The 72,089-nt window shown below is 35.0% G+C and overlaps 3 protein-coding genes and 1 long non-coding RNA gene across 8 annotated transcripts; all 4 read right to left on the bottom strand.

Annotated features, from left to right (window-relative positions):
- Window positions 1-35: 35 nt before the first annotated feature.
- LOC115967359 (pectinesterase inhibitor 3-like) lies at window positions 36-898 on the bottom strand. The gene has a single exon (XM_031086441.1). The coding sequence runs from the start codon at window positions 795-797 to the stop codon at window positions 183-185; it is 615 nt and encodes a 204-aa protein (XP_030942301.1). The 5' UTR covers window positions 798-898; the 3' UTR covers window positions 36-182.
- Window positions 899-32,515: 31,617 nt separating this feature from the next.
- LOC115967974 (ruvB-like protein 1) lies at window positions 32,516-40,275 on the bottom strand. 3 transcript variants are annotated; one of them, XM_031087156.1, is made up of 10 exons: window positions 40,249-40,275; window positions 39,943-40,008; window positions 39,669-39,749; window positions 39,433-39,501; window positions 39,263-39,359; window positions 39,052-39,163; window positions 38,451-38,529; window positions 37,227-37,375; window positions 35,670-35,822; window positions 35,235-35,317 (listed from the first exon to the last, which is right to left on the bottom strand). In XM_031087156.1, the coding sequence occupies exons 4-8, from the start codon at window positions 39,442-39,444 to the stop codon at window positions 37,346-37,348; spliced, it is 330 nt and encodes a 109-aa protein (XP_030943016.1). In that variant the 5' UTR covers window positions 39,445-39,501; window positions 39,669-39,749; window positions 39,943-40,008; window positions 40,249-40,275; the 3' UTR covers window positions 35,235-35,317; window positions 35,670-35,822; window positions 37,227-37,345. The 3 variants fall into 3 exon arrangements, with proteins under 3 accessions (XP_030943014.1, XP_030943015.1, XP_030943016.1); XM_031087154.1 differs by lacking the exons at window positions 38,451-38,529; window positions 39,052-39,163; window positions 39,263-39,359; ... (2 more) ...; window positions 39,943-40,008; window positions 40,249-40,275 and adding exons at window positions 32,516-32,979; window positions 33,099-33,168; window positions 33,250-33,341; ... (1 more) ...; window positions 34,594-34,653; window positions 34,878-34,983 and having other exon boundaries at window positions 35,238-35,317; window positions 37,227-38,443; XM_031087155.1 differs by lacking the exons at window positions 35,235-35,317; window positions 38,451-38,529; window positions 39,052-39,163; ... (3 more) ...; window positions 39,943-40,008; window positions 40,249-40,275 and adding exons at window positions 32,516-32,979; window positions 33,099-33,168; window positions 33,250-33,341; ... (1 more) ...; window positions 34,594-34,653; window positions 34,878-34,983 and having other exon boundaries at window positions 37,227-38,443.
- Window position 40,276: 1 nt separating this feature from the next.
- On the bottom strand, window positions 40,277-47,612 carry LOC115967972 (mucin-2-like). 3 transcript variants are annotated; one of them, XM_031087151.1, is made up of 7 exons: window positions 47,492-47,612; window positions 47,025-47,382; window positions 46,876-46,909; window positions 42,064-42,160; window positions 41,494-41,892; window positions 40,443-41,246; window positions 40,277-40,341 (listed from the first exon to the last, which is right to left on the bottom strand). In XM_031087151.1, the coding sequence occupies exons 2-6, from the start codon at window positions 47,161-47,163 to the stop codon at window positions 40,455-40,457; spliced, it is 1,461 nt and encodes a 486-aa protein (XP_030943011.1). In that variant the 5' UTR covers window positions 47,164-47,382; window positions 47,492-47,612; the 3' UTR covers window positions 40,277-40,341; window positions 40,443-40,454. The 3 variants fall into 3 exon arrangements, with proteins under 3 accessions (XP_030943011.1, XP_030943012.1, XP_030943013.1); XM_031087152.1 differs by lacking the exon at window positions 47,492-47,612 and adding an exon at window positions 42,257-43,020 and having other exon boundaries at window positions 47,025-47,077; XM_031087153.1 differs by lacking the exons at window positions 46,876-46,909; window positions 47,025-47,382; window positions 47,492-47,612 and adding exons at window positions 42,257-43,020; window positions 45,508-46,335.
- Window positions 47,613-70,402: 22,790 nt separating this feature from the next.
- LOC115967446 lies at window positions 70,403-71,182 on the bottom strand. Its single transcript, XR_004086454.1, has 3 exons — window positions 71,089-71,182; window positions 70,623-70,980; window positions 70,403-70,502 (listed from the first exon to the last, which is right to left on the bottom strand). It is a non-coding gene; the product is annotated as an uncharacterized LOC115967446 (long non-coding RNA).
- Window positions 71,183-72,089: the final 907 nt, after the last annotated feature.

Below are 72,089 nucleotides of genomic sequence, written 5' to 3'. Positions count from 1 at the left end.
ATATATATATATTTATATTTATAAATATAAAGATATTGATATTCAAAAGTTGCATAATATATAAATATATCATATGATACACACTACACAGTAACACAGAGTGATCAGGACCGTCCATCATCATCATTTTCACCAAGATAAATTAAAAAAAAATAAAAAAATTTTACTCTCAATAATCTAGGCTAGGCTTTACCACGACTCTCATCAAGGCGATTGATCATGTAGAGAGCATTACTAGTAACCTTACCCACATTCCTAATCTTCCTCTTCACATCAGACTTGAGCTTCTTCCCATCAACCCCTTGAAACCCATCAAGACACGTGTCCTGATACGTCAAAGCCGCACTCGCCCAAGTCTCAGCATTACTCATCTGCCACCTGAAAGTCTCAACACGCAGGTGCTTCAGCTCGCTCAGCGTCTGCCTCAGCTCCTCCACCGACTCCGATATCTGCTCCACACAGTCACTCAGCGCACCTCTCTGTCTCTTGCTGATTTTCAAGTCTTTGGCTTCGCTCACTTGGGCCAAGTAGTTGGAGACTCGCTTGGCTCGTGACAGGCTCACTTTCACCGCAGCTTGGGCTAAGTCTTTGGGAGTCTTGGCTGGTCCAGTGTAGGACGAGAGTGTGCGGATACAGACGTTGGGGTAGCTAGCGTGTTCACAAGATGAACGGACCAGATCTTGGGGTTGGGGTGCAACATTGGTGGGTGTTCGTGCAGATGCGAAGTAGGAGAAGAAAACAATGAGTTGGAATGCTAGTGTTAGTGTTATTAGAAGACAGAATGGGTGGCGAGCCATTGTGATTTGTGAGACTAAGACAGGCACACACTTTGAGTTTTTGAGTGGTTTCAACTTTCGAGAGCTGAGTGTTGTGTAGACTGTAGAGTGATACTTTGTTGTGTTGGTTTAATAGGGGTTTTGTAATTGTGCATTTGGTAGGGAACTAGAAACTTGTGACTATGGTCTTAAAGTTGGGAGGAAATTACTAAATTGCCATTTTAATTATTAGGTTTGGGTGGGATGGAGTGTGAATGCATGATTGGATTTTGGAAATTTGGATCTATATATAGAGTTATGTTTTTGCCACATAAAGTGGCACAGTTTGTGCCACAACTTACTTATGTGGTGAGTTGTGAGTGGTAAATGGGTGATAAATACCTTTCTATCGCTTACAACTCGCCATATGAACGAGTTATTGTACAAATTATGCCACTTTATGTGGTACCAGCATAACTATGTATATGTAATGTTTCATCCTCTCTTTTATTTTATTTTTGTCTAGAAGGGTAAAATTTTTGAACTTATGATGGCTAGCTTGTCAACATCATTTATGAACATTGTTCAGTGACTCCAACCAAGGAGCCAAAAAAATTAAAAAAAAAAAAAATTGAAGAAGTATCAATCTAAAAACTTTAGGTTCGTGAACAATGGCAAATTTGGCACTTTGAAACCAGATGGTAGAGCATTCTCATCAGGTATGCCAAATGCCAAATATTTGGCATTTAGCATACCAAACACTACTGCTCAAACTTCATGGGGTATTCTAAATGTTCTATATTTTTAGAACATGCTAAAGTACCGTTTCAAATATTAGACGGTATGGACAGAAATGCCATTTCAGAATAATAATTTTTTATTCAACTTTTCTCTCTCCTCTCAATATTTAATTCAACGTTTTCTCTCTCTTCTCACTATTTTCTCTCTCTCCAACCCATGTTCTCTCTCTCTCTCTTTCTTCTTCAGATCACCCTCCCTCACCCTTAAATCAACGGTATGGTGGCCTCACTGATCAAGCCATCTCATTGTTCTACGTACGCCATCGTTCAATGGTACGGCGGCCTCACTGATCCACGGTACGCCATCGTTCTACGTCTTTGTCTGGCCTTCGCATCACCGATCTCGCCACGCCGATCTCGGGTTTGTGTTGGTGGATGTGGGTTTGTGTCAGTGGTGGATGTGGATGTGGGTTTGTGCCAATGGTGGATGTGGGTTTGTGTCAGTGGTGGGTTTAGGATGTGGGTTTGTGTCGATCTCTCTGGTTGTGTGGTTTTTTTTTTTTTTTTTTTTTTTTTTTGAGGTGGCGTTGGTGGATGTGGGTTTGTGTCGGTGGTGGCTGTCAGTATTGTTGCGGCAGTGGTTGTTGGTGGCCGTTGTTGTGGCAGTGGTGGTTTTGCCGTTGTTGTTGTTGTTGACGATGAGGATTAGGATGATAGAGAGTAATTAATATATTATTTTAATGTGTAATAAATATTATTTTAATGTATAGATTTGAAGTATAGAATATCTGATAAATGGTATGTTGTAAAATGATGTGCTAAAATGATAAAATAGGTTTTTGGTATGTCAAAATGACATTTTTTATGAGAGAGCTGATGAGAATGCTTTTAGTGACTAGGATGCTATTCTGAGTCTCTAACACTCTCTAATGATAAGATTGCTTTGTTTTGATCCTCAATAAGTCTTAAAAAAAAATTAAAAATACAGTCAGTTTTACATACAACCAATAAGTTGTGATCAGTACATAATAAAAATAATACGAGTGATAGAGCTATATAAAAGTATTTTACAACTAATCAGGAGTGAAAATGGTCAAATATCACTCTTGGTCAAAAAATTTAGTAACTTACCACTGATTATGAAATAATTAGCAATCTACCACTTTTTTAAAATTTGAGTTCGTAAAACTTGAGTTTTCTTTGAAACTCGAGTTTCAATAACTCAAGTTTCATAAAAATAGCCACTGTGGCATTCGTTGAAGTGGATTTTTTATTTAAAAGATCTTACATAGAATTCAAGTTTTATAAACTCAAGTTCCTTGTAAACAAATTATAAAAGTAAAATGTCACGCACGTTATACACAATACATTTGCTTGAAGATATGTTTCAATTGAATCTCAACACATTTGAAGTCCCATCCCAAGATAAGAGGCATCCTCAAGAAGCTTCAAAAGCATCTTAAGAGTAATTATGGTGCCACACTCAAAACCCTAACTTTGTCCACAACTTGCCAATGTAAGAAGATTCAAAAGCATCTTAAGAATAATTTTGGTGTCACACCCAAAACTACAACTTTGTTCACAACTCGCCACATTGGTGAGTTGTGGTTGGTGGAGGGGTGTTTCCACATAGACCTAGCATCACCTCTCCACCAACCACAACTTGCCACATGGGCAAGTTGTGGGCAAAATTGTGGTTTTGGGTGTGGCACCAGAATTTTTCAGCATCTTAAACCATTTATTAATGACCTATAGCTATAGTGAAATTCATATTTGATGCTTCAATCTGCCACCTCGAAATTTGTATTTGATGCTTCAATCAACCAATTTGAAAGGACAGAAAGTTGTCAGAACAAACTCATTCTCATACGGAAAGTATTCACCAACCTCACCAATTGTTGTTTATTTTATTATTTATTTTTTCCTTTCGTACAGTATATCCTCTAAGTTTTCAACTAGAGATTAATTACTGTTCGCGATGGGTCGACCTATAGTGGGGTAAATCGCTAGCCCAGTGAATTTTCTCAAAATGCAAGTAGCTGGACTCGAATTAGGGAGCACACCCAGTCGAACCTGGTACAAACACCTTAAGACTAAGTGCCTAACCAACTTGGCCAACCCTCTGGGTTAATTGTTGTTTATAATTACACCTTATAAGACTTACAAAAGGTATGAGATTACTATTGAGAGATCATGTTATACACAGTACTCGAGCTTTGCAAACTCGATTATGAATAAAAATTTACATTTCCATGCTCAAATTTTTAAATAACTCGAGCTTACAGAGCTCGAGTTTTGTTCACAAGCAACTCAATTTTACAATACTTGAGTTCCACGTGACTTTTTTTAATAAAAATGTCCACTTTAGCAAGTGCCACAGTGGCTTTTTCATGGAACTCAAGTTGTTAAAACTCGAGTTTCAAAGTAAACTCGAGTTTTAAAGCAAACTTGAGTTTCACAAACTCGTGTTTTAAAAAAGTGGTATACTGTTAATTATTTCGCAAACAGTGGTCGATTGCTAAATTTCTTGACAAATGGTGGTATTTGGCCATTTTGGTCCTACTCAGTTAGCAAAATTGGGTTTGTGGTAAGAAATTTAGAATAGTTATGATTTTTTTTTTTTTTTTTTTTTTCGTTAGAAAAAGATGTTAATTTTTATATTTTTGCTTATGTCCATTACTGTCATTTGGGTGAAACCATGAGGCTAGAGCTAAATGACAGTAATTATGTTTCTTAATAACGTTGTTGTTGTTGTTGTTGTTGTTTTTTTTTTTTTTTTTTTTTTTTTTTTTGAGAATTCTTAATAATGTTGTTAATTGTGGTTGTTATCATTGAGTTACATTTGGGTTGACACTTGACATTCATTGCCGTAGCACTATTTCTTTATATTATTCAAATGGAGGTTGGCCTCCTTTTTCTTGTATTTCTTATCAATATTGTATATATAGAGGAATGAGTCAAGACTTAAAGTTAAGAGGATAGAAGTATAAATAAAGAAAAAAATCATTATAAAAACAAGCATCAATTTAATTAGTATTAAAAAACCATCAATAAAGATAAAGACAAAAAATTATTATTTATACATTACAATACAATTACTTATAAAAAGGGAACTCAACCATGCATGTTTTTTTTTTTTTTTTTTATGCGTGCATCTGTTGCTAGATAAAAGCAAAATTATTTTGTTAATTTTTTTTTAAATAGCTGAGTTGTTTATTAAATTGGTTGATTAGACTTAATTTTTTTAAACTTTACTATTGGTAATTTTTGTTAATTTTGTTGGACTTGTTAATTTTGTTTTAAATTTTAGATCTATGAATTTTTATTTATTTATTTTTTATGGCCTTTATAAGGATCAATGATATTATTAAGGATGGCCAAATGTAATTTTATTGAACTAAATTGCTAAAATATAATACTTATATATACAAAATAAATGTAAAAATAAAAAATAAAATTGGAGGGAAGTCAAAGACATATATATCTCATTTCAATAAAATTCTATCAATTTAACCCAAATAAAACTTTTGAGAGCCAGTCTCATGATTCTTGGGATTCTTTCCCGAAATAGTTTGCTCAAGTCAATTGAGAAGTCAGCTTGGCCTCATCGAAACTTCATGTTTGGTCTTGGACACCCTAGATTGAGTTTGAGAAGAAAAGCATGGTTGAGCTAGTACATGCAACGTCATTAGTTTGTACATCATTGTTTATGAGACACCAATGACATTATTTGTCATGTCACTTTGTAAGGTTTTTATAATAAATTTGATAACCACTTTTAAAATTTTCCTTAAAAAATGTCTATCATATAAACTCTTGGTACTAAATTACTACATCAAACTCCAAGATGTCAAAAGTCTTATAATTCAATTAGTACTTTATGGTTGTTCCAATAGAGATGGACAATGTATAAGTCCCTTGAATGTTATTATTGGGTAATGATGGCTCAAATCATATTAGATACAAAATGGGTGTCTATAATGGCAAAAGAATATAAAAAAATTGACGATCATGCATCTTTGAATCTATGAAAAATATTGTTATTGAGTGAAGTTTCACTTTAGCAGTTTGGACTTCCTTGAAGTAGTTCATTTATCAACCTATGAGGTCTTGGTTCCCTCAAAGTAACCAATAGAGAATTAGTCACATAGCAATTGTCATCATAGCTAGGCATATTAGAGCCACATTATAGACAATTCACGCTTTGAGTGGCTAGAAGCTAAGGGGCTGTTTGGGTGAAAAAAAAATGGTCACTCATCACTCATCACTCAGTTTTCATCACCCATCACTCATTACTCTATAACTCATTTTTTATCACCCAATAATGACCAAATATCTCATGCAACCCATTTGGCACCCAACACTTAGTTAATTTTTCAACCAAAAAAGCTAAAAAACTGGGACCCGTACATTGACCCAAAGAAGACTTTTCTCTCTCCTTTTTTTTCTTTTTCCCCTGACTCTTACATCTTTCTCTGCCTCTAATTTTTTTTTCCCTTCGTCTTTCTCTAGAACGGCTGTAGGATCAAGAGGTCGAGCTCGTTAGTGTAAGAGATGAATCTATTGATTTCACGAGATGGGTCGAACCCAAGTTTTGGTTTGAGCGAATGAGGTAGTTGAAGCTGGTTTATGGGGAAAGGATTATGGGGAAGAGAGGAAGTGGGTTTTGGTGGGGTTTTGGAGAAGCAATAGCGGTGAGGGAGAGGGTGGCAACCACGGAGGATGAGAGACTTGGCTATGGAGTCAGAGATAAGATGTTTGTAGCCACCATGGCTAGGAGGAGCAGCAAGTTCAGACCCATGGTGAAACCCATTTCTCCTTTTCCTCACTTTTACACTGTTGTTTTGTATCTGTACTTAGATTTTGGTTTTGCTTTTAAGCTTCACTGTTTGTTGATTTAATTTAGTGTGAAAGTGAGTTGAAGTGAAGTAAATAAGTTTTGAGTTTTTGTTTTGATCTAATGTGGTAGATCTTCAAATTGTTACAGAATTTTTGTGGCCATTGGATTGGAATGATTGGTGGCAATGGAATTTTTGTGGCTGTGTGGATGAACATGTTTGTGGGTTTGTGTTTCTGTGTTAGTGTGTATGATCTAACGCATGTGTTTATGGGTTTGATTTTCTAGGTTTGAGAAATCGGTACCCATGTGTTTCTTTTTTCTTTTTTTTTGATAAAGTTACTCATGTGTTTCTGTGAAGAAGAAAAGAAAGAAAAAGAATGAAGAAGAAGAAGAAAAAAATGGCCATTGGAGTGAGTCTGTGAATAAGAAAGAAAGAAAGAAAAAGAAAGAAGAAGAAAAAGGTGCGTCTGATGTGACTTTCCTTTGACGGTGGGTCCTAGTCATGTTTGTTTATTTACCAAAATGCCATGGAAACTCAATTTCCATAACTTGAAAACACCCAAAATGTGTGTTCAGTTTCTACAACTCATCACTCAAAAATCAGAGAATTGAGTGATGAAAACAAAAACTGAAAACAAATCCAAACAAACCCCTCTACCTTAGGACCCACCAATTTTGAGTTATGGGTGATGAAAACAGAGTGATGGGTGATGGAAAATAACAAATCCAAACAACCCCTGTTGAGATACAAATTTTCGGGCCTTGATTTTATTGGCCCACTCATAAATACCCACATGAGCCCACATATTATTTGAAACCCACATAAATATTTCCCATATATATTACCCAAATATTCTCCATATTATTGGGCCTTCACAAATACTCCTTATCTAAGCCCATAAATTGCCATGGGCCCTCTCACAAATATTACCTATTATATCCCACATATCATCCAACTTAAATTCTCCACAAAATATGCTCATCATATCACTACCAAAATTGGGCCGCAAATTACACTATCCCCACACAAAGCCCAACATCATTTGGCTTGTGGGCAAAACTCAAAGAAACCCCAAATTCCAAAGTCCCACTACGATGTGGTGAATTCCAAAGTCTCACTACGATGTGGCTAATTCCAAAAGTCCCACTACGATGTGGCTAATTCCAAAGTCCCACTACGACATGGCTAATTCCAATGTCCCACTACAACGTGGCTAATTTGATGTCCCGCTACGATGTGGCAAATTCAAAGCCTGCTACGATGCGGTACTATTTACAAAGCCCACTACAATGCGGCACTATTTACAAAGCCTGCTACGATGCGGGACTATGTACAAAAACCGCTATGATGCGACACTATTTACAAAGCCCGTTGCTACACGGCAATACTTTACAAAATCTCAAAATCATTTTTACAAAGCCCAAATTCTTATTTGGCATCTATTTTCACAAAACCCAAATTCTTATTTGGCACTATTTTACAAAGTCCAAATACTAATTTGGCACTATTTTGTAAAGCCCAAATATTATTTTGGCAATTCTTTCATAAAGCCCAAATACTAATTTGGCAATTATCTTTACACTATTTTTATAAAAGCCCAAATGCTAATTTGGCATCCATTTTACAAAGCCTAAAACCATTCTAGCAATTATCTTACAAAGCCCAAAATGACATTTTGGCAAAAACAATTACTTTATACTCAAAGCCCAAATGTTAATTTGACACTTATTTTTGTAAAGACCAAATAATCTTTTGGCAACTATTTCATGAAGCCCAAATGCTATTTTGACACATATTTACTAAATTCAAATATTATTTTAACATTTATTAAATCCCCAACTCATGGGAAATACAAATTACTCATTTCTCAAAAGAATATCTCTTTCACAAAAATTTTATGGGAACTATGTCTATTATTTCCATAATCAACTAACTATAAGACCCATGAATATCACCCATTGCAAAACTACTCATCTTGTAGGGTTAACAAAGCCCAAGCAAGCTTATCAACAAAGCCCAGCTGGGTCAGACCAGCCCATACACAAATCTCAGCAATTGAAGAACACGTGAACTGGTTAGCCAAATTTCAGCAATAAATGAATAGCTGGAGCCCCTTCCCATCAGGTCCCAACATGTCTAATCAGTCAGAAAATAGACATGTGTCCACCAGATGATGAATCCTTTCTCCAAAAGTTGAAATGCCATCATCTCTCAAGTGACATAAAGCTAAAGGTGATGTGACAAAGCTGGGAAAGCTGGGAAAGCTTCAGCCAGCTGTTACTTCTTTCTCCTTCAGCTCATTCAGTCAAGAAAACAAAGCTGTCATGACCAGACTAGTGAAGCTCCTGAAACGACACAAAATCAGCTCATTTTCATACTAAAAATATGTATTTTCTGGTTCATGAGCCAAGCACATGAACCCCAAATGGGGAAACTTAGAGAAATGTGGTTTGGAGGGCACCAAAGGGAATCCCAACAGAGTTCTCAGCAAGGGCTCCAAGGTTGACACCTGGCTTGGGGTGGTCCAATCTGCCCTAGGGAACTTTGATTCTAGTTGCAGCATATCTAAGATCATTAGCCTAAAGTATGCTCTAATCCATTAGCCAAGGCTAATCAGCATTTAATGCTAAAACCAGAAACCCAGCTGGTTGTTACCCAAAATAGCAAGAACCTCCTAAAGTGAAGCTTACTACTCTTAGCTAAAAATCTTAAGAACGATTCTCTATGGATTTTCTGGAGATTGAGGAAGATTCAGCAAAGATTATTTGCTAATCACCCCCTGAAAACCTTAATATAAATGGAGCTCTCCATTAATACTTCAACAACCAACAACACACTAAGACTTACACCAGAAAAGTTTCTGCCTTAACCTCTCTGTTTAAGCTTTCTCTAAGCTCTGAAAAAGCCTCTGAGTTCTTAGTTTCAAGCATAGAAACTAAGTCTCCCAGCTCCTAACTCACAAATACTTTCTCATAACTCTACTCATAAACACTTACTTGCCCCAGCAGAATATTCCAGCAGTACTACTATACACTCTCACTCATTACTCATACTACACACAAATGATTCTCTCTACTCACTACATATATTATATTCATGAGCATGCCATGGCATTATAATGATCTTGCTACGCTAGCTGGGATCTCTCTCTCTCCCTTCATCTCACACTAAGTCTTCTCCATTATTTGTTATTATGGAACCTATGATATTTATCTACTCATTTACCATCAATGGTTATGATGTGACTGTCACTATAAAGTTTTTCCCTCATATTGTTGTATTAGAAGATTCCTCTTCAGAGCTAACGGATGATGAGTCTGAAAACATAGATTTTTCCCTTAGTCTGTAAAGTAACTAATTTCATTTTACTTTACTACTGGGCTATTTTCTGCAGGAATACCTTAACAGCTGGGCCTTTTTCTGCAGAAACATTTTTACCGTTGGGCTGTTTCCTGCAGAAATACTTTACTGCTGGATTATTTCTTTCAGTATGTTTTCCAACCATGCTGACGTGTTTGCTATAGGGATTGTTCATGGGCCATTCTTGATAGTTCCAATCTAAGCCCAAGGCATAAAATATAGTGCACTTCTTGAATCTTCACCGATAGTCTTTGGGCCGTGTATTAAGCCCATCGTCAAGTTTCGGTTTAGACCCCCCGACCCAACTTAAATCTTATTTGTCGGGAAGAAACTTTTTCACCCCTGACAACCCCTAAGCTTGGTGTTATTAAATTTTTGGCACTAGTGCATGCTTAAGAAGATGCGAGAGATGTTCTCTACATTGAACACTCACCTTAATCAACTTATTGGTAACATAAATTGTAATTGAGTTGAAGATTTGCACAATCAAAATGAATTGACATGTCTTAATTGCCAAATGGGTCTTAATCAACTTGTGTACAGTCAAGTAGTTGGAGACTCGCTTGGCTTGTGACAGGCTCACTTTCACCGCAGCTTGGGCTAAGTCTTTGGGAGTCTTGGCTGGTCCAATGTAGGATGAGAGTGTACGGATACAGATGTTGGGGTAGCTAGCGTGTTCACAAGATGAACGAACCAGATCTTGGGGTTGGGGTGCAGCATTGGTGGGTGTTCGTGCAAATGCGAAGTAGGAGAAGAAAACAATGAGTTGGAATGCTAGTGTTAGTGTTATTAGAAGATAGAATGGGTGGTGAGCCATTGTGATTTGTGAGACTGAGATAGGCACACACTTGAGTTTTTGAGTGGTTTCAACTTTCAAGAGTTGAGTGTTGTGTAGAGTGATACTTTGTTGGGTTGGTTTAATAGGGGTTTTGTAATTGCGCATTTGGTAGGGAACTAGAAACTTGTGACTGTGGTCTTAAAGTTGGGAGGAAATTACTAAATTGCCATTTTAATTATTAGGTTTGGGCGGGATGGAGTGTGAATGCATGATTGGATTTTGGAAATTTTGATCTATATATAGAGTTATGTTGTTGCCACATAAGGTGGAATAGTTTGTGCAACAATTTGCTTACGTGATGAGTTGTGAATGGTAAAATGGTGATAAACACCTCTTTATCACTTATAACTATATATATGTAATTTTTTTTTTTCGTCTAGAAGGGTAAAACTTTTGAACTTATGATGGGCAGCTTGTCAACGTTATTTATGAACATTGTTCAGTGACTCCAATCAAGGCACAAAAAAAAAAAAAAAAAAAAAAAAAAAAAAAAAAATTGAAGAAGTATCATTCTAAAAACTTTAGGTCCGTGAACAATGGCAAATTTGGCAGTTTGAAGCCAAATGGTAGTGACTAGGATGCTATTCTAAGTCTCTGACACTCTCTAATGATAAGATTGCTTTGTTTAGATCTTCAATAAGTCTTAAAAAAATTAAAAATATAGTCAGTTTTACATGCAACCAATAAGTCGTGATCAGTACATAATAAAAATAATATGAGTGATGGAGTTATGTAAAAGTATTTTACAACTAATCAAGTGTAAAAATGGCCAAATATCACCCTTGGTCAAAAAATTTAGTAACTTACCATTGATTATGAAATAATTAGCAATCTACTACTTTTTTTTATCACTTTTTTAAAATTTGAGTTTGTGAAACTTGAGTTTGCTTTGAAATTGCTTTAAAACTCGAATTTCAATAACTCGAGTTTCATAAAAATAGCCATTGAAGCATTAACTAAAGTGATTTTTTTTTTTTTTTTTTTTAAGTTACATAGAATTCAAGTTTTATAAACTCAAGTTCCTTGTAAACAAATTATAAAATGTCACGCACATTATACATAGTACATTTGCTTGAAGATATGTTTCAATTGAATCTCAGCACATTTGAAGTCCCATCCCAAGATAAGCGGAATCCTCAATAAGCTTCAAAAGCATCTTAAACCATTTATTAATGACTTGTAGCTATAGTGAAATTTATATTTGATGCTTCAATCTACCACCTCGAAATTTGTATTTGATGCTTCAATCAACCAATTTGAGAGGACAAAAAGTTGTTAGAACAAACTCATTCTCATACGGAAAGTATTCACCAACCTCACCAATTGTTGTTTATAATTACACCTTATAAGACTTACAAAAGGTAGGAGATTACTATTGAGAGATCATGTTATACACAACTTGAGCTTTGCAAACTCGATTATGAATAAAAATTTACAGTACTCAAGCTTTGCAAATTCGATTATACACATTTGATGTGAATGCTCTTATGATCTAACTCATTTTACCTTTTATTATCGAATTATCAAAAAAATAAAAACCCTTATTGTACTATATAGACAATTTATCCCATTCAGCCATTCTCATTTTCCATCAATTTTAAATCTCATATTCTGTGTGTTTTTTGTTTGATCTTCATTGAACGAATCTTGAACTTGGCTTAGAATAGGAAAAAAGTGATTACGCCTCTCGTGTCCTACTCCTGCCACCATAGGTCTCGTTTGATTTTTGAAGTTTGAAAAGTGAGATAAATGGGTTTTTGAGATTTGAGGATTAATCAATTGATGGAGGTTGCATATGTTCTTTTTAACAGAGAATGTGCTATCAATATTTTGTTAAATATATGTGCAGGTTATTTTATTCTCTTGAATATAAGCTTTTGAAGCTCCTCATCTTTAATGACCAGTTTTTGGACATTTTTCTATGAGAGGTGCTGCATCCATAATATTTTTACAACAAATCATAGGTAGTTATTGTTATTGGTTCAAATTTGAACCTAATACTAATATTACTTTTTTACCCAAACAATAAAACCCGTAATAACTTGCAACTTAGGATTTGTTGTAAAAATGTTGTGAAAATTTTATGGACATATCATTTCTCTTTTTCTATAGCATATTTATCTTGGCAAGAGGGGCATATTTGGCAATATCAATGTATGAAGCAAGCCTATATAAGGCGATGTTAGGGGTGGTTTGCAATAGGTAGTTATTGTTATTGGTTCAAATTTGAACCTAATACTAATATTACTTTTTTACCCAAACAATAACAACCCGTAATAACTTGCAACTTAAGATTTGTTGTAAAAAAGTTGTGAAAATTTTATAGACATATCATTTCTCTTTTTCTATAGCATATTTATCTTGGCAAGAGGGGCATATGGCAATATCAATGTATGAAGCAAGCCTATATAAGGCGATGTTAGGGGTGGTTTGCAATATAAATATTTCCTTCTTTTTTTTTTAGTGAATATTTGATGTGCATAAAATATATACAATAAAGTACCCTCACATTTACATATTTAACCTTACTTTTTTTATATTTTGTTACTAATTATATATTATCTTTGTGTCGCAGGTAATAAGAGCCTTACATGCAAAGTGGGGCTAATGTCAATTGCAAAGCTTACTTGAAGAAACCTGGAAAGCATGAAGCAAAAGGAAAATAATTAAAGAAAATAAAAGAAGGAAGAAGAGATCCAGGCGTGAAGGGTAGAAAGCAAAAGAAAAAGGAATAAAAAATAATAGAATAGGAGAGCTTTCGTGGACAAGAGATGTACAGATGGGCTTGTGGTCATAATTGCAAATATGATGTTGGGCTTTCTTCTTACTCCACCAAAGCACAAAGAAGAGAGATAATCGGTCCACTCCGTGAAAAGAAAGGCTGGATGTTCTACTTCTCTGGGCTGAATCTTTACTTCACGGCACGCTCTCTTCTCTTAAGTAGGCTTTCTAATCGGCCTGGCCCATCTAGCATACAACTTCTGACTTGTTCAGATTGAGTAAGTGGGAATGGGACCTCACTACCTCTAGGCTCTAGTTATGTTTTGATATTGTACAAATGATCAACTCTTTTTTTAAACATATAATTGGGTAATCATATTGAAGCTTGGTTCTCTTTTCAATGGATGTAATATTTTTTATCACAGATCCTTATAAATTAGTCTTAGTAAGCTTTTGCAATTTCAAGACTAATTAAGCTTTTTGAAAATATAGTTCATCCTACCAATAAGTTATTGTGATATTTATAATCTTGTAATCGTAGCTAATCATGACTGAAGTTGACAATGAAGGTTTAAATTAGTGTTTGTAGGCTTTTGCAAAGAAATATAGGCTTCCTTACACTTTGCTAAGTGACGGGGGGAGGAAAAATTGGGGAGTGCCATCAGATCTATTTGGAACACTGCTTAGAAGAGAGATTTATGTTCCTGACAACAATGGGGTGGTTCAACTTATCTACAACAATTAGTTCCAACCTGAAAAGCATATTGATGAGACTTTAAAGCTACTTCAAAGCCTTTCAATTCTTTTTTTCCACCCTTCCTCTGTCTCTTGGAGTTAGACAAGTATTTATTTTTGTACCATTCAAAGTCCTTAATTTGTAATTACTTTTAGATATTAGCCAGGTTTGGACCCTTCATTCCACTGCTAGAGAAGGTGATCATCATTTCTGCTCTAGAAGAACATCAAGGCTATTTTGACAGTTTCAATGAATGAATATCAAATATGAAGCTTGTTTTTATAGGTGAGTGTTGAGTTCTAAGACTTTAGGTTTAAATGTATTAGAACTTCAATTTGTAATGTTGGTAAACCATGATCAAAACGTTTTAGTCTTTATTTTAGAATTGCTCAAAGTGTGTTTATATGTAAAGTTGGAATTGAGTGTTCTGCAGAATTTACTGTGTATATCTGCCTGGCTCGCTCGATCGATCGAAAATTAGACTCAATCAATCGAAGCTCGTGTAGATTGTTTTTTTGTAGAATTTTCTAACTCAACCTAAACCCGTTTGACGTGTAAGGTTTTATGTTTTGCTTTAAGTATAAAAGGAAAAACCTTAGCCACGTTTTTAAAGGTTGCTCCTTATGCTGTGTGTGTAAATCTTTTGTGAGATCAAGAGGTGGTTGCCTTCACACATACTTAGGGTTTCCAAGATTCGAGATTATGTCGAGAACCTGGTGATCAATTCAGTTGCTATTTCAAGAGCTTAAAGATACACAAGCAGGAGTGCTTGTACTTGCTAGGAATCCAAGAAAGAAGTAGTCCATAGACTCGGAGCCATCACTTGGTCGTGGTAGTAAGTTTCCTACTCGAGGTAGCAATAGGATGTTAGTGGTCTAAGTCGCTATTATATAAACTTCAATTCTTTTATAGTGGATTCAGTTTTACCTTGAGGATAGCTAGGTTAAATCCTCCCCAAGTTTTGTACCGATTTGGTTTTCCTGAGTTATCATATTGTTGTATTCTTTATTTTCTGCACTTTACAATAATATGATATTTGTGTTAACCTAGACTTGATAATTTGACTAAGTAATCACTTGGCTAATTAACTAGGTTAATCTGGTTGCGTTTTAAGGGGTCTAAAAACAAACAGTGAGGTTTCAGTTATTTTTGCATTCTCATTGTGCAATTCTGGGTTCAAAGAATAACGTAGCCAACTGCGTGAGTTTTGAGAGGTTATCTGGTGTCTCAACCCTCTCAATTTGACACAGGGAAGACCATAAGCCACCATGGATATGTCCTTAAGGGTGAAATTTTGAGTTTTGGTTATGAGCAATTGCTACCAGAGAGTTTCAAGCTGTTTTTCTCTCTGATTTTATGGTTATCCATAAAATCCTAAAATATGGGAGACAACAGCTTCAAACTACCAGGCAACAACAACTTATAACAACACTTAGAATTTTCAATCTAAAATTATGTCTGAATTAACCTTCCCACCAGGTAATTTTTTGGCAACTTGTTAAACATGCTACAGTTGTTTTCCGATGTTAGACATGTTATACATTTAAATTTATTCTTCTTCATGAAAATTTTAATATAAAATTTTAATTTATTAACATAAATATTTATTCATTTAGCTTTTTTTATATTTCTATAAAATTATTAAATTTTGAATTTAATGTGTTAGTTTATGTATATGCCAATGTTAATGTTTATGTGTGTGTTTGGATGTGCATGTGTGTATATACAAGTTATTGGTAAGTTGTGGGTTCCAATTAGCTCAACTGGTAAAGTCTCTGATAGTTGTAAAAAAGATCCGGGGTTCAATCTCTACTTACATCAAAAATTGATTGGTGTCTTGATTTGATAATAAAGAGCTATTATCTAAAGTGGACGTCATAGGTTGAAACTTTCTCTAAAAAAAAAAAAAAAGTTATTGGTAAGTTGCACTCGCACTAACATTAATTAGATAGGAATTATAAAAAAGAACTATACTTGACTCTAACAAATTGAAAAGAATCCATCTTTATTACAAAATCTAGATTCTGGGTGCATCGTTGTCATCTTTGACACACATTTTTTCTACCTAATGGGAAACTTTATAAACCAAAAAAAAACATTTGAAGTTCTAGATGAAGAAAAGATTTGGAGTTGCCCTACCGATTCAAATGACTACAACAAGACATAGCTATAATGAGATATCGGTGCAAGGAAAATATATGCATCGCATTGTCAATATAATTTGGTCATATGTTTATTCTTATAAATGAAGTAGGGCTAGTGTTGAATTAGAGTATAGTTATAAATTTTCCCTTTTTGGGGAGGACCAATATTTTCAAGTTACAGGTATTAAATTGTGATTTCTACACTACGACAATTTATGTGAATTTCTGGGTATATGATAAGCATAAAATCAATCAAAATACCACGTAGTTTTTTAGCATAAATAATTTTCTTCTTAGTTCCTATATAGCTATAGGTAGCTAATAGGTTTATATCAATAATTAAAATTTGATGATTTTAAATTTCAAAAGAAACAAAAAATCAATAAAAACAATTGATGGTTTTAGAGGGTATCTATGTTAATGTTTATAAGAGCCGGGAAAAAATCTAATAATTTTCTATAAATACCTAATAATTTCCACCATCAATTGATTTATCAAATAAAAAATTTTCCATAAAATTCATTAGATAAGAATTGTGTGTGTCAATGTATATACATATGTTATTAGTAAGTTGCACCTGCACTAACATTCATTAGACAAGAATTGTAAAAGGTAATGTACTTGCCCCTAAGAAATTGACATCTTTAATACAAATCAAACATAAAATAAGATTTATTCTTTTGGTAATGTTTTTTCTTCCTAGTTCCTATATAGATATAGCTGGCTAATAAGTCTGAATAAATAATTAAGAATTGATGATTTTAAATTTCAAAAGAAACTAGTATAAAAAACAATTATAAAAAAATGCCTAATAAAAAAATGATGGTTTTGGGGTAACTATATCCGTAAGACCCGGACAAAATACCTAATAATTTTCTTCCTAATTCTTACATAGGTATGACTAGCTAAAGGTCTAAATAAATAATTAAGAATTAATGGTTTTAAATTTAACAATAAAATACTAATAAAAAATTAATGGTTTTGGGGGTAACTATATCTGTAAGATTCAGAAAAAATCTATTAAAATACCTAATAATTTTCTATAAATACTAAATAATTTTACACCACAACTTGATTTATCAAAAAAATAAAATAAATTTTCGTAAAAGTTGTTATTTGAAATTTTTTAGATTAATTCAATTGTTTCTGTGGGGGCCGGTTAGCTAGAAGGTACTATTAAAGTTGTACGAATTGGGCCTATGGCCCAATCCGAGAATATTAACTAATCCAAGGATGGTCAAATAATGTTATCATGGGAACGGTATGAGAAGAAGAAATAAGGATTGTGTATGATAGTCCAAAATATGTCTGAATAGAAAAGTCATCTCGGAAACGGAGATCCAAGGTCAGTAAGAATGTCTTATCATCCTGTACATTCTTTAAGGTTGCATCACAACTAGATGTCGGACATTGAATAAGGGATGAGTAAAGGGAGGCAACAAATATCTTCGAAAGCTGCTACCTCCATATTAAATGCCTCCCAACTAACTCTCTGACCGCATTAATGTGAATGTGATACCTGAACAGTGGTTAAGCAGCCTTACAGTTGCTAGTTTAAAGTTCTGGGAGATATTGGATGGGACAAGAAAGAGTTTCTAGAATCTAACCTACACGTGTATGGTAGAGATTATACCAAGATTATAGTATATAGCATAGAAAGGTGGCCTAAAGAAAAGGCATCAGAAAAACTAAGAAATCTTTGTAATAGTCCTTTGAATTCTTGTAACCTTGTTCATCAATAAGACATTATAACATAGCTCCTCAGGCCGTGCCGATGACAGATTTTCTTATCTTAATTATGTTTGATGCTCTTAAATCAACAACTATTATTGTCTTCCTTAATGAATAGAACTAGTTCTTTCACCCACGCTCTACAAATTCATTATTTGGGCTTATTAGGTTAAACCCAATCCTATATTGGGTCCAATCCAAATTCCGTCCCTACAGTTACATATATGCAACCCAATGAAATAAATATGTCATACAAAAGAAATATACGCAAATTCAAAAAAAAAAAAAAAATAGAATTACATTTTAAAGTTCATCAACTTTGTTATTTTCCATGAATTTTTGTAAATAAATTTTATTTATTAACATAAATATTTATTCATTTAGCTGTTTTCTCTTTCTAAAATTATCAATTGTTGAATTTAGTAAATTAGTTTGTGTAATATGTGTATATGCAGATATTAATGTTTATATTTATGTTTGAGTGTGCATGTTTTTTTATATAAATAAATGAATGCAAAAATATATATATATATATATATATATATGAGCTTTGCCTTTCGAATTAGTATTTATTTTACGATGGAAGCAAAAAGACTATCCAAATGACCATCACCTTGAGAATCTTAGGTAGTGGAAGTACTTTCAAGCGACATTCAAGATAGGCATATAACATATAGGACACCACTATGTTATGTGAGTTTGAGCTTAATTCATGTGTTATATTAACCATTCACTCTTTTCATTATTATTCAATATAGAACATTACTCACACATGTACACCCAACAATTCTAGCACTGAAATGGCACTATGTGGTTAGCAAGAGAAACATGCAGATTAAGTAAAACCTTAATGAAGAAAATCTCTTGCAATATGCCTGTCAAATTTATCATAATCATCCAAGTAGCTTCATTCTTCCACAAGAATGTTTTAAAAGAGGTGTAAATTTTTAATCAAAAATTGTCATGTCACATAAAAATACACCACATCATAGTTCCATTTGCCACGTAAATATTGAGACTAGTAACAGTTAACAAAATGACTAATTGTACTCACTTGAAACTTGAGAGACCAAAAACACTCACTTAGCAAACTTAAAGAACTAATAATATATTATGGCAGAATAAAAATAAATTTGTGAGGAAAAGTCTCCAACTATACACAATGGAAAGCATTGCTTAAGAACAATATAAAATGAAAACTTCACAATTGTACCCAACCAATTGATTTTGGTTAGAATCATTAGCAATGTTGAAACTATTACTTATATTAATATTTGTTTTTAAAATTTTTCATGAATATTTATTAGTTTGTTCTGAATTTTTAGAGAATTATCATATTTGTGGCAAGTAGTTGAATCATAGTTGGTTTTTTTGTTCCATTATCTTGTTATTTTGAGGACATGATTGAGGATATTGATGGTGTGACTTGGTGTCCCTGTCGTAGTTGAACACTACCTTACCTCTTCCATTTGAGTTGCACTCAATTTTGACCTTCTATTCCCCTCCTCCACTATTTTGTTGAATTTCTCAAAACATTTCTCCCTTGCATTTGATCCATTGGTACATTTTTTCCCCTCTTTCTATCCATGTTTGTCTCTTTCTTATGTGAGAAATTGGAATTTTTATTGGACAAGATCCATAATGCTTAACAAATAAGTCTAGGCATACAACATTTTTCACATTTTATTGCACAATTGTTGACATGACTTATTATGATTAATGTATAGTAAAATGTGTGTCAATGATGAATTCAAATAAAAGTAATGTTATTTAATCACAACAACACTTTAAGATATATGTCAAATTAAGCTTGGGGAGCCCAACTTGACACCGGCTCGAAGAATGACTAGTGGCTACTAGTTTGTTCCTTGCTCCAAAAAGAAAGAGTCGGCCTAAAGTCTAGAGAAGAGAGAAATTACACATCATAAATGCTTTGTGTTAGAGAATTTAAAATAATGAGTGCAAGAGAGAAAGCTTGATCGTGCTCCAGATCACAACAAAGAAGAAAAGAAGAATAAAGAAAGCAAGACTAGTCAACCGTAGTTTTATTGTAAATGACAGTAGCTTACTTGTATAGGATAAAACTATAGGTAGTTTTGTGTAAATGACTTAGTTATGCCACATGCCAGCTTGTTAGTGGCTGGTTTATACTTATCTTAGTGGGAAAGTTTAATTTAGTTTTGTAGATTAATTAGAGAATTAGTTAAAAGTTAGTTAAGGAAGATTTGTTGTATATAAGCATGATTGTAATTCTAGTAAATTCATTCACTAATATAAACAGATTTTCATCATCAAAATCATATACTTTGACAATGTATTTAATATACTACCAAATAACCATAAGAATTATAAAAAATAAAATAAAAAATAAACCATAAGTTTGCATAGACCAACCCTATAATCAATACATGCGAGGTATTGAGCCTTAAGTTAAGAGTTAGGAAATCTTGTAGTAAATTACCATGGTTTTGAAATCCGAACTGGACCGATCGATCGAACCCCAGTAACTGGAAACCGTTTACCATTCCGGTTTTTTAAACTACCAAAACTGGAAATTATAAGGCTCGTTTGGTAGAGGAGTTTGAGTTATGTTATTTGTAGTTTTTTGAAATACGTGTGCATGAAAAAGTATGTGAAAATGTGTATAATGTTATTTAAAAACTGAAAATATGTTGTTTAGATAGTCTACCAAATAGGACCTTAACTTTTCAATAATCTTTTGGAACCACGGTCGAAAATCGGACACCAGTCTGATGGTCCTTAAAAAAATCACAAAACATTGCCAATTGAATCTCCCAACATTAGATCTCCCCAAGAAGGGGGAAAAAAGTTGAAAATTGTTGGAAAATCTGCTTCTGGCTTCTGCATATGCATCTGATTCTTCTTTGTTTGTTGGAAAATTTTGAAATAGTGACTTCTATTTGTTTGAAAATTGTGGAAAAGAGGTTGACAAAGGAGGGAGAGAGAGGGTTTTTTTTTTTTTTTTTTTTTTTTTTTTTTTTGTAATCGTACTTGCCAATATTAAAAAGTTAAAATATATTAATGTGATAATTTTAAAGATATTGTTATATGAGAAATGTTATAAGTGTTTTTTTAGAAAGAGAAATGTTATAAGTTATAACTTCAATATTTTCACAACAAGTTTTAAGTGGTAGTTTAGGTTTCACTGAGTATAAAATTATTCATTTTAGATTAAATTTTAATTGAGATTTTTAATTTGTATATGTTTAGTTTATTTATTTCATATTAATTAATTACTAAATTAATTATGACATTATTACGGTTTGACCTTAAAAATCTTGAACTTCTTTTTTTATCGGTTTTTTGAACGGTTCGGGTTTGAAAACCATGTAAATTACTCAAGTTTTTATAGGTTATTTTTATTTTTGATATAATAATGATTATAAAGAACTATACTATAATATAATACTATAGTATAGTACTATAGTACTAAACTATAATGTAGTACTATATTATACTACAAAGTCTCTTTGTATAAGTCTTTCTATTTAGTTGATATTTGATAGTTTATAATTGTAATTTATGTATTACTTCAATGCATAATATTAAACTTACAAAATTAAATGAGATATGCTTTGTATTGTCTCAAGTGTTTATAGGTTATTTTGATTTTCGATATAATGATAATGAAGAAAAACTATACTATACTACTAAGCATCTTTGTACAAACCTTTTTGTGTGGTTGACATCTGGTAATATATAATTGTAATTTATATATTATTTCAACACATAATATAAAACCTACTGAATTAAATGGGTTATGCTTAGTATTGCCCCAAGTGTTTATAGTTCATTTTGATTTTTAATAAAACAATGATAATGAAAAACTATACTATATTATAGTACCATACTATACCATAGTGTAGTACCATACTATACTACTAAGTCTCTTTGTATAAACCATTTTGATTTATTGACATTGGGTAGTATATAATTGCAATTTATGTATTACTTTAACGCATAATATTAAACCTATGAGTTATGCTTTGTATTGTTCCAAGTGTTTATAGGTCATTTTGATTTTTGATAACATGATAATAATGAAGACCTATATTATAATATAGTACTACACTACTAGGCCTCTTTGAATAAACATTTCTGTTTTGTTGACATTTGATAATATATAATTATAATTTACATATTACTTCAACCTATAATATTAAACCTACAGTTATGTTTTGTATTGTCCCAAGAATTTATATGTTATTTTGATTTTTGATATAATGATAATGAGGAAGAATTATACCGTACTACTACTAATATTTTTAATAATAATTAGTAGTAGTATGGCCACTCTGAAAATTTAAAACAAAAAGAAAATGCTAGGTTGAAATGAAGCACTAAACTAGGGGTTACCAAGCAAAGTTGAGCCAATATAAAAGTATAAAATTTTGCTTTATAAAAGATAGAAGATTTCTGCGCCAATGATTGGTAATCTAAAAAGAAATTGCGCCGATTTCGTTAGTTTGCTTTATAAGTATAAAAGATATTTGAGTTTGAAATGTGGAGATTTAGTCAGTTTTAAGGCAAGGACAAATACCAATGTTACTGCAAATCAATACTTAATCCTATATCAATGTATATATATTCTTGATTCTTTATATGCAGATTATCAACAAAATAAATGGTTTTTAATGGATAACATTAGTAATAGGTAACAATAAAAGATAGCTTGTCCTTATACAATTAAATTTAGAAAAATTCCTATTTACACTAGTATCAAAGCATTAGACAAACCTAGAACTTCTAGTAGAGTCATATGGATTAGTAAATAGAATATTTACTAAATTTTTTCCTCCAAGATGAACTTCCTGCCTATGAAACCCACGGAAGATTTGCATCAAGCAATTTTGAACAAAATTCTGGAAACAAACTATCCATATCTTTGTCGACATCTGAGTGCATTGCAACATGCAATACAAATAGAAAAGTCGATTTACGTACATTGAAATTGCAACAAAATAGAAATAAATTAAATGGTTTTTAATGGATAACATTAGTAAAAAAAAACAACAGAAGATAGCTTGTCATTATACGATTAAATTTAGAAAAATTCCTATTTACACTAGTAACAAAGCATTAGACAAACCTAGAACTTCTGGTAGAGTCATATGGATTATCAAATAAAATATCTACTAAATTTTTTTCTCCAAGGTGAACTTCCTGCAATACAAATAAAAAAGTCGGTTTATGTACATTGCAATTGCAACAAAATAGAAACAAATTAAATGGTTTTTAATGGATAACATTAGTAAAAAGTAACAATAGAAGATAACTTGTCATTATACGATTAAATTTAGAAAAATTCCTATTTACACTAGTAACAAAGCATTAGACAAACCTACAACTTCTGGTAGAGTCATATGGATTAGCATTATACAATTGAAGCTGTCTGACATGAAACCAACATAACTACCCTTGTTCCCAATTTGATTTTTGAAATTGGTCTTCACCAGCTTAGCCATCATGTACCTTATATTGGATATATTTAAACAAATTTCTTTTGTTATTAACAAAATAGTAACAACATATATATCTAATTATAAGCAATAATACAAAAAAGATGTGATAGGCAAAAACAATAAATAAATGTTGTATATATAAGAAGAATTCTACAAAGAACTAGTTTCCCCCCACAAGTTCTATAGCAATCAAAGAACTTAATAACAATATAAAAAATAATATAACCATGGCCAAAGCCAAAAACTCATTTGTTCCTTCATCAACAAAGAATTCATCTGTTCCTGATATTGAACATGTTAAAACAATCATAATATACAATAATCAAAAGACAAACTACTTGTATATCTATAACAACTAGAACAAACAAATAGTTTTTAAAGTTTTTGATGGTTACTAACCATGGAAATCTTTGCACCAAAGTAGATTATCATTGCAAGCACCAGTGATTAATTTAAATGATTTAAAACACTTAGCAAAAACTTTTCCAATCATCACAAAAATAAAAAATGAAAATAGCAAAATCTGCTTTAAGATTGTTAGATATATTTCAACAATTTAAGCAAATAGTAACAACATACATATCTAATTATAAGCAATAACACCAAAAAAAAAAAAAATGTGATAGGCACATAGATACTGTATATATAAAAAAAAAATTGCAAAATAATTAAAAACTCACGGAATGATACCTCATATGTAACAGATCTGTCTTCTTGCCTCAAAGAAATTCACGACGAGTCACGTTCTCAACAGGATCGAATGGATGTTTCACCCTGAGATCGAGAAAAAAGCGCAACTTCCTGAGGAGGTGGTCAGAGAATTTCCTTTTCTTATGGTACACTATCACCAGCTCAGCAACGATTTTAAATAAGGTTCTGCCATGTTTGCCAAACCCGAGAAGCTTCGGTGACTGAGATTTTGAGAACTTCAGTAGCTTCATATACTATTACTAATTAAGACTCTTTACCTAATGCTTAAAAATTTTAGGTTTGAATATTCTAATAAACTTTACTATGCCATTAGTCCATTTATCTTTCTGGAGTAAAAGTCATCAAAAATCTTGTATCCTTGTGACTTATTTTTTTTCTTTCTTCAAATAGAAGAATGAACTTCTTCATAATAGAAATATATCTATCCTATTTAGAAAAATCATGCCCCAGGAAAAAAAATCCTAACTCTGCCACACCAAATACATTGGTTCAAAACTCCAAATATGACTTTTAAAATTATCAAATCTGTCTTGACTTGATCATAACACAGAATCCAAATGTTAACAGCCAAAAGCCCAAAAGTATACATATACAATAAGTTGAAGTGTGTGATCATGGTCTTCTCATTATTAATTCCAGACCCTTATAATTTTGGTGGCAGCTTTATTCATCATAGATAAAGATTCAAGATTCTGCCCCCATTATAAACAAATCATGTAGAAAAGAAAAAAAAAAAAGAAAAGAATCCCATATCATCATTTGAACATTAGGTGAAGCTCTAGCTTTTCCAAGAAATTGATGTTATTACATGTGTTTGAACATTAGGTAAAGAACTTGGATTCAAATCTTTCTCTTGAACTTCTTATAAATTTAGTTACGGTGATCAGGTATTCTTCTCTTTAGAATTAATTAGGTTTTCATTTATGTCTACAAATAATAAATTAAGAAATCCTTGTTAGGGAAGGAAGTGATAATAAATTGAGATAGTCTCTCGTGACCATATCTCTAGCTTCCTTGTGCAAACCTAAAAATTATCCCATAAAAGGAAAAAAAAAAATTTATTATCTAAAATGATCTCATCCAATGAGTTCAAGTTAACTTAACTAGCAAAACTGCTTATTATTAAACCTTACCTACACCGAAAACCAATTGCTATAAAAAACAATCATCATGGAGTATACATTATAGGTTAAATTTTATGGTGTATATATAAAATAAATGACCTCATCCTAAAATATCATCATTATTTTTATTTATGAAAGTTTGCTTTTGTCAAGGTTTGAGGCTTCAAATTTTTTTTTTTTTTTTTTTTTTTACCACAAAAGAAAGTTTATATTGTGTATATTTCTCAATTTTTATGTCTGATTTGACTAATTTTGTCTTTTCACCATGATAAAATGCTTGGGATACTTGGAATAAAATTATTGCAAATTATTCTTAACATAATCTTTGACCATGATGATATACTCTCAATTATTACCTTGATAAGACTCTATATTTGAAATATTTCAGTTTTTGATATTCCTTTTACAAAATTTGTTGTCGCAAAAAGGGGAAAAGTTAAAAAAAAAAAAAAGTAACATAAGTTTGATCAAATGAGCATAGCTAGTAGAAATATGGTTGCTTTACTCATGGGAAAAGATTGTGTGGTTAGTCTGTATTAACATACTAATTAACATATAACTTAAAAGTTTCATACTAGTTTAAGGAGCAATATTACCAGGTTTTATCAACCTGAAGTGATTCCTTGATAAGCATAGTTTTGCATGTTGTATCAGTTTGTACGTTGGGTTATAGGATGGTTTGCATCAGTTTGTATGTTGGGTTATAGGATGGTTGCATCAGTTTGTATGTCGGGTTTGGAGGTTTTGAGCAGACTAACATTGTTCAGCCTTTCTATGTAGTAAGCTAGACAACGTTTGAAACAATAAAGGAAAATAGCATCTCGAGTTTTAGAAAATCGAGATCCACTTAAAAACTTGACCATTAAAGACTCGCTTTCCATTAATTTCTACTGGGTGAGGTGGACAAAATTGCCACCTGGATCTCGAGTCTTAAAGACTCGAGATCCTTGTATTTTTAACCAAATTTATTTAATTTATTTTGTGCACGTGAAGTTGTGTATTTTTATTTTGTGGATCTCGAGTCTTAAAGTCTCGAGATCCACGAAATAAAAATACACAACTTCACGTGCACAAAATAAATTAAATAAATTTGGTTAAAAATACAAGGATCTCGAGTCTTTAAGACTCGAGATTCTCAAAATAAAATTACAAAATAAAGATACAGGACTTCATGTGCACAAAATAAATTTGGTTAAAAATACAAGTAACTCGAGTCTTATAGACTCGAGTTCCACTGGGGAAAATTATAAAAACAGAACACTCTTAACACTCAGCCCGTATAACACACTTTCTAACACTCTACACAGCCTTCTCACCCAAAAACAAAGCATCCTCACTAAGTCTCTCAACCTCACTAACTCTTACACTCACTAACTCTCACTCACCCATAACTCCTACACCATATTGCCTCTCACTCTCACTCATCACACTGCCTCTCAAACTGCTCTTCTCTCTCAACAAATTGATATCTCAGGTAAGGGTTTGCATAATTTGATTGTCATTGTAGTTGAGTATTAGTTGTCTATGGGTGTGGGTTAAAGAGTTTGGCTAATTATTTTGTACATAGTTGACATAACTTAGTTAATTTACCAATATTGTGTGTTATAGAAGTTTGTTTTGTTAGTGTTAATTTTTTGAGTATTTATTTGCCCATTTTGTGTGTTACAAGTTTTTTTTGACTTTATTCATCATTATTTTGGGTATGAAATGGGTAGTGATTGAATGGAATGAATGGGTATCATAATCATACTCCTGAAAGTAATTCTTAAAATGTAGTGACCTACAATACATGACTGTATAAGGAATTGATCATTATTAAAATAAAATAAAAAGTATAAGAATTGGTCATTTTGGAAACAATTTGGTATTTGGTAATGACATTTAAGCCTTAAGGATATGGAATACTCTGGTCTTGTTAATTTAATATGTTTTGTTAATGCTACATCATCTTTGTAAAGTCTCCTCTCGTTCTATGTATTCTTTAAATATATATATTTTCCTTACCTTTTATTTTTCGGGGTTGCTCCACTAGATATGTTTCAAATTTGCTTTTGAAGCCAAACTTAGAACCATGGGTTCCACAAGTTACATAATGGCTATAAAACTAGTAATTACCTATGAAAATTCTGACTTGAATAGGTTCACAATGTCTGAAATTGATATAATCCTATACCACGGTGATCCGCTTAAGAATGTCAATGCGAACAAGGGATTGCCATTTGAAGGGCCGGGTATAAAGACCTATTATACCCAAATTGATCGTAGGTTGAAGACCCTTGACGAATTGAAGAAGATTGTCATGGAAGAGTTATGTGAGAATCCTGCTATACACAACATACAAATTACTTATCGTATGCCAAACAAAATCTTGAAGCACCGGATTAATTACAAGTATATGGTGATAGAAACAGACAAACATGTAAAGATTATGTTTGACAAGTTGGAGAGAATAGCTGAAGTAACTAACATTGAGTTGTACATACAGTTGGAGCCGCGTGCAGTTTGGGAACAGGATATCCAACAAACGACCACAAGCTTACAGGTTACGGTTCCAGATGCTCAATATGAGTATTCTACACATGTAGAGGATGATTATGTTCATGCCGATGGTGATGTTCATGCTGATGGTGATGATGATGACGATGATGATGATAATGATGATGACGACTATGTTGATGAGACTACTGCCATTAACAATGATGATGACGATGATGATGACGACTATGTTGATGAGAATATTGTCATTAACGGTGAAAATTTTGTGGATAGAGATGAGTATGAAGACACGATTGGCAGAGACCTTGGGGACTTTGAGAGGGACATTGATGACGATCAGACATTGGATAGTAGTGAACCTTATGCAGACAATGTTATTAGTGTCCAAAACATTATGAATACAATCCCTGCCTACGCACCTCCTGCATTGTCATTCTCTGCAAATACTTGGGAAAATATGATTGATCCTTCACATATTGATATGCCATTTGTGTCTACTTGGAGAGAGGGGATGAATTTGTGCAAAGAGTTGACTTTTGCCAATAAAGAGGAGGTGAAGCGCGTATTAACAATTTGTGCCCTCAAGGAAAACAAACATTTTACGATCATTAGGTCGAAGACGAAAAAACTTTGTGCGAAATGCGTGCATGAGTCATGCAAGTGGTATGTTTGCGCAGTTATGAAGCCCGATCTCCACCAACTATGGATGGTCACCGTGTATGTGGGTTCTCACACGTGTATACCAACTGGGGTGCGAAATGATGGTAGAATGATGAGTTGTAATTTTATTGCATCAGACATCCATCAGAAGTTATGTGAGGATCACACTACCCCAGTTAAGCATCTCAGATTTATGATAGAGACGAAATATAGTGGGCAGAAGCCTTCTTACTATAAGGTATGGGATGCGAAACAAAAGGTGATTGCGAAGATGTTTGGGAATTGGGAAGAGTCTTACCAAAGGTTGCAAAAATTGCTAATGGCATATATTGATCAGGACCCGACTACCCAAGTGTTCTATCGTATCACATCCACCGATGTATTGTTGCATTATGTGTTTTGGTCTTTCAGTCCATGCATATCAGGATTCAAATACTGCAAGCCGGTTATCAATATTGATGGGACCCATCTGTATGGTAAATATCAGGGAAAGTTGTTGGTCGCAATGGCAACTGACGCTAACAACAAGCTATTCCCTCTCGCGTTTGCTGTTGTGGATTGTGAGTCAGGGTCCAGTTGGAGGTGGTTTTTACAGTGCCTCCGAGATACGATTGGCCACGTGATACCTAAGGAAGGCATTTGCATAATTTCTGACCGACATCTCGGTATCAAAAACGCCATTGCAAACTGGCTTAGAAGGGATGATGGAAGTACACTGGTATTTCATAGATATTATCTTCAACATGTTGTTAGCAACTTCAACACCCATTTTCAGAACTCAACTCTAAAGTCAACGGCGTTGAAAGCGGGATATACTAGTCAAGTAGTGAAATTTGATGCCATAATGGAGTCCATTAAGCAGGTGGAAATTGAGGCCATTAGGAATAAGAAGAAGGTGACGGGGAAGAATGGCAAGGAAAAGAATCAAGATTATCTTCCATACACATACCTAATAGGCGAGTCTGTGGATATGTGGAGCCAGTCACATGATGGTGGGAGACGTTTTGGGACAATGACAACCAATATATCAAAGTGTTTCAATGGTGTACGAAAAGGTGCACGGGGTCTTCCTATTGCCGCATTGGTTGAGTTCACTTGGAACAAACTTGTTCAATATTTCCACGACTGGGGCAAAGAATACCATTTTGAGTTCTCAGAGGGTAAGAAATGGAGTGAATATGCCTTCTCCACGTGAGATAGAAATAAGCGTAAATTTGAGAAACACTATCTCAAGCCATTTAGCAATGAAGAGCTGATATTTCAAGTAGTTACCCAACTCAACACGTGTAGCGTAGGAGGGGGAAACCACAGTTATGAAGTTCGATTACAGGAAAAAACATGCAGTTGTGGGAAATGGCAAAACATAGGGATCCCGTGTTCACATGCAATTAGAGTATGTGACTATTTACATATTGATTCGACCACATATATTCACCCATGTTATGGTTTGAACAATGCCCTTAACACTTATGAGCATGCATTTGTGATTCCAAAGTCGCAGTCGTTGTGGAGGGATCCCATGGGGCCAAAGTGGTTGCCTAATCCAGCATTGTTGCGGGCTAAAGGTATACCAGTGAAGTCGAGAATAAGGAATGAGATGGAAGGAGTGAGGAATAAGGATCAAGAACCGGGATGGCGGAGGGAGGACGCAGATTTGATAGAGAGTCAACCCAAGTAGACATGTGGACTGTGTCATGTTTCCAGGCATAACCGTAGAAAATGTCCACAGTCCCGTGGCGCTTCCACAAGCGGTCATGTTCCAGAGTAGGTAGATAGATGGCAAAAAGTTATGCATCAGTTAAATAATTGTTGCTCATTCCATGTTTACCTAATGTTTACTATATTGTCTCCTAACATGATTACTCTATGTTTTTTAGGCATGCTTCCATGGATAACGTTTTTGTCGTGCGGACCGGCGAACTTAGGAAAAGTGACTACGTTGTATTGGCTATGTGAACTTTTTGGTTTTTGTTGAATATACTTGTAATTCTTAATCTAATGTACCTTTATGAAGATTGTGATTTGAGTAGTATGGTTAGAACTGCAAATTAAGCATGGTTGGGCATGTTTAGAATGTTGATATGAAGAATGCCTTTTGCTGCGATGTAAGTGCATTTCCATTGTAAAACCATGTTTATGCAGAGACCGTAAAAGTTTCTATAGTTTGGTGCCTATTGAGAGCACGTTTTGATGTAATTTAAGTGCATTTACATTCTCGGCTTCTCTGCCTCTCAATGACTGTTTATAGATTACATTCTCAGTAATTTCCCAGTTTTTGCTTTACCTATTCAGTAGTTTTGTACGTCCAGGGGAGTGAAAAAAAAAAAAAAAAAATTTCTCCAGTGGAACTCGAGTTCCATTGGGGAAATTTTTTCCCCAAATGCTCTATTTTTGTAGGCTCTCGGCCTAAACAGAGCATTTGGGGGGAAATTTTTTTCCCCCAAATGCTCTGTTTTTGTATACTCTCGGGCTAAACAGAGCATTTGGGGGTAAAAAAAAATTCCCCAGTAGGATTTCGAGTCTTAAAGACTTGAGTTCCTACTAGGGAATTTTTTTTTACCCCCCAAATGCTCTATTTTTGTAGGCTCTCGGCCTAAACAAAGCATTTGGGGGGAAAAAAATTTCCCACTAGGAAAAGACTCGAGTTCCTACTGGGAAATTTTTTTTCCCCAAATGCTCTGTTTAGGCCTATACTCTCGGCCTGCACAGAGCATTTGGGGGAAAAAATTTTCCCCAGTAGGAACTCGAGTTTTAAACCCTAGCAAAAACCCTAGCTCGTCTCATCTGCTATAACGTTTCTATTTGAAGGCGGCTTGGTTCCGAGTTCTCGGGTCGGGCAAAGAAACAAGCATGTATTCTGGGCAAAAACAAGATATTAAAATTTTTTTTTCCCAACTCTTGTAATTTATAAAAAAAATATTTCATTGGTCCAAAAAAGGAATCGCAAGTGTGTTTATTGCACTGAACCTACTTAAACTCAACTCATCATAGTATTGGGTCATCCGCACAACAATGAGGCTTGTCACTACTCGAATTTATAACTCTCAACCTTACAAGTATGATGAGTCACAAGAACTTTTTACCACTAAATTAATCTTACAAAGAATTTTGTAATTTTTTTTATTTGCCGCGAATTTCACTTTTTTATAATTTTCTTAGATTTTGCATCAAATGAATGTTTTATAACTCCTAAGTCATTACAAACTTTGTTAATGAACCCTACTTTAAATTGCTTTTTTTTTTTCTTTTTTTAACATAAAGGGTGAAATTGTGGATTCAAATCAACTATGTCAATAATATATTAATAAGAGCAAATATCTTAACATGTATTATTAAAAAATCTTTTGGGTGGCAATCGCGACTTCTTGGAGAAAAGTGCAACATTCTTGAAAGTGGTTGGGGGCAAGAGGGGTGTGGCTAGTGACCTAGCCACACCGCTGAAGTTGAGAGGGTTTTCGAGCATTTCATCACCCCAAGAGATGCAGCCGTTGTGGATGCCAACATAGAAGCCACTTATGGTTTGTCAGATCAAAGCTTTGATAGTAGCAGGGCTGGGGTGAAAGCAAGTGACAACGAGGGTTAGGGAGAGCAATGTGGTTAGTGTGATGAGGGAGAGCGTGAGAGTGCAGGAGAAAGAAAGAGGTCGAGAAAAAAAAAAATGAAAACGCATTAAAGAATTTTTTGTGTTTTGGTATTTGCATAATAAAAATAAAGTGAGCATTTTTAAGTTTGCGTAATTGAAATGACCTGGCCAAACTTTTTATTTTTTTTATCTGCCTACGTATAAGAAAATAATATTTCACTCTATAGACGGGTTCAGATGATTATGTCCTGCAATACTCTCCACACATAACCCTTAAGAATGTCTATGTGCAAAGGAATGAAAGGATACATACTATCTCATTCACCATCAAAACCAAATTATTAGTTTTCCTTCTTTCATAATTTCAGGAAACCCACGTTTGATGTTGAAATTGGACTTATATAGTAATGGTTTAACAACTCGAGCAATATATATATATATATATATATATATATCTTCCAATTTACCCTTGATCACTATCTCTTCAAGTAGCATGTGAAGCACAGGAGTTGGGAAGAAAATATAAAGCAATGGCTACTTCCATGCTGTAAATAAAGATCACACAGATTCGCATAAAAATTGGTAAATAAAGTAAAGAATTAGTGATCATCACATAACTGGGTTAGTACTTTTCCAGGGTAAATATGAAGTGTATTTGAAAGCTTAGTTCCATACACCGATGCATTCATTAACAGAATGGTGCAACAACTAGAGTTTCACCACTAGCATTGCTGCTGACAGCATAACCATGACACTACTCATGTGACAAATACAAATTTCCTGTAGCTTGAAACACTTCTGAAACATTTCGCCTTTACACACATTAATTATCAACGAAGCCAAAGTCTTTGACCAAAACCTCCTGCTCTTTCAAAACCCACGAGAGAGAAGCTAACCGAACCTAAATAATGCTACTTCCAAATCCAGACTACCTTTGACATTCAGGGAAAATTGTTAAAAATTTTCATGAAATGTATTTTACCTAAATAATGCTTGAAGAAGTCTTGCTGAAGACTTTGCATCCACATAGAGAGCTTTCACTTCCTCAATATCCGCCTATAAATCATATAAATTGAAACAAAATTACTAATGTAGTTGATGGAAGAAGAATTCTGCAATATTTTAAATCATCTTCAATCACATTGATTACAGATTAATCCAAATTATATTATCACCTTGCAGATATTGTCACGGCCATTCATTTTTGCCATAATAGTGGAGGGCGATAACAGCTGAACTGCATTCCTGAAGAGATGACAGAAGCGTCACTAAATATCTTTTGAGGGATGGGACTCAGAAACAGCAAATCTAAAGATTAAGCCAAACCTTAAGGATGCTTGTAGACCAATGTCACCCAGGTAAGCCAAACTTTCGTCATCTATTACTAGGTCCTCCACATTTGCACGGAGAGCCAAAATCTGACAGTAATAAAGACCAAAAATATCAGTATGTGGACAATGATAATATGGTTAGGAGTTGAAGAGAAATTGTAGGCAGTGAGAGAACACAAAATTTGGGTTGAACCTTTATCATGTCAGCAACATCATAAGTCTGTGTTCGGATAATAACCAACCGGTCCAACAAGTCGACAGGTATGCCATGAGGACAGTTCATATCAGTCCCTCTGCATGAAAACAGATTCATATTCAGAAATTTTTATAAGATTCCTGTTCAGAATTTAAAACATCAAAGTAACTTAAGTCAAGGTTTCTAGGCAACTATGAGGTAAGGCCCAGATGACAAAAGCATTATTGTTTGTAGACCACTAAAAACACAAAAGATCAAAGTAATTAAAGCATCACATACAAGAATTAAAATATGTATATATATATATATATATATAAGCAACCGCTGTCACACATGCCACCAACCTCCATCACTTGCACAAAATCAATTTAACCACCATTTTCATCCAAGCAGGTAAACCCCCACCACTGAGCCCATCTACAACAGAACTTGTCCAAGCACCACAAGAGGTGCAGAACTAGGTTTCCCTTGAACCCCACAAAAACATTTTGAGAGCTGGAAATTGCCTTTTCTAACAAAATAAGCGTAGCTATACAGGGACTTAAAAAGCATCTAACATCTTTGGAGGCACTTGGTAACACGATAGTAGATCACACTCAGTGGTTAATTTGGGAATATTAATTGAATTAATCATAACTACTGTATCAAGCAATCTATGTATAGGTACAAATATGTAACATGGATGATATAATTTTCAGGATGGTTCAAACAATTGTTTCAACAATGGAAGTGCAGACCTGACCACAAATTTGCATAAAATGAGGCAAAACTTCCGAATATCTTCTTTAACAAAACCATCACATTGTGTTTACCACTTGATAATTGAGGATCTCTTGTATGGAGGAGCATATATTGACCATATAAACATACGTAAAATGTATATTCAGTCATAGAAAAAAGGGGGTAGTCTGTCTTATACTATGGCATGAATTTTAATTAGTTCCAACATCACAAAATCCCCATGCCATCAATCAAGGAAATGCACTGTATGACATTTTTATAAAATAAAAAAATTATTTAATAAACCATCAGATCAGACTATAACTTGTCTTAGTCAAAAAAGAACTTTCATTCTTTTCTTTTTTTTTTTCAGAAAACCCTCCAAAATAGCTAACAAACAGAATATTTATACAATATTCTTACCTTAGCAGCATCCTCAGGGTTGTTCTTCACAGGTGGATAAGCAAGCCATGCATCCATCACCTAATCATCACAGAATAACTATTGCATTAACAATGAGCACCACAATAGTGGCAATGTCTTTATAGCATGCACCGTCACAAAACAATGTGAAGTGCTATTATAAGAGAGCAAAATACCAAATCCATCTAAACATCTAAGCAATCAAATTTTGAAAAATGTGTCAGATTGTAAGTGATTTTAACTTGCTGAAAATCCACTTGTTCACTCAAGAAAGAATAAATTACCGTAAATCCAACTCTTGCTGATGGAGGCAAAGTTTTTGGATAGTCTTGCATCATACATTCTAGTCTTGTCGAGGATTTAAATGAAGTTTTGCTAGCATCTTTGTATCTGCAGTAAGATACCATAGAATATAGGATTTAATGATAAACAAAAAGTAGAACTAGTATGTATGAACCAAAAGCAATGCTTATATACATTAAGCTCAGTCTCACTCTTTCTCTCTCTCCTAGTTCTCTTTTCTTTCCCTTTTTTTCTTTGGCTGAGCAAAATATGATTGAATGAACCACCCAACTCCACCCCCCACTTTACCACTTAGAACAGGCCTAATGGTTACAAATCCTATAAGAAGCTCAACAACTTACTAAGCCAGCAAGAGTCACAAGCTGATAAGTTCAACCAACTTAAGAGGCATTAAATTCTAGCCATATCATCCTTGGGTCGGCTGCAGTCATAAGAGAAATTCAAGCAAGTTCAAGAGTCAGTTACGTCTCGTCAGATAATTTCTGTAACGCATTTCCCTCATAGGTCAAACAAATATGCAGCTTAAATTCTATATATTTTGATGGCATATGCTTCACACAATGTCGATATGGCATTTATGAAAGAAATGCTGCAATTACTAACTACACTCACAGTCAAAAATTTGAAATGCGCAACTATCTTGAATCCTGATCTCATATGGAACACACATAGTCAGGAAATGTCCAACACTATTATTATAAATCAGTATGTCACTTATGAATTTAAGAATATGCAACATACACAAAAGAACTAGTAGCTAAATGAAAACAGACCTGAACTATCTCCTTTTTGTGAACCTCTCCTTTAGGAAGTGGAACATACTCTTCTGCTTCAAGGTCAAATTCTGTAGCGAAAGCATCACTTCTGCCCACCCTCTTTACTGCTCCACTATTTGCTTCAATATACATAACATCACCAACAGCCACCTGCAACATTGTATCAGGTAAACCAAAAAAGGATCAAACTATAATCAATTTTTTAATTAGATTCTCCTTTTGAGCACACCAAACCCCAGGTTAAAAGTTTTAAAATAATTAAATAAAAACAGCAGGAAAATGAAGAACAGGAATCAAAGTGACATGACATCAGATTGAGTTGCCTGTCCTACGTTTAAAAGAAAATTAAAATTAAAAATAAAACAGAAATTAGCCCCAAAAACAAACGACCTGGCATACTCAAGCACATGTTGCAACACTAGTAATACTGAATTTTTTATTAGGAAAAAAAGGGACGTAAAGTATACAGAAGATGTGTACAAAGGTTCACCTAAAGACCACATTTAAGATTCATCTTGTCTAGAAAGTCTATTTATAAACCCAAAAAATGAGGATGCAGCCAAAAGCAAGCAAGCAAACATTCACTCATACTGCTATCATTTTGTTCTCTACAAATCACCCATGTTATATGTAGAGTAGCATTCCATATTGATCCGTTACTTTGCCCTCCAAACATAAGGAACAAATCAGTAACCTTTGAAGGTATCACCCACTCAAAATAAAGAAAACGTAAAAGACTCTGATTGCTCAAATAAGACTCTGATTCCACTATTTTCCCAAAGTCATGTACTCCCAATTTGGATCAATAATATGGCCAGAATAACTAATTTCGTTTACGTCATCTGTACCAACCAATTATTGGGCTCATTTAGATGCAACTCTCTAACCAAAGAATATCTCATTCTGCAACACTGCCATCCAAAATCAGTTATGATTCTAAAAGGAATGCTAATAAGACCATATATTCTTTAAAGTTGACTGACAGCTAGGGACCATATATTCAGTGGAGCTATCAACTAGGTCTTTCATCTATCCCAATCATAGAGTAATGCCTTTTTTACACATGGCAAAACTGATTGGAAAGCAGTCAAGCACAATACTACACTATAATCTAGGAAAGTGAAAATTTCAAAATACATGCTTTTATTAATGTCTCTGAACATATGATGGAATAAGAGTACAGGTAATCATGACTAATTGACCATCTGCTTCCAAATTCAAAAGGTCTAAAATAGTCCATAAGTTGCACAAATTTCTAATCAATTAGAAAATTTCCAGCAAATTAGTTTGTTCCAAACACAGAGGGGTCTATAGATGATGGCTAAGCCATTCTCGCATAGGCAAGGACATGGGAAACCTTTTACATCTCTTGTATACTTCCCATATACTTGGATTGTGGCCCTTTGCTCTTCTAATGAATATTTTTTACTTATCACAAAGTGTACACTCAAAAACATGATTCATACAGTAGAAGTCTCAATAACTATCCCCCACTTTAGCATAAAAATATTGCACACATATCCTAAGGATGCCATTTTAGAAGGATCGGATTACCTTTAAAATTTTGAGCACCAGCACCAATAAATTGTATAGCCCGAGAATTCATGGTACCAAACTTTACATCCTTGCAAGAATCATATAACCCTTCACCAAAACTGTCAGTTACGTAAAAATCAATCCCATCCAGTCATATTGTTATTAACCTGAAAAAGGAATGAGTTTCATAAATAAAGTTAAATGTTTACGTGCACCATTATGTATCTATCTCCAATAAGACATACACACATGTATGTATGTCACACACACCCACTTTAACAATACCCTCTTGCAGCACAACCCAGTAACAAAAATCAATTGAAACATGCTATGCTTCTCTTCAAGTTTCATGATAGCTAATTATTCATTTCATATTAACCAAAGCAACAATGTCATAGACATGTATTTATCAAAGAAAAAAAATTCATAGAAATGTAAAAACTCCACCTGGTATTTCCATGTTTCAAAATTCTTCCAGCCAAAAAAGTTATTACAAAAATATTTTGACAGAAGAAAATATGGTGCATAAATAGAAACTTTCATCATGTCAGGTATCAAAAGTTGCATATACTCTCTTTGAGGTCGCTGGTTAAGTTTCAGGAAGATTGGTCTCCCATGTTTTTGCTGTGTTCAATCACGTTTTCAGTTCAATTCCTGAATAGTATTTTTACATTATAACACAATATATTTTCCTACAAGTAATAAAAATTTATTCAGAGAGAGAGTACTTTCATGCACACTAGATGTGAACACAGCATTAAGATTACAAGCTCCAATCGTTATAAATGAAAAGAAAGGGAATCAATAAAATCTATAATAGAATGCCAATCACTAATGCCTATGGTTTGGGACCAATCAAACAATGATTTCAAAAGGCTTCTCTTGTACCTCCACAACAGTTAACCTAGAAATAGCACATTAATGAGAATCTGAATATTGCTCAAAAGGAGACAACTCGGAACAATCAATAGAAAGTCCAATAATAATTAGAGTAAATTCTCAGCCCTTCTATGCTTATTAGAGCTCAAAATGCACTAATTACTGCAGTCCATTTACTTATGGAAGAATAAATAACATATGGTTAATTTACTTATAAAAAACAAATAGTTTTTCAGAAAATACTAAATATGGTTAAGAACACCATATAGTGGAGAAATGGAGAAAGGGTGTGAGATCAATTTTCTCAACAAAAGGGGGGAAAAGTCATGGATAAAAGTTTTATTCCTTTCAAAATCCATGTACCATAATATATTCTACCACCATGCCACGATACTTCTTATGTTCCTCCTCTTTGGTGCCTTCCAACTGATCTGCAAGGGCCCTACAAATTAACAAGAGCAAACAACTTAAAACTGCATTTAAAAGAAAAAGGTTTGCACACAAATATATTTTTGTTGGTCAAGACTAAGAGTCACCGATAGTGTACCAGAAAAGCTACTTATCAAACAATGATTTATATATATATTTATATACACATATACACAAGAGATGCTGAAAACTCTATGCATGTGTGCAAACATTAAATGCAACCTTACAATATCCATAGTAGTGCATATAGATTATTATTCAACCTTACAATATACATATAGATTATTATGCAACCTTACACAGAATCTTGTCATTTATATATTTATTATTCAGATTACATAAACCACATGTCAGCATATAGATTCAAGGCCATTTAACTACATTAAGGCTAGTACTGTTATTATAGGAAATACGCAAAGAAAAAGAAGCAAATAAATGAAAGAAGAAAAGAACAAGAGAAATTATGAACACAACCTAGAGAATTTTACCATCTTTTAGTCATTTATGCAATCAAAAAATTAGAGATATAGCTGACCTGATGGGAGTTAATTCCTCAGGAAGATGGGAATTATGGGATACATCCTTGTTTATCCCCTTTGATGACTGTGCAGCAAATTCCATTAGCAAAGCAGCAAATAGGAGTAGAACTGCAAGGAGTCAACCTTAGATTAAAACCCACCAAAAACAAGAAGGAAAGAGAGTTAAGCAAATTTACAATTTCCAAGGAACTGAACAAGCAATCATACATGGCCCCAACAAAGCTATTCCGGTGGCAAACAATGACCCAAAAAGTTGGCCAACTGTGGCACCAGCACCAATGAACCCAAACAATCTTGAACCTGACTGAATACAGAACAAGTTAAATATGAATCAAAATATCAACTTGTTATCAGATATCTTGTGGCAGCAAACAGACCTCGCTGTCCATAACATCAATTACTCTTGCCCAAGTTGAAGAAATTGTTATTAGATTAAGCAGAGCAACCTTCAAAAAAGCAAAAATTCCCGTGAAGATCTAAATTTTGGAAGTACTCTACAATATCTAAAAGTCAATAAATAATAAGTAGACCTTAAAAAATAAGATTACTGTCATACCCAAAGGAAGAATGCAATAATTACAGTCAGCAACATAGCATATTAGGTCCTACATACCTCAAACAAGTGATCAAAGAAAAAGTGTGTTAAACAACCAGCAGTGATCAACAATAAGCATTGCTTCCTAGTAAGTGGTACCTGCAGTATAAAACCAAACAAGACTATATTACTACACTTAGCAGCAGAATGACTTACAAAAGTAATTACTCACTTTTATTTCCTAGAACTAAGAGGCAAATTACTTGGTGCAGTGCAACTATTTTAAATTAATGCAGCTAAGTACATGTATGAAACCCACATTATATATGGAAAAATGCAATTGCTTACTCACCCTTCTTCATTGTCATCACAACTTTATCAAGCCCATCAATAACTTGCTCTACCAACAAATCCAATCCTCAAGGCAGTCAATACACAGCGCAAAAGTGAACAAAATCAGTAACAATTATATATATTTAAAAATTCATTTTACAACAAAATCTATAACAAAAAGACATAAAACATATTGTGTTAGAAGCATAAAGATTCATTAATCTCTAATCTTAGAAAGGGCAGCTCCATCCATCAATTAAAAGAATTCACTAATGCATATTGAAAAGTCGATATTATGGTCCAATTCCATGACTTTAGCACTTACTCAAGGTTCACCAATTTTGCATTTTTTAACCCTTGTGTAATGTTTGGGCGGGGGAGGAGGCTGCGGGGCATCATCCTTAGGCTCATCATCATGCTGCAAATTCCATTAGATGCATGCAATCAAGATTCGGTATAATGATCAGAATAAAGTGAACTACAAAATATATCATTACATTCTAATTAATGTTATCATACCATAGAGCTGCCTCAGTGTCCTATTTTGTGTCCACCTGTCCCACAAGTTGGTGCTCTTCTAGTGCGTTGCGGTCTACCTCGTGGGGGTGAGGGCTGATGACGGGAGTGCTCGTCTGATACATCAGTATGTGGCTGTAGAGAGTTAATCCCAACCGGAGGTCCCAGAGGGTCAGATGAGGATGCGGTAGGTGGGTAATAATGCTCTATGTAGAGGCCAGGAATGGGTGCAGTAGAGCTGGTAGGTGGGTAAGAGGGTGTCTCGAGGAGTATAGGAGGGGTCACATTTTGATCAATACTGAGATCAAAATCAGGCTGCGAAGGTGGGCTGGGTGAAGGGACCTTGGGCTGAGGAGGTGCATTTGGAATGTGGGGAGGGACCTCAGGTTGAGAAGATGAGTGTGGGATGGGTGCAGGCATCTCAGGACTAGTTACAACCCGAGGGGTTGTTGCACGCCAACCACGGCCCATGGCTGCACTTGTGCTTGGGCTTGCTGTAGCAGGCATACCACGGCCCCTGGTTGCACTTGTGTTTGGGATTGCTATAGCAGGCCGACCACAGTCCCTAGCTACGCTTGTGCTTGGGCTTGCAATAGCACGCTGAGCACGGGTCCGTGTACTTACGGGTGCTGCACTTGTGCTTGGGGTTGCAGTAGCTGTTGGTTTAGTCTCATGCCCATTGTTTGCCTGCCCATTTGCTGCAGGACCACCACCAAGGCCAGCCACATTATTTAGGACACGCCGGACATGGTTGTGAGCTTCGCTGCCTTCAGGAAGCATCGCCAACAACGCTAAATGGCTTTGAATCTGAAACGGAAAAAGAACCAGTACAATCATATTTAAGACAGTTATATATCAATTAATGAATGGGTAATATAGTACTTATTAATCTACTCAAATACTCAACTAAAAACTAACAGTTTTATTAGAATACTATATGTAACAGAAACTCTTTAATCAGATTTGCTGAAAAATTCATAGAAATTGATTCTACGTTCATACATGTACTCAAGTAAAACGAAATAGGCAATAAAATCTAATTAGAACACATTACCATTATATCTAATTTAGCGTTGTTGCGGTTGACATACTTTCGAGTGACCAGACGGTACCAGACGTAATAGGCATGATCGCGGGGCATCTCACCAATCTGAGGAGGTGCATGACAAACTTGTTGTCGCCTCATTTCCCATGAAATGATATACAGTCCATGCTCCTCCCTCCAATTCCTTTCCACCTTCCCACGTAAGTCTATTTTATGCAGTCTATCATCATAGACAACATCGTCAGGCTGCTGCTGCGCCAACCCAAACTGTCGAAGAACATGATCCGGGTGGTGTCTCTCTACTATGCAAAAACACACAAGCAGCACCCTTGCTGTCCACGTATCCCTCCCTGCAACACAGAATTCAGGAAGGTGACCGAAGTCTGCCTCGTATGGCTGCCACACAATCTACAATAGAAACAAAAAACAATTATCATAGCATCTTAAAAAGTGAAACAAGGGAGAACACATAGATAAAGGAAAAAATAAAAATTTTAACAAAAGATATGTTAAAGGATGAAGCAATCATATTCTTAAGGGAAATTATTATAACCAAATCGAATTTTTGAATATTATTACCTGATCTGGCTGCATTGTCACTAATTGCTCGCGATAGTGGACCAAGGCCGTGCCGGATGGCCTACTCTTCGAGCTTGGCACCCGCACCCACACCCACCTACAATTACGAGCGAATAACATAAGAACGATAATATAATTTAGTTATTAAGAAGAGTACATTGCATAACAAACTAAATATTAGGAAAATACTTACTTAAATGCAAGTGGAGCATATGGCCATGGGCCATAATCACATCCAGGTGGGAGCTCTATCCTCGGGCACAAGAATGGCAACCTTGCCCATGCCCAATACTAGACCAAGGTGCACGCCCCACCAATCTGCGATGCACTTTTCTCGCTTGCCCGACACAACTCCCTGTACAATCAGGCCAGGCAACCCCTACCCCAACTATACTGCCGTGGATCACTAAGGTTACGCATGAACTCCAAGAACATCAGATGCACCCTATCTCCTGACTTGTCCATGAAAAGTTTATCCCCTACTAGCGCTAAAATATAGCACCAGGCATACTGATATATCTGAATCTCCGTTGCGTCATGAGACAGTGGCGCTGCAATGGCCTCAACAAGTCGGATGATGAGAATTCTTTGGCCCACCAAAGTTTTATTGTCATTCGGCGGAGTAAAACCAAGCAACTCCCTACACACTTGACTCCACTCCCCATTCTCCACAGCAATCGGCCCAACCAAGACCTCACCGTCTATAGGAAGTCTGAAAATCACCTCCACATCTTGTAGGGTGATTGACATCTCACCATGTGGAAGATGGAACGTATGAGTCTCCGGCTGCCATCGCTCAACTAGGGCCAATATTAGGCAATGATCTATCTCTCTGGAAGGGGCTCTAAACAATCCTTCCAGCCTTAGCAATTTGATAATGTCAATCACCCGATTATCTTGCATTTGAACATTTGCCATCTCCTTAGTGCGACCACAGCACACAAGTGGGCCCGGGTCCTACAAAATCAATAAAAATTATAGCTGTTGTATCACTCTTGGGCTAAAATTTAGAGACCAGTAGTGTATTTTGGCTAAGGTATTAGACAACTTATTCTTTGGTGATTGAGGCCTTCATATGTCAACTATAGATTTATATTACTATTATTTGTTCTTAATATATAGTAAATATTACAAATATGCATTGTTTTTCCATGTACATGCAACTTATTTTCTTGAGAACCAATTGTTAAGATACTCGTCAAGAACCAATTTATTTCTGCAGCAGATATTCGTCAAGAACCAATTGTTAGGATGGTTAGGGTATTTACAAGCAGCTAATTATTAGAAACCGATTTATGCTTTAAGGACAGTGAGAATAGCTATCTAAGACTTAAAAACACATACATACATACATATTTATGCTTTAAGGAAAGTTGAGACTAGCTATCTACAACATGCAAATATTGGGTTGTGTTCTAATCTATTTTTGAGAACTGGAAAAATAGTATTTAATTATTTTAAACTTCTGTTTCAATGTTAAGAATATATATATATATATATATATATTTAAGACTGATTCATTATTTTTCTTTTATGATTTATATGTTATAGTCCTTTCTTAATCTCTCCTAGGTGATTAAATGGATGCTAAGCAAGGGACAGGGAACCACATTGGGAACATATGGGCAACTAATACGAGCTTTAGATATGGACCATAGAGCAAAGGAAGCACACAAGGTTTGGGTACAGAAAATTGGCATGGATCTACATTCAGTTCCTTCGCAGCTGTGCAGACCCATGATATTTGTATATCATTGAAACAACATGCTAGAGGATCTTGTAAAGGTTTGCTTCTCCCTTTTTGCTACCAGTTGTTTGTTTTATGTTATAGTCCTTTGCTTCTCCCCATAACATATTTTTGTGATTTTGAAATAGTGAACATTTTCTAGGGAGGAGTTGAATAATAGAGCTGATATTGATGGAAGATTTGCGCTTGAATCCCAATAATGAAGTAACTCTTAAGAAGTGATAACTTTATATTTCTCTACCTATGTCCACTTATCTATCTCTCTGCATAAAATACAAGAAACATTAAATCTAACAATTAAAAGGAAAATTAGAAACAACCTGCTTGTCTGAAGCATGCAGAGTTTATTAGGTAAAATATTTATTACTAGTCAGTTGTTAAAATTCAGGTCTCTACTACTACTTAAAAAAAAAAAAAAAAGAGGTACTCTGTTATGAAAAAACAGATCCTTCCACCTGAAAGTTTCTAGCTCAAATACCTATGTTTGTAGTATGGATTTTAATTGACTTGCTCAAATAGTTAAACAACATTTCTGCAGCTCAACTAATACATCTTGTGAAACGGTGAAAATGCCTTAATGAGAACTATATTCATCTTCTACTATGAAAATGTTGCTTTATTTTCACAAGCAAGGATTTAGTGACAAACAGTATTAGTTTATGCCAATGAGCTCTAGCTCAAGTAGCACTTCCTCTCCCCATAAAAATCTGGGTTCAAGATTGACTTGTCACAAGTGTAGCTTAGCAAATAAAAGAAAAACATAGCTTATATATATGTGTGTGTAAATCTTTTGTTAAAATTTTAATTTGATTTACTATTGTTGTGCAAGTGATATTCTAAGCATGCAACATCCCTAGTTTTGCATGCCTAATCATATGTTGTAAACCTTTCATACCTTTTTTTTTCTCCTTACAATTATATCTTTTTCATCGCCTAAAAGGGTCACATCCTACCAATCATGGTGTACCCGATGCTTATCCCATTACTTTCCTTAAAGTATTTTCAAAGTTCTGAAACATTTATAAAGCATCTGATGTGATGAAAGTATCTAAAGAAATTCCATATCATTGTTAAGTATCTAAAACATTTAGAAGTGTTGATGTGAAGCAGTTGTTACCTAATCATGGAAATCTAACTGAAGTGGGTGCTATGCTGATTTGACTAATGCTTCCGTCTTATGTTTTCAAACTTTAGTTACTTACTGTTCAATGCTAGCAAAAATTGCTCTAAATGGCCTCTCATCATTCAATCAATTACACGGCCATTGATATTTGAGAAGAGCAGAAGGCAAATTGGTGTAATATTGTTAAATGGTAATCTTAGACACCTGATGCCTCTCCCATTTCTGCTTTTTTTTTTTTCAAGGGTCTTGTACTGTTTGGTTTTCTTTTTGTTGTCTACTGGGTAGCTAGGTGATTACTATTGTTTTTCACCTTTTGTGCCAAGTTATAAGTATTATTCTGGAAAATTGTATTACCTTTGTTTAATTTCGCTAGTTTATGTAACCAAAATAGAAGTAAGAGATTATTAGGTGCAGTGATTCTCTATTTCTTTCATGAGATGTGCTACCACTAACACTGAGCTACAAAAACCCAAAATTTCAAGAACCCAAAACAGAAAAGAACTCAAATTTACAATACCCATCACACAAATCAAAAAATCGCATAAAGAAAAAAAAGAAAAAGAGAACCCAGAACCTGAAAAGAGAGAGTACGAACAATGGGCTACGAACGGTGTGCTACGAACAGTGGGCTACAACCGGCGAGCTACGAACGGTGCGCTACAAACGGCGGGCAACGAATGGCAGGCTACGAACGGCTTGAGAGTGAGTGAGTGAGTTTGAGAGTGAGAGTGAGTGAGTGAGTGAGAGAGGGCGGAGTTTGAGGAGTTTGAGAGTGAGTTTGAGTGAGTGAGGTTGAAAGAGTTCCTGTCACTTTCAAATGTGCCGTTTGAAAGTGCTTCTGATTTTTGTTTTCGTGGTGGCCAAAAATCGAGTCTTATAGACTTGATTTGCCGTGGCTCCACGTGGCATTTTTGTCCACGTAAGGAATAATCAAAATAACGAACTCGAGCTTTAGAAACTCGAGTTCTAAATCCGGCCAACTAACAAAATTATTGCCATAGTGAGTTTATTTAGCAAGGGTGTTCGTCGGGTTTGTATGTTGGGTTATAGAATGGTTGTATGGCAGTAGCTGGTTTGTATGTTGGGTTATAGGATGGTTGTAAGGTAGTAGCTGGATAGTGTAGTACAAGTGCCTAGTGCCTAGTGCCTGAGTGCGTAAGTGTAGATATGAGGCTTGCATATCATTGTTGAGTGTTGTAGGGTATACGGTTTGGTTAGTGTCAGTGGTTAGTGACTGTGCAAGGGCAGTTAGAGTTAGTTGCAGACCAGTGAGTTGGTGACAGCTGTGAGGTGTAATTGTGAGGTGTGGTTTATAAGAGACCAAGGAGTTGTACACGGGTTAATCAAGCAAAGTGTAATTCTGAAATACAATTTCTTCTTTCTTCTCTCTCCGTTCTTTTCTTCTTCTTTCTTTGTTCTTTTCTTTTCCTTTCTTTGTTTTTTTTTTTTTCCAATTCTTGGAGGCCTAGCTGACCTCAAATCCAGCTATACAATCAAACCATAGATTTCAATCCTAACATTCCTTAGCAAAACTAGTAGCGGATTATATGCTTTGTTAAAGAAACTTTCAGAAAGCATTTGGTTGCAAAATTTTAAAATAAAGTACTGGTTAAGAATACTAGAATACGCAAATTTAAGTCTTTATTTATGATAAATTAAAACTTCGCATTGATAAATTACAACAGAACACCCAATCCTCTAAAACTAAAGAACAATTGACTACTTAAATACAAGCATAATATGCATCTAAGAAACCAAAGCCATATAGAACATGTGTTATTGGCATAAAATTATAAATCAATAAAATTATTTATGTTTTATATTATTAATGATGAAATAAAATTGTTGATTTAACTATTAGAGGGCACAATTATTTACTTTTTTCAATTTAAACAAATATTTATTTCTATTTTTTTTGTTAAAGAATAATTTGTAAACTTACTTGAAATCTTTCCTAACCATCCCATTCCAAACTCCTGCAAAGGATCACACTAATTAGAACAACCAAATAGAGGGGAAAAAAAAAAAAAACAGAATATGGCTTTAAATAAAAGACTTGAAGGAAGAGATAACAATGTCATGGAAAAATACCATTTTGGCAATGGTGTCGTTTTCTACGTCTTCTTCTAATGCATTCCCAGTACATCTTCACAAATCTAAGTTCACAGTACTGGCGGAGACGAGCAAGCAAGAGAATGGGCGAGATTGGAGGTGGGAGAATCTCGGCCATGGAGTGGAGCACAGGGAACAGGGCTGGCTTGGGAGTGTTAAGGAATAAGTAGGAAGGTGGGAGAGTGGAAAAGAGTAAATGAAGGTATATGACTGTATGAGAGAAAAGTCAAACTAATAAAGGCCTGAAGGTAAGGTACACTGCGGTTTTCTTAATTACCCAACAAACGATAGGTTTTCTTTTTGCCTCTATACCTCTCCTCTCCATTGACACGCATCACTGAGAAAAAAAAAAAAAAAGAGACGTTTTGAGGTATGTGGGTGATCTGAGAGAGTGCTTGTGTGTGAGACACAGAGAAAACGAAAAAGAAAACAAGTTAAATACATACTTATCTGCTTTCGGAATCAAGAACGAGGCAACGAGCAGAAGGACATGTTCTTCTTCTTCAAGAGGATTTTGAACTTAGAAAGAGTTAAAAGAGAGAGACAAGCAGAAGTGTGTAGAATGGGTTGTGGGGTAGATAGGGTAATAAACGGGGGAGATATTTAAATAAATTTATTACTTTTTTATTCTACCATCTTGGTTGTCTCTTACATTTTTGCATCTGCTAAATCATCCACGCAATCCGGCTGACGCCCAATATCTTTAGCTACAGGACTTGTCCCATCTAATTCTATCAGAAATCAAGAGATTTTATCTATTTGTTTAATTATTTTAATGTGATATGTGTTGCACTTTATACACGTGGTAGATAGCTAATGTTTCACATAAACTCAATAATTAATGTAGTAGATAATTAAGTGAAAAAATAAATAAATAAATAAGAAATATAAAAAAAAGAATAAAAATTTATGGGTTTAAGTAAGTTAATATTTAGTTGTTTAACTTTATTTTGATATATAAAAAAAAACTAAACTAAGTTAATTAAGTATTTATTTAGTTAATAGTTATTATTATTTTTAAATTTGATATATATTTATATAATGTGAAAAAATATAATTAACAATATATTAAAAATACTAAGAGGCTGTTTGGATTGAGTTTTTTGATAACTCAATTCTCTGTTTCCATAACTTATAACTCAAAAATGGTAGGACCCATAGTAAAAAGGTTGTTTGACCAAACGATAACTCTGTTTCCATCACTCAATTCTCTAATTTTTGAGTTATGAGTTATGGAAACTGAAAACAACAAAAGGCTGTTTTCAGTTTCCATAACTCATAACTCAATGGCATTTCCGTAAATAAACACACATGAGGGACCCACAACCGCAACTTTTGACCACCTTTTGATTTTTTTTTTTTTTTGGTTGGCGTGGGCTGTTTGTTTGTTTGTTTGTTTTTTTTTTTTGTTTTTTTGTTTTTTTTTTTTGGGTTGGCATTGTTCTTTTTTTTTCTTTTCTGGGTTAGCTGTTCGGTTTCTGGGTTGGCGTTTTTTTTTTTTTTTTTTTTTTTTTTTTTTTTTTTTTTTTTTTTTTTTTTTTTTTCTGGTTGGCGTTGTTCTTTTTTTTTTTTTTGGAATGGCGTTGTTCTTTTTTTTTTTTCTTTTTCTTTTTCTTTTCCTGGGTTGGATGTTCGGTTTGGTTTATATATATATATATATATATATATTAGCTTCGGTGAGTTGGGTGCTAAAAAAAAAAAAATGTACTGGCTGACAGGTGTGGGACCCATGAATAGTGTGAAAAATTGAGTGATGAAAATAAAAGTGATGTTGCCAAATGAGTGTGAAAAAATGAGTGATGAGTGATGAGTGATGAGTTATGAGTGATGAGTGATGAGTGATGAGTGATGGAAATTGAGTGACGGAAATAGAGTGATGAAAAATCCTTACCCAAACAGGCCCTAAATCATCCAAGCAATCCGACTAAGGCCCAATATCTTCAGCTACAAGACTTGTCCCATCTAATTCTATCAGAAATCAAGAGATTTTATCTATTTGTTTAATTATTTTAATGTGATGTGTATTGTACTTTGCACACGTGTTAGATAGCTTATGTTTCACATAAACTCAATAATTAATGTAGTGGGTAATTAAGTGGAAAAATAAATAAATAAGAAATATATAAAAAAAAGAATAAAAATTTATGGGTTTAAGCAACTTAATATTTAGTTGTTTAACTTTATTTTGATATTAAAAAAAACTAGACTCAGTTAATTAAGCATTTATTTAGTTAATAGTTACTATTACTCTTAAATTGGTATATGTTTATATAATGTGAAAAAATATACTTAACAATATATTAAAAATATAAATAAATATATTTTTAGAAATTTTTTAATCACCGCACCTACACCCAACTTTTTCAAAAATTGCCGAGTCTCGCAACCACACCCGAAAACGCACCGTGCTTCGTGGGGCCTCACACCTAGCTTTCACATTTTTGACAAAGCATGGGATTCTCTAATGTACTCTTTTTATTTTTTTAATGAATAATGTACTCCTTGTTCTCACTCACTCTCTCAACAACAATAATATTGCCGAACTTTATCTTCAGGACATTTTTTATATGAAAATAAAAAAAATTTTAATTTTCATAAACACTTTACTAAAGTGGATAATTATTAGTATTAGCATCAATTGTTGCAAAAGTAAGTCATTTTAACACAACAAAAATTGTACTTTTATGTACAGTAGATTAGAAGAGGTGAAAGAAAAAATAAAATAAAGTATCATTCCAAATTTGAAACTTTATAGTTCATTCATGCTAAAAGTTTTAAAATTTAAAACATCTAATGAATGAGTTTTTTTTATATTTAATGTACCAAATATCAAATATTTGACATTTGACACACATGATACTAATGCTATATGACTATCCAAGTTGAATATGCTCAAATTTGTGAAGATATATTTGAAAGGCAAAAAGGTGAGGATATATTTGAAAGGCAAAAAGGTGAGGATATATTTGAAAGGCAAAAAGAAGTACTTTGGATTTGGAATGAGAGATAGGAATGTGAATAAATGAAAGAGAAGAGTTAGGTCATGGGAGTGGAACAGAATAATTAATGAAAGTAAATGGGTGTTGGTGGGACAAAATAGTAATAAAATTAAAATGTTGTGAATAGTTAGGTTCATAGGTTATCGAAATAAAAATATACTTACATAATTTTTGTTTTGGTGTAGAATCTCTCAACTATGATATATAGTATGATTTTTCTTATATAAAATTAGGAAAAGAGGTTAATTGATGTTTTAAAGTATTTATTTAGGGAATATTTAAAAAAAAATTATGGACAAATTATTTATTAAAAAATTGTTTTAATAAAAATTGTTTATTGTTTTTTATATTTCTTATAAAATAATGTCAAAATTTTCTTAAAATAGTTTATTGACCATTGTTCAATGAATACCATTTAACACATTTAACTATTTAAGACAATCCATGAAATTATCAAGCAAAAAATCAAAATTATATTATATAAAATCACATTCCAAGTAGACGTGTCAGTTTCATATTATGAAACAATGCCTTTTTAATAAATAAAAAAAGTGTTATGTCAATAATATTTTATCAAAATTTATATAACAAATCACAAATGATAAATTATTATTAGTAAAAGAAATAATTTTAATTTTAAATTTTAATTAAAATCAATCACAACTTACCAGTTATAAAGACCCCTATTTGTTATTGTGGTTTAAATAACAATTTTCAGTGTTTAAATAATATTATACATATTTTTTATCCACACCTTTTTCAAAAAAAAAAAAAACAGAGCCTTTAAATTTTTGGGAAATTATTTTAAAAAGCAAAGCAAAGTAATGTGAAGATATTCACTATAAAGTACTTCTGTTTCACGTGACACATGCCTACGTACTAGTACTACTACCCATGCCCTAGGTAAGAGCATCTCCAACAGTCAATGCATAGCCAAAATATAGATAATATTTTACACTGTTCATGCTCTATATGCTCCTATTCATACTCCAACAACTTAGCCATATCCGGTAATTTTTTTGCTAATGAACAGTAGCTCATCAGTTAGCAATTGAATTTCTTGCATTAAAATATTATACCAACTCCTTATTTTATCAATTCTTTCTCTCTCATCCGGATTTCTTTTTTTTTTTCTCTCATTCTCTCCGTTGCTTCCTTTTTCTTTTCTTTTTTCCCTCTCATTCTCTCCATTGCCGTTGCTTTTATTTTTTTCTCATAAACCAAATGAAATCAGAAAAAATAAAAGAAAAAAGAGAAAAGAGAGAGACCTATTCATGAGCAAAAGAACTAATCCAAACACAAAACACAAACCACAAAACAAAATCCAATTCTTAAAATAAATTTGAATCAGAACAAGCAAGTATGAAAAAAAAAAAAAAAAAAAAAAAAAAAAAAAAAAATCTGACCCAGCCTGGTGGTGGAGATGCTGGAGCGGCAATGGAGATGCATGCGGTGGAGGCCAAGCCGATCTCTCTCAGACTTTCTCCTCTCTCTCTTTTCTCCGATGAGAAGAGCAATTTTTTTTTTTTTTTTTGAGGAATAGAGGAGCAGATGAAATGTTGCTGGAAGGTTCTGGAGGAGAAAAGAAGAAAAAGAAATAAAAGAAGGGGGATAGAGGACACGTGTGTGGAGGAGAACGAAATGAAAGAATAAAAAATAATATAAAGAATAAAAAATCCTAATTGAGAAATTTTACCACAATATTTTCACAATAAATTTTAAGTAACAAATTGTTATTAGTTAATATTGGCGAGGAAAAAAATAATTTCAGTAGTAAGTTCAAATTAGAATTAGTAATAATTTTTCACATAAATTTTGTTGTGAAAGTATTACAAAAAATGTTGTAAATATAACACTTTTCATTAAAAAATATAATTGTTTAGAATAAATATAAGAAAAATAAATGATGATAAAGAATGAATAAAGAATGAATGAAAAAATAATATTTAAATGAGATAGAGAATGGGATAGAAAATCTGTTGGAAGTGTATTTGAAAAAGTAGGTATGTAAAAACTAAAGGGTAAAACTTAGGTACAGTACCTTGGGTACAGTTCCTTAAGTTCCCCATTTAAATTTCAGCCATCTGTCGAATAAAAAATATTCAATAAAGGCGTCAAAAGCCACAAACGGCTTAAACACTATCGTTAACTCTATTTGTCATTAAAAAAATAATAATAATAAAAGAAAAGAAAACCTAGCCACCAGAACTCCTGTGCAACATCTCCAACATCAACCCACTCCTCCTCGTCACTCACAATCTGCTCTGCTACATTGCCGATGACTATTCCCTCTCACCCAAAATGTCTACTTTTGGTCTTAAATTGTAGGCAAAACCCAAAAACATATCATCCCTTAAAACCAAAATTTCCAAACAATCCAAACACAAAACCAAAACCCCAATAAAATTCAATTCATAAAACGTAAAACCTAAAAAAAAGATCCACCCAAAAAACCAAAATTTTACTAAGAGAATCTCTGTGATCTTGCCAGAAAAGTTTCCAATCATTCATTGGTCAACAAAAGAAAAGACAAGATTCGCTGCTAGATTCACCGGCTTCGTAACCAAACTCCACCGTGTGTCTTCTTTGCCGCCGCAAACTTCTTCAAATCTGGGAGTATTTGATGTGTAGGGAAGGACACAAGAAGAGCTTGCATGTGTTTGGACAGAGGCGGTGGAGGCAGCGAGTCTGTGACAGAGAGGACTGGAGTGGTTAGGGTGTTGAAATAAGGTGGGGCTAGGAAAAAAATTTAAACAGAAGTCACCTGGCTTTTGACGTCGTTAGTGAATTTTTTTTTTTTTGACAAGTGGCCGAAATTTAAATGGGGAACCTAAGAAACTGTACCTAAGCTACTGTACCTAAGTTTTACCCAAAACTAAATATCGCTTTTCATTCTTCAAATAATGGAAAAAATTTCTGAAGCTGTTAGGGATGCTCTAATCTCAACCGACAAAGCCAAGATTTTGAACTTTTGAATGAAGACTTTAATACTGACTACAGAGTGAAAATGACAACTCAATAATCTATCAACAAAACTTCTTCTGACCAATCAGACCTCCTCATTTATGAAGGTGACTACTCAATCCTGTACTTGTAGGATTGCTTTTCAAATTTCATTGTTAAATGTGAACTGCCTTAGCAATTTTACGTACTTTTAGAATCTCTACTAGGATGAATAATGGCAAAGCTACGTATTAAGATATTAGCATCATGTAAAATACTGCGAAATAGAAGAAGTTGTTTATTTTATATATTTTGAGTAAAAAAATATTCACATTAATAGGGGTAAAAATATACATACATAATTATTACATTAATCATGTATATATGTATGATTATTGTAGCTCTTTTATTTATTATTTTATATCTTTTTTCTCTCTCATCTATCATCTCTCATCTGATTATCTCTCCTCTCTCATCCGATCTCTCTCTTCCTCTGCACTCTTAATCCTTTTATCTTCTCTTAAATCCAGCAACAAATCATAAAACTCTTCAAACTTGAACTAAATCAAGATTCCAAATTCATCAGACCCTCTCCTAAAAAAAAAAAAATTAAATAAAATCATCATACCCATATAAATAATCAAACCGAAATTGCAAAAGAAAAAGAAGAAAATGCAAAAATAGTAGAAGAACAAGCATCACTAATGGTGGCTTTAGTGTTCCTTAGAGCAACTCAAAGCCTCTAAGTACTCATCACAGCCTCTTCAATGTAACCAGACCAAAACATTAAATTTATGTTCTTTTTTAGCTTACCTACCATCTTCTCCAAAAAAAAAAAAATATATATATATATATATACTACTACTCTAGAAAAGAGGAGAGGAGAGGAGAGGGTGTAAGAAGATTATGGAGACAGGAAAATTATGGAAGTTGAGTAATGATATAAACTACTATGGAGATGTAAAAAAGAACATGAAAATATGGGATAGAGCACAACACAAGATACAACAAACTGGAAGATATTATTAGATTCAACAACTTTTTTACATTAGACATTGGAGACTCTGGAGAACATCTTACAAAGACTTACAAGGACTGGTGATCATACAAGGCTTCTAGGGGATTTCTTTCTTTTTTCACTCTTGCCTTTTCAAAATTACAAAGGTGCTATTTATAGAATACAAAGCTTAGAGATAATGTACTATATTTGTCTCAGTAGATAGTAGGGGCCGAAATGTCTGGTCTACAAGTGGCAGGATGGTAGGGGCCTGATTGAGTTCTGCTATCACCATAATTGTGCATGCCAGGATAGGTTTCAGAGCTAATGAACAAGTGTCCATTTTGGATGGAGGAGTGATCTGTCCTTGGATGAGTTTCTGAGGAGGGAGCAGGGATGCTACTGTTGTGGATAAGGATGCCACGTCTAAAGATGATTCTAGAATTTTTTATTTTTTATTTTTTTTTTATTTTTTTAAGTGTTAGAGGTAACTAGTCCCATCCATCTCTTCCTTGGAACCATTCTTCATCTTCTTCAATATTGACATCTGGATCATGGTTATGATAATAGGGGTCATCAAATCCAATGAGAGGATTGGGCATTTCCCAGTGATCATCATGTGGCCATTGCTGTCTACACACTTCTGGGTCCATAGGTACTATTTCAGGGAAGATTCCTTTGTTTAGGGATTCTGTCATTGTGAGAGCATGGTAACAGGATACCCAAGATGGGACTCGATGTGTATGTGGAGTGCCATCTGGATTGATTACCCAATGGATTTCTGCCAGGTGAAAAATTCCTTCTGTACGGATGTCTTTTTTGGAATTAAGCTTTGCAATCACACATGCTGAAGTAATCTTTCTTCCAAATCTTGGATGTTCTGTGGTAAGATACCTTGTCCACTGTCCATCATGAGCATCATTCTTCAAAATTTCAAACCAGAATTTATGAAAATACCTGTTTTCTCGTGGGAAAATATATGCATAAAATTCTGGCTCAAAATGGAGGCACAAGTAATATTCATTAAGTAAATACCACATGTAAAGATAATGTGCAACCGTCCAATTTGTTATCCAAAAGGCAAAAGGTGTTTTCCATGGCTGGTTTATATCAGGGAAGATGGCCAGAAAATGAGGTTGGCACCTTTTGAGGTAATCATGGAGGGCTTTAATGATTCTTTGGGTTCTAGCTTTAAGAGTTAAGGTCTTTATCTGGTCTTTTATTTCTGAGGGAAGGTCTTCAATCATGCTAAGGATATCATTAGGAGGAAGGCTTGTGGATGAGGATGGATCTGTAACAGGATATACACATAAGGGTGGAGAGAGGATCATGGTGTTAAGGGCTGGAGGTTTTCTTGAGAGATAATCAGTGAGGAGGTTATCTTTTCCTTTGATATGCTTGACTTGGAAAGACCATTGTGAAAACCAATTTGACCATCTGAGTAACTGGGGATGTGGGAGCATTTTTCTCTTGAACTGAAGCATTTTGGGAAAGGAAGACATGTCCATTTCTACTAAAAAATGATGTCCAAGAAGGTGGAACTGGAATTTTTCAATTCCATGTTTGACTGCAAGAATTTCTTTGAAAGTAGAATGGTAATGAAGTTCTGAAGGCTTGAATGCACCACTTTTATAGCCACAAATGCTCCTTTTACCATCAATTTCTTCAAAAAGAGCCGCTGCCCAATATTCATCACTTGCATCTGTCTGCAATACTCGTTTGCCTGGTCCTGGAATCTGTAGGGGAGGAAGCTTTTCAGATAACCTTTTTAATTGTTGGACTGCTTCAGTGTGAGCAGAGTTCCATTCAGGAGGGGATTTCTTTAGCAACTGGGCCAAACAGTTCCTGTATCTGGAGACTTTTGGAATGAAATCTGACATGTAATTCACAATTCCAAGAAACTGTTGTATCTGCTTGGCACTTGTGAGCTTGTCTGGGAATTCACTCAAAGAGACAGCTATGTGAGGCTGCAAAGTATATTTTCCATCTGAAATGTTTACTCCCAAAAAGTCTATAGAAGACTGCCCTATGACCATTTTCTTTTCTGAAAGCATTATTCCTTGAGATTTTACTAAACTGTAAAATTCAGCGAGCAACTTGGTATGGGATTCTTCATCTTTTGAGAACAAAAGAATATCATCCACATAAATTAGTGCATTGGTCAAGAGTGGCTGGAATAACATTACCATTGCTTTTTGGAATTGAGAGGGAGCATTTTTGAGACCAAAAGGCATCACAGTCCATTGATAGTGGTGATCTGGAATGTAAAAAGCCGTCTTGTATCTTTCTTCTGGATGAATGCCTAATTGCCAAAATCCTGCTTTGAGATCAAACTTTGAAAACACTTTTGCATTTGAAAGATGCTAAAAAAGGGCACTCTTGTTTGGCAAAGGAAATTTGTCGTCTGCAAGAAAGTGATTGAGATCCTGGTAATTAATTACCAATCTGAGTTTACCACGAACTTGCTCAACATGCTTATTGACATAAAAGGCTTCACATGCCCAAGGAGAAGTTGTAGGTTCAATGAGGCCTTCAGATAGGAGAGTGGATAGTTCTTGGGTGGCCAAAGCTAAGTGTTCTGGATTCATTCCTCTGTGGCTGGCTCTGGTGGGGTTGACATCTTCATTTTTCTTGAATGGGAGGTATATGAAGAATTTTGGATTTTTCCACAAGGGGTTTGGATTTTTAAGGAGAAATTCGGAATGGCTGTTTGCACAACAGTCTTTGATAATTTGGAATTTTAGAGAATCAAAGGGGTCAACTGTGAATAAATGGGGTACTTGGGTCCAAGTGAGAAGGTGTTGCTTATGCATGAGTCCCTTTGAAGACCATCTGAGACTTGGTATCTGGTGAAGAAGATCAAATCCTATGAGAAGGTCTCTGCCTGTAAGGGGGGATCCAAGAACTTGGTGTTTGATGGTCAGGGTTGGAAAGATTCTGATGAGGATAGGCTTACTTTTTAAGGTTATGAGAAATGTTTCTCCATTTGCTGCTCTAAACATTTGGTGATGGGGTAGCCAACATTCTTCAGGCAGAATTTTGGGATGAAGGATTGTTGCTGCTGCTCCTGTGTCAAATAAAGCTATCACCGGAATAGGTCTAGAGTAGGTATCAAGGAGAAGGTGTACTTGAGCTATGGGTGTTGGGTTAGTCAAGGGAGCTATAATTGGCTGGGATGTGAAAATGGCTTGGATTTCTTGTTCTGAATCATATTCACTGTCTGGCTCTGAGTCTTCTTCTGAAGTGGAATAGGCTAGAACTGCCAAGGCCTGAGGGGAGTAATCATCATCCAATGAAAAGAGTGACTCTACATAAGAGAAAGGAATATCTTCTGCATGGATTTGAGCTTGTTCAAGAAGCTTTGCTGCTTTTTCCTTTTTCGGGAAATTTTTTGCAAAATGTCCTGGTTTTCTGCATACAAAGCAGACTTTTGAGGTCTTTCCTTTAAACTGCTTCCTTCTGAGAAACTTCCATTTCTTCTTCCTAAAAGAGTTTTTCTTTTTTCCTGCATAATATCTCTTCTTTCCAAAATATTTCTTGAAATGATTTCTCTTTTTCTGTGGACAAGCACAATTTTTCTCATAGCACTTGATTTGTAAGTCTTTCCTTCTGCAATTGTCTTTTAGCTTGCTATGGACTTTGTCAATTTCGGAAAGGAATTTTCTTTGGTTGCAGAGCTTTTCTAAGGCAATCAGCACATGCTGGTAGATTTCTCCCAAGGAGGATTGTTGCAACGTTATTTTTTGAAGATTCATCATACGGAGAGTTTCATCTCCTAATGGTTCTGGAAGGGAGTTGAGAAAAGTATGCTTGGCATTAACATCATCCATACCATTAAAAGAGCAGTATCTCCTTGACATTCTGTCAAAATGTTTCTCCAAATCTTTCCTTTCAAATGAGCAACATTTCATCAAGAGGAATTCTTCTCGAGCTACTTCTGTATAATGAGTCACTGAGCCCAGAAATTCGTTATGAACAATGGTGAAAAAATCTTCCCCAACGTTTTGCATTGGGCTGCCTGCCTTTGTCTATATTCTCCAAGATTGATCCACCATTCCCTTAATCTTCCCGTAATCCTTGCTACGAATTTACCAATGGTCTGGGCAATAGTAGCATTTGGAGCTTGAAGCTCAGCAATACACCAAGAATACATGCTGAAGATCTCATCATGCCATTTGGACGGAGGAGTATTATCCAAAGTGAACAAGTGTTTTGAATCTATAGTCGGAGAGTAGGCCAACCTTGTTTGATATTCTGGAATAAAAGGAGGTGGAGGAAAAATCGGTGGAGGGGATGGAGGTTTCTTAGGACGAAGAACATCATCTTCTTCCTCTTTTGGTTCCTCTTCCATCATGAACACCTTTTCCAAGCCAAGGTCAGATAGGTCTAGGTCAGCATCTTCAATTATTGGAAGCACCAAAGGTTCTCTTGGATCATTAAGAGTAAGAGTTCTCAGGAATGAAGAAATTGGATTTGGGGGATCAGGGTCTACAGCCAACATATTCATATCTGGAGGTCTAGAAGAAGCACCAACAATTGGATCTGGAGATTGGTTTATCTGTTCTTTATCTGTTTTCCTAGAAAGATTATTTTGAGGGCTGGATTGTTGGGAAGATTCGACTTGTTCTAAAAGGATTAGGATATGTCATGGCTAAAGGTTGTGGATTTTGAAAAGGGGAGGCTGGTAAAAATGATGAGGTCAGGGGCAAAGCTAGGTCTTTATATAATAATTGCCGAGGTTGGTAGGATGTATGGACCTGTATTGGGAGAGTTTGGGTGGCTTCTTTCTGTGAGTTCTCCATAGATTGGAGTTGTGCCAGCAACTGTTTTTTTCTCTTTTTCCTTTTGTCCAATGAGTGGAAAGGAAACAGACAAGTCTTTCACTGTGGAGGCTATGACTGCCAATTCTTGTTCTACTTCCTTGATTTTCTTCTTCAAATCTTCAATAAGAGAATTAGAGGATGAGAAGGTATGAGTAACTGCTTCAGCCATCCTTTGCTGATTATCTAGAATTCTTGAAAGAACCTTGTTTTGTGCTACAGCATTCTCCGCCTGCCAGTTCAAAGCTGCTTCTGCTGAAGAGACCTGTTTTTTGGTGCCATCTGGATTAGTTCCAACAGGATTTTTAATCTTCCAGACATGTTTGGTATTGGCTTGGGGGTGGTCAAAACTTTCTAGTGGAGGAAAGTTCTGGGAGTAGGAAGGTGAAGCTTGGTCAAACATATAACAAGGAGACAGTTCTTGGTTTTGGGAAAGAACGGTAGGGGGAGATTGGTATTTTGGGTTTTGGGAAAGGACTTTTTGGTAATATGGGATTAATGGAGATTTCTGGTCCTGATCATGATTTTGTTTACTTGGAGAGGGAAAGAGAGATTTTTGTCTTCTGGTTCTGGGATAAAGAACATAGTAGTCAAATTTTCCCGAGGGTTCTCCTAGAAGGTCAACTTCTGGGTCTCCTGCTTCATACCTTTCTTTAAGCTTTTGCTGAGAAGATTTTTTCTTTCTCCTGGGATAATCTTCTTCAAAAATTTCTTCTTCTTGACAATCAGCACAATCACAAATATCCCACTATATGTGTCCAGTGGGTGATTTCCCTTCATAGCAAGGCTTTCCATCTTCCCGAAATGCTTTGATCTGGAGACCATCTTCTTTAACATAAGACACTGGTTGAAGCATAGCAATTTGGGTTGGGAAGACCGTTACATCCTTCTTTTCTGATTGTTCTGTCAGAAATTTCGTCTCTACTTCACCATTTGCTTTTCTTATGAAGAGAGGGTCTTTTGACTGGATCGGTTTGGTTGCCTGATGAAGCATCTCATATTTTGTAATCCACGATTCTGGGAAAAGAGAAGCCATCTGATCTTTGGTAAGTTGTCTTGGGACAAACGTGCACATGGGTGTCATTCCTGGATCAACCTGGATCAACAATGCATCATTAGATTGGGCTATATCCGGAACCGCCATATCAAAAGCATGATTTTGCAGCCGATAGGCCAACTGATAGTGAAGTGTGGCAGCAAACGTATCCTGCACTTGAGAGGCTCCTGTAATTTGGACTTGAACTTTAAGAGCATCACAAAGATGGGGGTCTTTTAAAGACATATTGAAGTTTGGAAAGAGAGTAACAAAGATTGTTCCCGCATTTAGAGTGGTTTGAACCGTTCCTATGACAGCATTTTGATATTCCAGAAATCTGGAATCAAGAAGTGAGATTCTTGAGACTACAGGGAGTCCCTTTCTTCCATGGAAAGTCAAAGCCAATCTTACTGCACCAAAATGAAGGTGTGTATAACCTTGTTTTTGCCATGGGATCACAAATTCTCTGGGGAGAGCAAGGGTGATGAAATTTTCTGTTTCTCTTGCTGGAATATTATACTGGTCAAACTTAGAGGCTTGAACATACTCTTTTACAGTAGAAGACTGAGTGGGACTTAACAATTTTTTTATGGATTTTTTGAAAGAGACTTGGGGTTTATCAAACACAGTATAAGGATTTACAATAGGAAAATCAGTAATTGGTATTTTACTATCTTCAGGTACATGGGAAATTTCATACAAGTAATCTAGCCTATTTGCAGTGGATTTTCGTAGAGAAAGATCAAAAACAGATTTAGTGGTATCAGTTACTTCTAAGGATGAACTTGCCATGATAGTTTCTAATAGAAAGAACTATTTACCAAAGACCTATCAGGACTTAAAACACCAACTTCAGGCTTAGACGTCCACAAGGAAACTTATGGTAAATAAAATTCTTTAAGGACTTTTGAGAACAAACTCCTTAGTGTTCTACTTGATTATCAAATCCAGTGTTCTGATGTGGTTAATACAGAGGTTCCACAGAATGTGGCAACTGCACACCACAGAGCATACTAATCAGGACAATAATCAAAGTATACTAATCAAAGGAGTGGAAACTGATCACAGGGCTCTGATACCAACTGCTACTCTAGAAAAGAGGAGAGGAGAGGAGAGGGTGTAAGAAGATTATGGAGACAGGAAAATTATGGAAGTTGAGTAATGATATAAACTATTATGGAGATGTAAAAAAGAACATGAAAATATGGGATAGAGCACAACACAAGATACAACAAACTGGAAGATATTATTAGATTCAACAACTTTTTTACATTAGACATTGGAGACTCTGGAGAACATCTTACAAAGACTTACAAGGACTGGTGATCATACAAGGCTTCTAGGGGATTTCTTTCTTTTTTCACTCTTGCCTTTTCAAAATTACAAAGGTGCTATTTATAGAATACAAAGCTTAGAGATAATGTACTATATTTGTCTTAGTAGATAGTAGGGGCCGAAATGTCTGGTCTACAAGTGGCAGGATGGTAGGGGCCTGATTGAGTTCTGCTATCACCATAATTGTGCATGCCAGGATAGGTTTCAGAGCTAATGAACAAGTGTCCATTTTGGATGGAGGAGTGATCTGTCCTTGGATGAGTTTCTGAGGAGGGAGCAGGGATGCTACTGTTGTGGATAAGGATGCCACGTCTAAAGATGATTCTGGAATTTTTTTTTTTTTTTTTTAATTTTTTAAGTGTTAGAGGTAACTAGTCCCATCCATCTCTTCCTTGGAACCATTCATCTTCTTCAATATTGACATCTGGATCATGGTTATGATAATAGGGGTCATCAAATCCAATGAGAGGATTGGGCATTTCCCAGTGATCATCATGTGGCCATTGCTGTCTACACACTTCTGGGTCCATAGGTACTATTTCAGGGAAGATTCCTTTGTTTAGGGATTCTGTCATTGTGAGAGCATGGTAACGGGATACCCAAGATGGGTCTCGATGTGTATGTGGAGTGCCATCTGGATTGATTACCCAATGGATTTCTGCCGGGTGAAAAATTCCTTCTGTACGGATGTCTTTTTTGGAATTAAGCTTTGCAATCACACATGCTGAAGTAATCTTTCTTCCAAATCTTGGATGTTCTGTGGTAAGATACCTTGTCCACTGTCCATCATGAGCATCATTCTTCAAAATTTCAAACCAGAATTTATGAAAATACCTGTTTTCTCGTGGGAAAATATATGCATAAAATTCTGGCTCAAAATGGAGGCACAAGTAATATTCATTAAGTAAATACCACATGTAAAGATAATGTGCAACCGTCCAATTTGTTATCCAAAAGGCAAAAGGTGTTTTCCATGGCTGGTTTATATCAGGGAAGATGGCCAGAAAATGAGGTTGGCACCTTTTGAGGTAATCATGGAGGGCTTTAATGATTCTTTGGGTTCTAGCTTTAAGAGTTAAGGTCTTTATCTGGTCTTTTATTTCTGAGGGAAGGTCTTCAATCATGCTAAGGATATCATTAGGAGGAAGGCTTGTGGATGAGGATGGATCTGTAACAGGATATACACATAAGGGTGGAGAGAGGATCATGGTGTTAAGGGCTGGAGGTTTTCTTGAGAGATAATCAGTGAGGAGGTTATCTTTTCCTTTGATATGCTTGACTTGGAAAGACCATTGTGAAAACCAATTTGACCATCTGAGTAACTGGGGATGTGGGAGCATTTTTCTCTTGAACTGAAGCATTTTGGGAAAGGAAGACATGTCCATTTTTTTCTCTTGAACTGAAAAAAAGGAAGACATGTCCATGATGTCCAAGAAGGTGGAACTGGAATTTTTCAATTCCATGTTTGACTGCAAGAATTTCTTTGAAAGTAGAATGGTAATGAAGTTCTGAAGGCTTGAATGCACCACTTTTATAGCCACAAATGCTCCTTTTACCATCAATTTCTTCAAAAAGAGCCGCTGCCCAATATTCATCACTTGCATCTGTCTGCAATACTCGTTTGCCTGGTCCTGGAATCTGTAGGGGAGGAAGCTTTTCAGATAACCTTTTTAATTGTTGGACTGCTTCAGTGTGAGCAGAGTTCCATTCAGGAGGGGATTTCTTTAGCAACTGGGCCAAACAGTTCCTGTATCTGGAGACTTTTGGAATGAAATCTGACATGTAATTCACAATTCCAAGAAACTGTTGTATCTGCTTGGCACTTGTGAGCTTGTCTGGGAATTCACTCAAAGAGACAGCTATGTGAGGCTGCAAAGTATATTTCCCATCTGAAATGTTTACTCCCAAAAAGTCTATAGAAGACTGCCCTATGACCATTTTCTTTTCTGAAAGCATTATTCCTTGAGATTTTACTAAACTGTAAAATTCAGCGAGCAACTTGGTATGGGATTCTTCATCTTTTGAGAACAAAAGAATATCATCCACATAAATTAGTGCATTGGTCAAGAGTGGCTGGAATAACATTACCATTGCTTTTTGGAATTGAGAGGGAGCATTTTTGAGACCAAAAGGCATCACAGTCCATTGATAGTGGTGATCTGGAATGTAAAAAGCCGTCTTGTATCTTTCTTCTGGATGAATGCCTAATTGCCAAAATCCTGCTTTGAGATCAAACTTTGAAAACACTTTTGCATTTGAAAGATGCTAAAAAAGGGCACTCTTGTTTGGCAAAGGAAATTTGTCGTCTGCAAGAAAGTGATTGAGATCCTGGTAATTAATTACCAATCTGAGTTTACCACGAACTTGCTCAACATGCTTATTGACATAAAAGGCTTCACATGCCCAAGGAGAAGTTGTAGGTTCAATGAGGCCTTCAGATAGGAGAGTGGATAGTTCTTGGGTGGCCAAAGCTAAGTGTTCTGGATTCATTCCTCTGTGGCTGGCTCTGGTGGGGTTGACATCTTCATTTTTCTTGAATGGGAGGTATATGAAGAATTTTGGATTTTTCCACAAGGGGTTTGGATTTTTAAGGAGAAATTCGGAATGGCTGTTTGCACAACAGTCTTTGATAATTTGGAATTTTAGAGAATCAAAGGGGTCAACTGTGAATAAATGGGGTACTTGGGTCCAAGTGAGAAGGTGTTGCTTATGCATGAGTCCCTTTGAAGACCATCTGAGACTTGGTATCTGGTGAAGAAGATCAAATCCTATGAGAAGGTCTCTGCCTGTAAGGGGGGATCCAAGAACTTGGTGTTTGATGGTCAGGGTTGGAAAGATTCTGATGAGGATAGGCTTACTTTTTAAGGTTATGAGAAATGTTTCTCCATTTGCTGCTCTAAACATTTGGTGATGGGGTAGCCAACATTCTTCAGGCAGAATTTTGGGATGAAGGATTGTTGCTGCTGCTCCTGTGTCAAATAAAGCTATCACCGGAATAGGTCTAGAGTAGGTATCAAGGAGAAGGTGTACTTGAGCTATGGGTGTTGGGTTAGTCAAGGGAGCTATAATTGGCTGGGATGTGAAAATGGCTTGGATTTCTTGTTCTGAATCATATTCACTGTCTGGCTCTGAGTCTTCTTCTGAAGTGGAATAGGCTAGAACTGCCAAGGCCTGAGGGGAGTAATCATCATCCAATGAAAAGAGTGACTCTACATAAGAGAAAGGAATATCTTCTGCATGGATTTGAGCTTGTTCAAGAAGCTTTGCTGCTTTTTCCTTTTTCGGGAAATTTTTTGCAAAATGTCCTGGTTTTCTGCATACAAAGCAGACTTTTGAGGTCTTTCCTTTAAACTGCTTCCTTCTGAGAAACTTCCATTTCTTCTTCCTAAAAGAGTTTTTCTTTTTTCCTGCATAATATCTCTTCTTTCCAAAATATTTCTTGAAATGATTTCTCTTTTTCTGTGGACAAGCACAATTTTTCTCATAGCACTTGATTTGTAAGTCTTTCCTTCTGCAATTGTCTTTTAGCTTGCTATGGACTTTGTCAATTTCGGAAAGGAATTTTCTTTGGTTGCAGAGCTTTTCTAAGGCAATCAGCACATGCTGGTAGATTTCTCCCAAGGAGGATTGTTGCAACGTTATTTTTTGAAGATTCATCATACGGAGAGTTTCATCTCCTAATGGTTCTGGAAGGGAGTTGAGAAAAGTATGCTTGGCATTAACATCATCCATACCATTAAAAGAGCAGTATCTCCTTGACATTCTGTCAAAATGTTTCTCCAAATCTTTCCTTTCAAATGAGCAACATTTCATCAAGAGGAATTCTTCTCGAGCTACTTCTGTATAATGAGTCACTGAGCCCAGAAATTCGTTATGAACAATGGTGAAAAAATCTTCCCCAACGTTTTGCATTGGGCTGCCTGCCTTTGTCTATATTCTCCAAGATTGATCCACCATTCCCTTAATCTTCCCGTAATCCTTGCTACGAATTTACCAATGGTCTGGGCAATAGTAGCATTTGGAGCTTGAAGCTCAGCAATACACCAAGAATACATGCTGAAGATCTCATCATGCCATTTGGACGGAGGAGTATTATCCAAAGTGAACAAGTGTTTTGAATCTATAGTCGGAGAGTAGGCCAACCTTGTTTGATATTCTGGAATAAAAGGAGGTGGAGGAAAAATCGGTGGAGGGGATGGAGGTTTCTTAGGACGAAGAACATCATCTTCTTCCTCTTTTGGTTCCTCTTCCATCATGAACACCTTTTCCAAGCCAAGGTCAGATAGGTCTAGGTCAGCATCTTCAATTATTGGAAGCACCAAAGGTTCTCTTGGATCATTAAGAGTAAGAGTTCTCAGGAATGAAGAAATTGGATTTGGGGGATCAGGGTCTACAGCCAACATATTCATATCTGGAGGTCTAGAAGAAGCACCAACAATTGGATCTGGAGATTGGTTTATCTGTTCTTTATCTGTTTTCCTAGAAAGATTATTTTGAGGGCTGGATTGTTGGGAAGATTCGACTTGTTCTAAAAGGATTAGGATATGTCATGGCTAAAGGTTGTGGATTTTGAAAAGGGGAGGCTGGTAAAAATGATGAGGTCAGGGGCAAAGCTAGGTCTTTATATAATAATTGCCGAGGTTGGTAGGATGTATGGACCTGTATTGGGAGAGTTTGGGTGGCTTCTTTCTGTGAGTTCTCCATAGATTGGAGTTGTGCCAGCAACTGTTTTTTTCTCTTTTTCCTTTTGTCCAATGAGTGGAAAGGAAACAGACAAGTCTTTCACTGTGGAGGCTATGACTGCCAATTCTTGTTCTACTTCCTTGATTTTCTTCTTCAAATCTTCAATAAGAGAATTAGAGGATGAGAAGGTATGAGTAACTGCTTCAGCCATCCTTTGCTGATTATCTAGAATTCTTGAAAGAACCTTGTTTTGTGCTACAGCATTCTCCGCCTGCCAGTTCAAAGCTGCTTCTGCTGAAGAGACCTGTTTTTTGGTGCCATCTGGATTAGTTCCAACAGGATTTTTAATCTTCCAGACATGTTTGGTATTGGCTTGGGGGTGGTCAAAACTTTCTAGTGGAGGAAAGTTCTGGGAGTAGGAAGGTGAAGCTTGGTCAAACATATAACAAGGAGACAGTTCTTGGTTTTGGGAAAGAACGGTAGGGGGAGATTGGTATTTTGGGTTTTGGGAAAGGACTTTTTGGTAATATGGGATTAATGGAGATTTCTGGTCCTGATCATGATTTTGTTTACTTGGAGAGGGAAAGAGAGATTTTTGTCTTCTGGTTCTGGGATAAAGAACATAGTAGTCAAATTTTCCCGAGGGTTCTCCTAGAAGGTCAACTTCTGGGTCTCCTGCTTCATACCTTTCTTTAAGCTTTTGCTGAGAAGATTTTTTCTTTCTCCTGGGATAATCTTCTTCAAAAATTTCTTCTTCTTGACAATCAGCACAATCACAAATATCCCACTATATGTGTCCAGTGGGTGATTTCCCTTCATAGCAAGGCTTTCCATCTTCCCGAAATGCTTTGATCTGGAGACCATCTTCTTTAACATAAGACACTGGTTGAAGCATAGCAATTTGGGTTGGGAAGACCGTTACATCCTTCTTTTCTGATTGTTCTGTCAGAAATTTCGTCTCTACTTCACCATTTGCTTTTCTTATGAAGAGAGGGTCTTTTGACTGGATCGGTTTGGTTGCCTGATGAAGCATCTCATATTTTGTAATCCACGATTCTGGGAAAAGAGAAGCCATCTGATCTTTGGTAAGTTGTCTTGGGACAAACGTGCACATGGGTGTCATTCCTGGATCAACCTGGATCAACAATGCATCATTAGATTGGGCTATATCCGGAACCGCCATATCAAAAGCATGATTCTGCAGCCGATAGGCCAACTGATAATGAAGTGTGGCAGCAAACGTATCTTGCACTTGAGAGGCTCCTGTAATTTGGACTTGAACTTTAAGAGCATCACAAAGATGGGGGTCTTTTAAAGACATATTGAAGTTTGGAAAGAGAGTAACAAAGATTGTTCCCGCATTTAGAGTGGTTTGAACCGTTCCTATGACAGCATTTTGATATTCCAGAAATCTGGAATCAAGAAGTGAGATTCTTGAGACTACAGGGAGTCCCTTTCTTCCATGGAAAGTCAAAGCCAATCTTACTGCACCAAAATGAAGGTGTGTATAACCTTGTTTTTGCCATGGGATCACAAATTCTCTGGGGAGAGCAAGGGTGATGAAATTTTCTGTTTCTCTTGCTGGAATATTATACTGGTCAAACTTAGAGGCTTGAACATACTCTTTTACAGTAGAAGACTGAGTGGGACTTAACAATTTTTTTATGGATTTTTTGAAAGAGACTTGGGGTTTATCAAACACAGTATAAGGATTTACAATAGGAAAATCAGTAATTGGTATTTTACTATCTTCAGGTACATGGGAAATTTCATACAAGTAATCTAGCCTATTTGCAGTGGATTTTCGTAGAGAAAGATCAAAAACAGATTTAGTGGTATCAGTTACTTCTAAGGATGAACTTGCCATGATAGTTTCTAATAGAAAGAACTATTTACCAAAGACCTATCAGGACTTAAAACACCAACTTCAGGCTTAGACGTCCACAAGGAAACTTATGGTAAATAAAATTCTTTAAGGACTTTTGAGAACAAACTCCTTAGTGTTCTACTTGATTATCAAATCCAGTGTTCTGATGTGGTTAATACAGAGGTTCCACAGAATGTGGCAACTGCACACCACAGAGCATACTAATCAGGACAATAATCAAAGTATACTAATCAAAGGAGTGGAAACTGATCACAGGGCTCTGATACCAACTGCTACTCTAGAAAAGAGGAGAGGAGAGGAGAGGGTGTAAGAAGATTATGGAGACAGGAAAATTATGGAAGTTGAGTAATGATATAAACTATTATGGAGATGTAAAAAAGAACATGAAAATATGGGATAGAGCACAACACAAGATACAACAAACTGGAAGATATTATTAGATTCAACAACTTTTTTACATTAGACATTGGAGACTCTGGAGAACATCTTACAAAGACTTACAAGGACTGGTGATCATACAAGGCTTCTAGGGGATTTCTTTCTTTTTTCACTCTTGCCTTTTCAAAATTACAAAGGTGCTATTTATAGAATACAAAGCTTAGAGATAATGTACTATATTTGTCTTAGTAGATAGTAGGGGCCGAAATGTCTGGTCTACAAGTGGCAGGATGGTAGGGGCCTGATTGAGTTCTGCTATCACCATAATTGTGCATGCCAGGATAGGTTTCAGAGCTAATGAACAAGTGTCCATTTTGGATGGAGGAGTGATCTGTCCTTGGATGAGTTTCTGAGGAGGGAGCAGGGATGCTACTGTTGTGGATAAGGATGCCACGTCTAAAGATGATTCTGGAATTTTTTTTTTTTTTTTTTAATTTTTTAAGTGTTAGAGGTAACTAGTCCCATCCATCTCTTCCTTGGAACCATTCATCTTCTTCAATATTGACATCTGGATCATGGTTATGATAATAGGGGTCATCAAATCCAATGAGAGGATTGGGCATTTCCCAGTGATCATCATGTGGCCATTGCTGTCTACACACTTCTGGGTCCATAGGTACTATTTCAGGGAAGATTCCTTTGTTTAGGGATTCTGTCATTGTGAGAGCATGGTAACGGGATACCCAAGATGGGTCTCGATGTGTATGTGGAGTGCCATCTGGATTGATTACCCAATGGATTTCTGCCGGGTGAAAAATTCCTTCTGTACGGATGTCTTTTTTGGAATTAAGCTTTGCAATCACACATGCTGAAGTAATCTTTCTTCCAAATCTTGGATGTTCTGTGGTAAGATACCTTGTCCACTGTCCATCATGAGCATCATTCTTCAAAATTTCAAACCAGAATTTATGAAAATACCTGTTTTCTCGTGGGAAAATATATGCATAAAATTCTGGCTCAAAATGGAGGCACAAGTAATATTCATTAAGTAAATACCACATGTAAAGATAATGTGCAACCGTCCAATTTGTTATCCAAAAGGCAAAAGGTGTTTTCCATGGCTGGTTTATATCAGGGAAGATGGCCAGAAAATGAGGTTGGCACCTTTTGAGGTAATCATGGAGGGCTTTAATGATTCTTTGGGTTCTAGCTTTAAGAGTTAAGGTCTTTATCTGGTCTTTTATTTCTGAGGGAAGGTCTTCAATCATGCTAAGGATATCATTAGGAGGAAGGCTTGTGGATGAGGATGAATCTGTAACAGGATATACACATAAGGGTGGAGAGAGGATCATGGTGTTAAGGGCTGGAGGTTTTCTTGAGAGATAATCAGTGAGGAGGTTATCTTTTCCTTTGATATGCTTGACTTGGAAAGACCATTGTGAAAACCAATTTGACCATCTGAGTAACTGGGGATGTGGGAGCATTTTTCTCTTGAACTGAAGCATTTTGGGAAAGGAAGACATGTCCATTTCTACTAAAAAATGATGTCCAAGAAGGTGGAACTGGAATTTTTCAATTCCATGTTTGACTGCAAGAATTTCTTTGAAAGTAGAATGGTAATGAAGTTCTGAAGGCTTGAATGCACCACTTTGATATATATATATATATATATATAAAAGGCTTATCCACCAAGAGTTTTCTCTCTTTAGCTTCTTGTTTTAGCATTAGCAGAAGAAGAAGAGAGAAAAAGATACTAAAGAAGAAAAAGGGAGAAGAAGAAAGAAGAAGGAAAATAAAAATAGAAGAAAGAGAAAATGAAAGAAATAGAGATCAGATATAGCTGGTGTGTGTGTGTTAAAGTTGGTGGGGCCATGGGTAGTTGTAAAATAATAAAAAAAATGAGAAAAATATTATTTAAATAAAAGAAATAGTAGAATAAACAAAATTATTTTGTAAAAATGAGTGTGTAAAATAAAAAAAATAGGTTTTTTTTTTGTGCACAATAGGTATTTATTATTATTTTTTTGTCTAAAAAAATAAGTCTTTATTTATGATAAATTAAAATTTCGCATTGATAAATTACAACAGAACACCCAATCCTCTAAAACTAAAGAACAATTGACTACTTAAATACAAGCATAATATGCATCTAAGAAACCAAAGCCATATAGAACATGTGTTATTGGCATAAAATTATAAATCAATAAAATTATTTATGTTTTATATTATTAATGATGAAATAAAATTGTTGATTTAACTATTAGAGGGCACAATTATTTACTTTTTTCAATTTAAACAAATATTTATTTCTATTTTTTTGTTAAAGAATAATTTGTAAACTTACTTGAAATCTTTCCTAACCATCCCATTCCAAACTCCTGCAAAAGATCACACTAATTAGAACAACCAAATAGAGAGGAAAAGAAAAAAAAAAAAACAGAATATGGCTTTAAATAAAAAAACTTGAAGGAAGAGATAACAATGTCATGGAAAAATACCATTTTGGCAATGGTGTCGTTTTCTACGTCTTCTTCTCATGCATTCCCAGTACATCTTCACAAATCTAAGTTCACAGTACTGGCAGAGACGAGCAAGCAAGAGAATGGGCGAGATTGGAGGTGGGAGAATCTCGGCCATGGAGTGGAGCACAGAGAACAGGGCTGGCTTGGGAGTGTTAAGGAATAAGTAGGAAGGTGGGAGAGTGGAAAAGAGTAAATGAAGGTATATGACTGTATGAGAGAAAAGTCAAACTAATAAAGGCCTGAAGGTAAGGTACACTGCGGTTTTCTTAATTACCCAACAAACGATAGGTTTTCTTTTTGCCTCTATACCTCTTCTCTCCATTGACACGCATCACTGAGAAAAAAAAAAAAAAGAGACGTTTTGAGGTATGTGGGTGATGTGAGAGAGTGCTTGTGTGTGAGGCACAGAGAAAACGAAAAAGAAAACAAGTTAAATACATACTTATCTGCTTTCGGAATCAAGAACGAGGCAACGAGCAGAAGGACATGTTCTTCTTCTTCAAGAGGATTTTGAACTTGAAAGAGTTGAAGAGAGAGAAAAGCAGAAGTGTGTAGAATGGGTTGTGGGGTAGGTAGGGTAATAAATGGGGGAGATATTTAAATAAATTTATTACTTTTTTATTCTACCATCTTGGTTGTCTCTTAGAGCATTCTCATCAAGAATGTTAAATGTTATAAATGCTATTTTTTAACATCAAATTTTAAAAAAGCACACTCCATCAAAGGTGCTAGATGCTGTTAAAAAAAAAATTATTTGTTTAATAAAACAAATGTCCCTTTTGATTTGATTTCCATCCACACAAGTCTACCTTCCACAGTCCTCACAATGAGACCAACACTTTTCTGTTCCCATGCTTTTTGCAGCTGGATATATGCAAAATTCCACGATTTTTCCAGCCAAAAGAACTAGTTAGTTTTATGGTGTTTCACTACTACGATTGTTCCCATGCTTGTTGACTACTTCATATCACAATGGATGTAATTATTGATTTAAATGAATAAAGAATAAAAAAAGAATATTTAAATGAAGTGGTAAAATAATAGAACCTTTGATATTGGGTGTATTGTAAAGTGAGTTATTAAAATGAATAAAGTAACTTTTTGAGATGCTAAATGCTATATTTTATAGCATTCTTGATGAGAATGCTTTTACATTTTTGCATCTGCTAAATCATCCACGCAATCCGGCTGACGCCCAATATCTTCAGCTACAGGACTTGTCCCATCTAATTCTATCAGAAATCAAGAGATTTTATCTATTTGTTTAATTATTTTAATGTGATATGTATTGCACTTTATACACGTGGTAGATAGCTAATGTTTCACGTAAACTCAATAATTAATGTAGTAGATAATTAAGTGGAAAAATAAATAAATAAATAAGAAATATAAAAAAAAGAATAAAAATTTATGGGTTTAAGTAAGTTAATATTTAGTTGTTTA

The sequence above is a fragment of the Quercus lobata genome, chromosome 11 (assembly GCF_001633185.2).
Source record: "Quercus lobata isolate SW786 chromosome 11, ValleyOak3.0 Primary Assembly, whole genome shotgun sequence".
NCBI classification, from domain to species: domain Eukaryota; kingdom Viridiplantae; phylum Streptophyta; class Magnoliopsida; order Fagales; family Fagaceae; genus Quercus; species Quercus lobata.
This window is presented reverse-complemented; position numbering and strand designations above follow the sequence as displayed.

What these genes read in the sequence shown, in the direction of transcription:
- LOC115967359 (XM_031086441.1), bottom strand. Translation starts at nt 797, where the DNA reads ATGGCTCGCCACCCATTCTGTCTTCTAATAACACTAACACTAGCATTC.
- LOC115967974 (XM_031087154.1), bottom strand. An exon ending in ATGTTGCTGACATGATAAAG is followed by an intron (nt 33,342 to 33,447) that starts GTTCAACCCAAA and finishes TATTACTGTCAG; the next exon opens with ATTTTGGCTCTCCGTGCAAA. An exon ending in GGTCTACAAGCATCCTTAAG is followed by an intron (nt 33,169 to 33,249) that starts GTTTGGCTTAAT and finishes TCATCTCTTCAG; the next exon opens with GAATGCAGTTCAGCTGTTAT.
- LOC115967972 (XM_031087151.1), bottom strand. Translation starts at nt 47,163, where the DNA reads ATGGCCGAGATTCTCCCACCTCCAATCTCGCCCATTCTCTTGCTTGCT. An exon ending in ACGACACCATTGCCAAAATG is followed by an intron (nt 46,910 to 47,024) that starts GTATTTTTCCAT and finishes GATCCTTTGCAG; the next exon opens with GAGTTTGGAATGGGATGGTT. An exon ending in ACGCTAAATTAGATATAATG is followed by an intron (nt 41,247 to 41,493) that starts GTAATGTGTTCT and finishes TTTCCGTTTCAG; the next exon opens with ATTCAAAGCCATTTAGCGTT.